The following is a 64910-nucleotide window of genomic DNA, read 5'->3' as shown; positions in this document are numbered from 1 at the left end:
GGTGCCAGAGGCACTGGGTGCCATCTCCAGATTCTGGGCAGTCTCTGGAGAACTCTACGTCTGTAGGTTTCTTGGCTCCAGTCTGCCACTCTTCACAGCTCCCACCTGATTCCTGATCTGGCCTTTAACTCTCCTGTGAGGACTGGGCCATAATTACTCTTGGGGGAGGAGTGGTGAGACAGAGCCTAGGAAGAGGGTAGGAGAGTCAACACTTAATGAATTGCCAGGCCCCGGTCCTAGCTGCTTGTGGACCTCAGCTCCTCAGACCAGCCTTTTTCACAAAAGTGATGAGTAATGCAAAGGGCAATGGCTTCATAGCCATTTTGATGTTGCTATAAACATTCCTGCTTGGTAGAGTTCTCTGTCTCTCTCAGAGGCATTGGAGGCTGTTTCCAGCTTATTTCTGACCTGAACTGCAACAGTAATATTAATACTGGTCATTTGGAAAGTCCAGATTAAGACATTGCCTGTTAAGTAACTCCACTAAACAGGATTTCTAATCATACAAGGACCCTAGAAATTTTCCTTTATCTCCATCCCCCACTGACAGTCACCAATGGTGACAAGCAGGAATAGCTTTTTTTCTTGAGTTTCTGCCTAGTGGAGTCTGCGAGGTCTCTTGGGAGTTTCCAATGACTCTGGTTGCCACTCTTAACCATCCATGGAATTCTCTTCTGTACCACCTGACCTGTTATACACCTGGGTCCCTCCCCCCTCATCCCCCAACTGTTTGGCCTGCAGTATTGGTGCCTATCTGTTACTAACACTATAACACCACTCCTTCCAAATGCCATCCGGTAGCCCCGCAGGCTTCTCCCATTCAGAACTGTGGATGTTTAAGGGTGGGAAGGAAGCTGACAAAGCTGGCACTCCATTCCCCACAGCTGGCTAGTGATAAATCTAAGGGCCCCTTTACATGCTCTTTCAGAGGCATCTCATCATACACTTGAAAAATCTCAAACCTGAGGCAAAGACAAAAGTGTGCTTTCTCAAAGTGGAAGGAGCAATGGAGTGAAGAACTAGAAATACCAGGTCTTTTGTGCTCTACTGACTACTTTCATGTTTCTTACGACTTTCCTAAAGATCAGGAACTTTTATGCAGTACACAGAGGTAACACCAAAATAAAGCGTCCCAATTGGCTTACTAATACTCAACACACTGCCATGAAACGAGTATTCAAAACTGAGTATCACACCTGATTTTTTCTTCCCTGCTACTATGGTGCAGGCGACAGGATGGGTTTCCCGAAGCAAATGAGTTTTAGGAAAACCCTCCTGGTGAGATGCAGCACAGTTTGGAAACAACAGTAGAAACAATATGACCTTGTCCAAAAATAAAGGGATGGGAAATGGATGGGTAATGCAAATTAAAAGTGAAGGGAAAATATTCAAATAGCTTGACGAACATACATAATATAACGAATTTGAAATGCTGCAAACAGACATTATCCTCACAAAACAGGATGAACTCAGCTACAAACACTAATTTGGGATTCCCACCCACCTAATTCGTCCTAGGCTCAAAGAACTAAGGCTGGTACTTTCCAGAGGATGATTGGTGGCTTTCACACTCAGGGCCCTGGGGGCCTCCCCCGCACGGAGGACAGAGGACAGGCAAGGTCCATCAGCTCTGACTGCAGGCTCAGTCAAGCAGCCCTAGTGGCCTGAGAAGGCAAGGCAGAGGTCGGCTGTCCCCTCTGACCCCATCTCAGCATCCCCCTGGAGCTTTGAGTTTCTGATTATCCAAAACATGGCTTCCATCTCACTTGTGATTGCCTTGGCTTTCTCTGACATGTCACCCTCATCCCTGATTACCCTCTGGCCCCTTTGTGGAGTCAACAGAGGTCTAAACATGCGGTGCTTCCTGGCAAGTCCACTAGGTGGCGCTAACACCCCAGGTGAGAACAACTTACAAACTGATCCCTGCACAGCCAGGTGCAGGAAGACTGCCCAGAACCAAGCCCTCTCTCTGGCCACGGGAGGGCCCAGCGGTTCCCTCACCTGCTTCTCTCTCAGTTACTACTACTACGACATTCTGACTCCATCTGGGAATGGTTGGTGGGATTCATGACTTCTCGTTCCTCTCTGTGATTGGCCACCTGGCAGCCTGCGGACATACTCAGCTGGGCGCCCACTGTGATATAAGTTGCCTTGGACTTACTTGCTAACGTAAGATGAGAGCTTTCACATACAAGTCAGGATTTTAACTACTCTTGGTAAATCCACGTCCTGGCAACGACCGGCCTGAGGGGCAGTCAGGGCTGCAGCCAAGGATGGTCTGACCCCTTCTCTGCTCCCCAACACCCACTGAACCTGGTTCACTCATTGACATCACTTGCGTGCCCCCTACCGTGCTTGCAGCTCTGCAGCCTCTGAAATGTTTCTGTCTTACCAGTCTGCTATGAAGTAGGACCCCCTGCACGCCTCAGGTGGAGCAGTACAGGTCTGGGACTCTCCCTCCACTTTTTTGTCCCAAATACAGACTACAGACCTCTACTCCTCATGAGGCTTCATAATATCCTTTCCCTCTTTATGGGTTTTTAGTTATCAGATACCTGGGTGCTGGGCCAGATTTTTGAAATTCCTTCCAGACCCTAGTACTCAGTCCACACTGAGGTCTGCAGGTAGGCCAGGTGGACAGGGTTCAAGATGAGCTTTTTTTCTGTTTCTGTAGCCACTTTTCCTTCTTGTGGTATCTCAGTGACCCCACAAGAAGATGCCCCTCTAAGATTTTTAGATCTGTTGATACAATACAAATCCCATGGCTATTTCAGTGATCTTGTCCATTAAAGTGACATGTAGGGCTCCCCGGCACTGCTCATTCTTCCAACAGACTGTATAGGGCTGGTCAGATGCCAGGCATTCTGCACCAAAAACCTCATTCAACAAATATTTCTTCAGCATCTACTTTTCCAGGAACAACGTCCCTGCACTGCTTGATCTCAATGGTCAATGGCAGAAACAGACAAGTCACAGGACGCCTGCTACTGAATGTAGTGGCAAACAACACAGCACTCTTGCAGGCTTCCTGCTCTGGAATCCCCATTGGTCCACTACACTAGCTTTGTAGTGAGCCGGGTCCTTCATCTTTGAAATGGGGCAAAATAATAATAGTACTTCCTGAGTTAATCCATTTGAGCGCTTCAGCATGCCTGGCATATAGCCAGAGCTTGATAAATAGTAACAGTCCTCAGGCTAAGGTGGTATGTGAGACAGGCACCTAATTCAGTCTTTAAAAATGAATGTCACCGGCAGGTACCAATTGTTTACCTACTCAGCCCAGCCAATAAGGCAGCATTTTGTGGTTTTAAAGGAGTCCTTCCCGAGCAACCTATGTAATCCACACAACTGACTATGCATCTGATACTTCATTTTGTGATGAAGTGTCTGGAGTGTCACGCAGCTCAGGGTAAGTTATCAGAGTTGGACCAGAACCCAGCTGTGGCTGACTTAAATGGTACGTATCCACCCCCCACCCCACCCCAGGATACCACTCGTTAAAATCACCCAATGGAATGTTCCCTTCAATGAAGACAAGGTCCAAAGAGAAAAAAAAGGGCTTTGAAGTCTAAGGAGAAGTGTTTGGTGGATTTAAACTCTGAAAGTGGCATTTTTGCCTTGCCTCTAAACCGAGAAGCAGTGATTCTGTTCAGGTAGGTTCCTCTCAGTACATGTCGTTTGTAAATGTGTAGCCACTATGATTGTCCGCCCAGAACTCAGATGTGTAGGGATATAATTATTTTCCCCTAACTAGTTTTTACTAGAAGAATCTGCCTTTCAGGCCATTCAGTGTGTCCTCTGTCTTCCCAGGTTTGCATTCCCCTTTAGGTTTGCCTAGCCCCAGCCCTCAGGGTGGGATGGAGGGGAGGGGTGGAGATGTGATCCTCAGGCCTCCAGTTCAAGCCTGCAGAGCCCTTTCAGGATCAATGACGTTGCATACTGACGTAAGTAAATTCTTAGTCTCCTGGTCGATATTTGTAGCCATTAGAAAATTTGAAGTGTGTGAGCATTGGCCACTCCGTTGCAATCTTGCTATCAACTTACAGTGAAAGCAAAGCTTGGACTAAATTTTGCAGCACCTCCATACAGACACTAGCTGACACAGCAGGCCCTAAATGCTTAATACCTTCTGTCCCCCAGTGCTGTAATGGCACAGGACTCTGTCTCTACTGACACCTTGCATGAAGGTTTCCTTCCTCCAGGTAAATATTCCAAAGCTAGGATTCTCTTTAGAATCAGAAACAAGTGATCAGAAGGCCTCCCGATCCTATGGCTGGACAGAAGACTGTTTAAGATACGAGGTGCTGGCTATTTATTCAGCGGTGGGGAGTACCTCTGAGATGGCTTCGGCTGGTCAATATACCCATCTTGATTTCAGGGAGGCCCAGAGCTAACTTGCATTGTTATCATTGACAGGTTGTTATTTTCACCAATACAGCCTCATTTCTTAAATTCAGGACGCTAATTAAAGTATCCATGATCCGTCAAGACACCGGTAACTGAAGTTCCTGTGGACTATGATTCTCCCTCTGGACCACCCTTAGACTGTACATTCTTGATTGAGACATATTATGGACTGGATATTTGTGTCCCTGTCCCCCCCCCCTCAGTTGTAATGGTATTTGGAGGTGGGGACATTGGGAGGTGATTGGGTTACAGATAGGATTAGGGCCCTTATAAGAAGCAGGCAGAGGGCTAGCTAGCTCTCTCTCCACCTCGTGAGGATACAAAGAGAAGCAGGTGGTCCACCACCCAGAAGAGGGCTCTCACCAGAACCTGACTATGCTGGCACCCAGTCCTGAACTTCCAGCCTCCAGAACTGTGAGAAACAAATGTCTGCTGTTCAAGCCATCCCACTGATGGTATTCCATTATAGCAGCTGGAGCCAACTAAGAACGCTTGTAGCATCTGGGTTATAGCTTACTTGAATCACACACGGAGTCCACATATTCTGAAATATTTCAAGAAAATTGCAAACACTGCTACTGGGCCTTTCTCGGTTATTTTTTTGCTATTCTGGAACGTAAAAGAAATATTCTGCTGTTCCCAAACTCGGCTGGGACTGTCCAGGGAACTGCACAGCTACTGCTTCTCTGGGGTCTCTCCACCTCCAGGGGAGCTCCTCCTGTGAAAGGAGCAGTGCCTCCTTTCCCCCAAACCACAAAGCTTATTTCATTTAGAAAAATCACATCACTAATTTGTCCCTACTTAGAGACCCACTGACACTCCTTCCCTTCCTCTCAGCCAGGAGAATTTTTCTTCTTTCTTTCTTTCTTTCTTTCTTTCTTTCTTTCTTTCTTTCTTTCTTTCTTTCTTTCTTTCTTTCTTTCTTTCTTTCTCTTTCTTTCTTTCTTTCTTTCTTTCTTTCTTTCTTTCTTTCTTTCTTTCTTTCTTTCTTTCTTTCTTTCTTTTTTTTTCAGGAGAATTTTTCTAGTCCAGGGCAGGAGCCTTCACGACACAGTCACTTAAGCCTTTATTTATGTCAAGATTACTTTCATTATCCTCTAGGGACAGAGATTCTTTTCCTAGCCTCTTTCTTGTCACTTTCCCGTCCCTAAAAAAGGGGACACAGGATAAAGGACCAAAAAATTCAGGGGAAAAATACTGTAGGAAAAACACTGACTACTATTCAAAAAATCCTATCCTACCAGGATTGTATTTGCCAAAGGCCCTGCAAGGGTTCATGCCAATCTTAGGTTAGGATTGCCCAGCACTGGAGGCACTGAAGTGGTCTGAGAACAAGGCTTCTGCAGCTTTCCATTTGTGGCTTAGTTTAGTGAGCTTCTGAGCATCTTGGTTAATACTTTCCTGGAAAGTCTTGATGCTTTAGATAGTCTAAAAACAATAATTCAGGGGTGCTTGGCTGGTTCAGTTGGAAGAGCATGTGACTCTTGACCTCAGGGGTCATGAGTTTGGGCCCCACATTGGGTATAGAGGTCACAAAAAAAAATTGAAAAAAAAAGCAAAAACAATTATTATATTTTCCATATATCTCTGTAAAGTCAAAATGAAGACACTATGGAAGATTTGCTTTGATATGTCATTTCCTACCACCTTATTTGCTTCATACTCTAAATCTTTACAGATACTAGGGTCAAGAGACCGGGATTTTAGGGTCGTAAAAGTCTTCTTTTTTCCTTAGCATTCTGACAGAGCTGTGGCAAAAGTAAGACCCTTGGCCTTCCCACTCACTACCCTCCACCCCCCACACTGGTCCTGGCTCTCTGCCTGCAGTATTATTGACTATATCATACATTTGTATGTTTCATATAAATTGTCACATGTATTGTGATGGGGAGTCAGGGTGTCGTAGTGGACAGAGTCTCACTTAAGCAAGAAGATCTAGGTTTGAATCCCTGGGTTTCCACTGAGTAGCAGGAAGATCTCTGACTTTCCTTGTTCTTTTATAAAACAGGAAACCTCACTGGATTAAGAAGATTAAGTTAGTTCACGTAAAGTGTACTACATAAGAAGAACAAGAATTGGCCAATCTGAATACATGCAAACATATCAATACTGTGTGAATTGTTTTTAAAGGTGTTATATATGCAATTGTTAATTTCCCAGGAGGCCAGGGTGGAGGGGGTGGTTGTTTGTCTGTGGATCCTGATGGAGGAGGCTACTCTTGATCTCATAGCAGTAACATCATGAGCATTTATAATTTTCATAGTATTCTCCTTGTGCTGCTGCCATTTTTCCAAACAGCAATGAACTCGGGCTTGGGGAAAGTTCTTTTGCGCAGTAGGTGACAAGCTCAAAGGCAAGGCATGAAAAGGGATTAGTGGATACATGTATTCAAATAAAGGGGAGTTCCCCAGAAGCACATCAGGCTGAGAAGGCATCCTTCCACTGTCCATCAGTAGAAAAGCTATTTGACTGACAGATATGATTTTTTTGGAACAAGCAATAATGGAGAACTATGGATGACAGATGTCAGATGTTGGCAGAGTGGCTGCCAAAACAAATCTCCCTCCACCTTCAGACATCAAGATGATGGAGGACTGGGCACAGTTGGACTGGCAGCTCCTTCTTGCTCGGATCATCGGTCACATTATTATTTCTCAGTCACTGGACAAAGCAGATGGTTTACCATGTATTTGTGATTTTCTATTGGCCTAGAAATTGTTTTTCCATCAGGGTACGGCATGTAATCAATTATGACAGTGGGTGGGGCAAGGAAATCCCTGCCAGTAAAAGTCCAAGGCTTTCTCTTTTATTAAATTTGCATAAACCACTCTAATTTCCAACTTAAAAGCAATAGAGGGAAAAAGCAGAGTAGTGTTGTTAGAAATAACTTGGGTAATTGCAAAACCACAATTCTTAGTTGGTCCTGGAGTCTCTCAGTTTATAATCGTATCTGGTGTCAGTTTTGTCTGTCCATTGTTAGTCTTAACATTTTCTTGTCTTTGTTCTGGTCTTATACAGCTTTATCTTATAATAATAAAATGAAGGGATGCCTGGGTGGCTCAGTGGTTGAGCATCTGCCTTCAGATCAGGTCGTGATCCTGGGGTCCTGGGATCAAGTCCTCCGTTGGGCTCCCTGCCGGGAGCCTGCTTCTCTCTCTGCCTATGTCTCTGCCTCTCTCTGTGTCTCTCATGGATAAATACATAAAACCTTAAAAAAAATCATAAAGTAACATAATCAGAGCCAAACTCTGTAAAAGTAAACAGAACAAATACCGAGAATACACATACCCATCAACTCAGATTTCTTTTTGAATATTCAGTTCTACTATATTAAATGCTAATAATCCTAAATTGGCTTGCCTTGGCATGGGCGAGTGGCTACCTACAGAGAACAATATACACATTCTCTCTCAGCCACCCTCTGAATGGGTTTTCCTTCTAAAAGGCATCTTGCATATATTTATGGAAAAAGTCCCTTAGTAATAAAAACAGCACAAGCATTTTTAACATTATAAATATCACCTAGGGAAATCTTTGACACAAATAACATGTTTCTTCTTGTCTTTTTTTCAAATGTATTTTTTCTTATAATATCAGGCTCACAGTGAATAGTTTTCTATCCTTTTTTTTTTTTTTCATTTAATCATGAATCAGAGGAATGTTACCATATCATAGATATTCCTTAGGAACATGATTTCCAATGGTGGTAAATACTGAGTTCCTATGATGTGTCTGGCACTACTCTAAGCACTGAAGACAGGAAAGAGAACAAGCTACACCCTAGCCTCGAGGAATTTACATGCCAGCAGAGACAAACAGGTGATCAACTTGTAAAAACAGTAAATGCATGAGATAGTTCCAGATAAAATGGGATGATAGTGACCAGGCAGGCTACTTTGCTTGAGTGAAGGCCTCTTGACAAGGGGACTTGAGTCAGGATCTGAAAGCTGGAAGGGAATAACCACTTAAACATCTTGGGAAAGAGCCTTGTAAGCAGAAAGAACAAAAACTGCAAAGACCCTGAGACAGGAATGAGCACGTCGTGGTCGAGGAACAGAAAGAAGCATGATAGCTAGGGCTTGGTGAAGAAGGGCAGTGGACAGAGAGATGGGAGTGGAGACCTAGAGGGAGCCCAAGTCACATAGGCCTTGTAGGAGTTCAGTAAATAGTTGGGACTTTGTTCTAGCAACAATGAGACTCCATTAGAGAATTTTCCAGCAAGGGGCTGGTACGACTTGATTATAAAGACATCCCTTTGGCACATGAGTAGGAGATGCTATGTAGTCTACAAGAGCACAGGCTCCCATGGTCATGCAGACAAGAGATGAGGGAGCTAGAATAGGATGTAGCAAGGTCACAAGGAAGAGTGATGGACTCAACACATAACTCGGCGATAAAGCACACAGAAATTTTTTTTTTCTTAGCTTTTAGATTTATTGATTGATTGATGAAGAATTGAGCAACATAATAAGTAAGCTTGATTCAGACATACATAGAGCTCTACACCCATAATGAATAAACCCACATTCTTCCTGAGCACATGAGACATTTATACAAAATGACCATGGATGAGTTGACAAAATGAGTATCCATAAATTTCAAAGATGTTTATCTTTAAAGATCTTTGAAGTCCTATAGATGTAAGTCTGTAACTATTTCAGTCTTAATCTAAGAATAAGAAAAAAAAAACCATTAGTTAAAAAAACTATAGATAAGAAGAATAGAAACTTCACTGACTCCTCTATTAACCAGCAGACCAACATTTGGCACCAATATAATTAATTTCACCCTTAATGCTATTGTTGAAAGTATTTAAATGCCTAGGAAACATGAAAACCCACGCTTTCCTCCCTAATCCCACATCACACTTGGCTCATTTTCAGTGAAGACTATAATTAAATCTTTATTTGAAAACATGACTAAAAGATTAGCACTCACTGCATTATTGAACCTACAGAAATTTGTGATGAATTTGATGGGAAGTGTTAGGTTAAGGTAAAGAATCTAGGATTACAAGGGAAACTGGGTAGGAGGTATTGCCATCAAATGAGAAAGACATGAGGAGGAGTGAGCAGTCTTAGGAGGTAAAATTCCAAGATTTGGTGTTGGACAAAGTTGGCCTGAGATGCCCACTGGAGATCCAAGCTGGGTAGGTAATGGAATGAAGGAGGATTGTGGACTGGAGATATAAATAATATATATACACTAATAGGATCACCTAGGAGACTACATGGGTAAGGAAAGAAGAGAGCTAAGGGCAGAATCCTGGGATACTCCACCATCCACAGTATTAATGGCATTGTCTACTTACTAAACATTTCTGTGTTCCCCATGTTTCTCATCAAATTTGCAGTTAAATAGGGCCATATCAATAGCTCTGGACAGTGCATAGTGGAAGCATCTAAGATTTGGTTCAAGGTTTTTTTTTCTTTGAGATTTTATTTTATTAAAATAAAAAAATAAAAAAAAAGATTTTATTTTATTTATTCATGAGAGACACAGAGAGAGAGAGGCAGAGACATAGGCAGAGGGAGAAGCAGGCTCCATAAAGGGAGCCTGATGTGGGACTTGATCCCAGGACTCCAGGATCACGACCTGAGCCAAAGCCGGATGCTTAACCACTGAGCCACCCAGGCATCCCGGTTCAAGACTTTCAATTGTTCTCCTTTCCTGGCCCAGGAATCATGAATCTATGTATTTAAGTTGATATGTCTGTCAACCCTAATCCCTTAGTGACTATGTGGAACAAAGCCCCTTTTGATCCATGTCAGACATGTTACACAAGAGAGAAACTTTTATGAGTTAAGCCATGGAAAACTTCAGGCTTAATTTGTTACCTCAGCACAACTTGGCCCATCCTAACTAATTCAGAATTCCATCATACGCTATACTACAACAAAGCACTATTTTTCCTTTTTTAAAAAACAGGCATATGTGATTTGATAGGTTGTCAATGGAAGTCTATCAGTGGTTATTTCTAGTTTCTATCTAAACAAAATTTAAACCAACTTTGTGTTCATTTTAGAAGCTGAGGAGCAGGGATGCCTGGGTGATTCAGGGGTTGAGCGTCTGCCTTTGGTTCAGGGCTTGGTCCCAGAGTCCTGGGATCAAGTCCCACATTGGGCTCCCCAAATGGAGCCGCTTCTCCCTCTGCCTCTGTTTGTCTCTAATGAATAAACAGAATTAAAAAAAAAAAAAAAAGCTTTAGAGCAATTCTGGAATTGTTGAGTGAATAATGCAAGATTATGTCCATTCTTTCAAAGACCCTCATTTCTCAACTTTTTTTTGTTCTTAAAGTTTATGAAAACTTTATACATATTTCTTGCATAATTCTTTAATACTGGTACTTTAAATTTTCCAAATTTCTCCTGAATTAATGCTCTCCCCTTGTATCAGGTATTTTTTTAGATGTATGATGCATTTGAGAAGTTGATTATAATAGTCCTCATTCATGCATCTAACAAATTTTAATTGAGTCCCTACTGTGTTTTAAACATTTTTTTTTGTTTGTTTTGTTTTGTTTTAAACATTTTGATAGGAGCCAGGGAAATAATGAAACAGAGCCAGTACTTAACTTCATAGTTATAGGTTTGATACCACCTGGAGCAAACTTTTCTGGGGTCAAACTCAGTTTTGAGATCTTCAGATAAGAAATCAGTTGGCTTCTCTGTGCCTTAATTTCTTCATCTATAAAGTAAAAACAATTCATACCTTGCAGTTATTTTGAGTGTTAAAAGAGACAAAGTGGATGTTTTTAATTAAGCTGTAGAAATGTACTCAGACTACCTCGAAGAGAAAAAGGTTTTTATTTATTTTTATTATTTATTTATTTTTTTAAAAAAAGGTTTTATTGTAAAAACAGAACCTGCAGAGTATCTAGTATCAGGGTAGCCTGAGAGTCTAAGAACCAGGTGGTCTCTGCATTACATGCTTAAGTCTGCTTCTGTTTGTGTGTTTACTGGTTTCTTCCATTACCTTTGCTTGTTCTTACTCCCTACTCTGTAAATCTGTTCTTGAGCATATATTATTTGTGGCTTCTGTTTCTTCATAGTTTCAGTCTGCATGCTCCTCATAGCTCAATCTTAAGTTTCTTTTGATGCTTTTTCTCTTTAGCCCTCACATATAACTACCTAATTAATTTCCTTTTTCTAGTTCAAAGTTCCAGGAGAATCTGTTGGACCGATTTATTCATTCAGGCATTCGGCACCTTTATATGAACTATCTACTATGCGTAGGCAGCATACTCCCATGGTAATTTTGGCCCCCTTTTAAGACCCTCTGAATTATCCCTTTGCCCTTATTCTGAAAATGCCTGTTTCCTTGGAAGCTTGTTAAAGATGCTCAGTTTGGCCCCCACTCCCGATCTATTAAATCAGAATCACTTTAACTAGATCCCCAGGTGATTCATAGGCCCATTCAAGTTTGAGAAGCACTGCCTTAAACTTCTAGTTCTTGAGGCTGGCTGTACATTGGAAACAGCTGGGGATTAAAGAAATTACTGATGTCTGGATCCCTCCTGCAGTCTTAGATTTAATTGTTCTGGGGTGCAGCCTGGCATTCAAAGGGTCTTAGATGATTCCAATGTGTGGGAAGGTTTGAGAATAACTAAACCAGTCCTGTGCCACCACGGACCAGCTGTGAACCTAGAATAATTGCTTAGTTTCTCTCCAGACCAGATCCCTAGCATCTTAAGTGAAGAGACCCTGTTGTGTACCTCGGACTTGTCCTGAGAGCCAAATGTGATCACACATGTGAAACTTTTGAAATGTGTGCTTATGATCCCATGCATCACTTGACTTCTCTAAACCCATCTTTGTATATATAATGGGGGAAAACGCATTATTAAATATGAGAATGTAAGTAAAAAACGGATGGAAAACAATATATAGGCCAACATTATTAAGTTCTGTCATTGTAAAGCTAGCACAGGTAAGCTTTACCTGTTATCTCATTTTACGTATCACGAAACTGAGAGAGAGAGAGGTTAAATAGCTCTTTCAAGGCCCTGAAAGCTGTTAAAGAAACATTATTCACCAGATGCTCTTTAAAAAATGGTGAGGAAAGGGCACTCGGGTGGCTCAGGTGCCTAAGCGTCTGCCTTCAATTCAGGTCATCCAGGATCCTGGGATCAAGCCCCACGTCGGGCTTTCTGCCCATCCAGGAGCCTGCTGCTCCCTCTCTCTCTGCCTGCCGCTCTGCCTACTTCTGTTCTTCTCCCCGCCCCCCACCCCATACATAAATTAAACCTTAAAAAAATGGTATGGAAGATTTTACTTAAGACTACTGCAACTGAGGTCAAGACTATTGCAACGTGGAGGAGAGACTCTGAATTCAAATACAGCAGAGTTTTACAGCCAGGGGGTGTGGGGGAGGGAGGGAATGGAAACTAAGAGGAAGTTGGTTAGCTATCAAGGGAGAGGGGGGAGAGGAACTTGAAATCAAGAGTGGAGGAAGAGGGATCCCTGGGTGGCGCAGCAGTTTGGCGCCTGCCTTTGGCCCAGGGCGCGATCCTGGAGACCCGGGATCGAATCCCACATCGGGCCCCCGGTGCATGGAGCCTGCTTCTCCCTCTGCCTGTGTCTCTGCCTCTCTCTCTCTCTGTGTGTGACTATCATAAATAAATAAAAATTAAAAAAAAAAAAAAAAAAAGAGTGGAGGAAGAGCGGCACCTGCTTGGCTCAGTGGTTGAGCACCTGCCTGGCCCAGGGTGTGATCCTGGACTCCCGGGATTGAGTCCTGCATCGGGCTCCCCGCAGGGAGCCTGCTTCTCCCTCTGCCTGTGTCTCTGCCTCTCTCTGTGTGTCTCATGGATAAATAAAATCTTAAAAAAAAAAAAAAAAAATGGAGGAAGGGGAGCTGGACAAAATTCAGAGGGTGGAGGAAGAGGAGCTTGATTAGATACTAAGGGTGAGGGGATTCTCGATAAATTGGCTTCGCAGGCCAAGCACGAGGCCTAGGCTGGAAGAGCGCTCACAACACACTGGAGGAAAAGTCTGCAGCGGGAGCGCATCTGTCCAGGCGCCCGCGAGGCCGAACCTGGGTGGGTCAAGCCCGCAGACTTTGCCGACCTTACATCCCCAGTGTCAGGGGTGCACGGTAAGACCTCACAGGACCCCATGTGTCTAACACGTACACCCTGGAGGTAAGATTACCAGCTGCGTTACAGCTTCACCTGCAATCGACCCCAAACCCACGCGCCGCTCACCCGCTCCGCCCCGAATCTCCCAAATCCAAACTTGCCCGGGCAGGAATCACCTCCCGGGAGGCCTCCGGGGCGGGCCCCGCACGCACCTGCCGCGCGCCAATCACGGGCCTGCGCTCAGGGGCGCAAGCGCCGCGGCTGGGCGGAGCCTCATCGCCCGCCAGTCTCCGCCGAGCTGCCGGCCCCCGCCGCTCTGATTGGCCTCCCGGCGATGACGTAGGCGGCCGCCTCGGCCTATGGCAATGGAGCCGGCCGGCCGGCGGGGCTTGGCGGAAGTGGTGTGGGCGAGGTGCCCCGCAGTGCGGCGGAGCGGCCAGCGGGCGAGTGCGGAGCACGCGAGCGGGTCTGGGGCCTCGCTTCCCGCGTCTGGGCGCCAGGAGGATGACGCGCTTCGCGCTGACCGTCGTCCGGCAGTGAGTATTGCCGCAGAGTGGGGGAAGAGGCCGTTGACCCCGCTCCCCTGCACCCCCCCCGCGCGTGCTGTTCCCGGGAGAGCCGGCTAGGACCCGCCCCCCCGCATGCTGTTCCCGGGAGGGCCGGCTAGGACCCCCCCTTCAGGCTGTTCCCGGGAGAGCCGGCTAGGACCCCCCCCCGCATGCTGTTCCCGGGAGAGCCGGCTAGGACCCCCCCCCGCATGCTGTTCCCGGGAGAGCCGGCTAGGACCCCCCCCCGCATGTTGTTCCCGGGAGAGCCGGCTAGGACCCCCCCCCCCCCGCATGCTGTTCCCGGGAGAGCCGGCTAGGACCCCCCCCCCGCGCGTGCTGTTCCCGGGAGAGCCGGCTAGGACCCCCCCCGCGCGTGCTGTTCCCGGGAGGGCCGGCTAGGACCCCCCCTTCAGGCTGTTCACGGGAGAGCCGGCTAGGACCCCCCCCCCCGCATGCTGTTCACGGGAGAGCCGGCTAGGACGCCCCCCCCCGCATGCTGTTCCCGGGAGGGCCGGCTAGGACCCCCCCCCCCGCGCGTGCTGTTCCCGGGAGAGCCGGCTAGGACCCCCCCCCCGCGCGTGCTGTTCCCGGGAGGGCCGGCTAGGACCCCCCCTTCAGGCTGTTACCGGGAGGGCCGGCTAGGACCCCCCCCCCGCATGCTGTTCCCGGGAGGGCCGGCTAGGACCCCCCCCCCCGCATGCTGTTCACGGGAGAGCCGGCTAGGACCCCCCCTTCAGGCTGTTCCCGGGAGAGCCGGCTAGGACCCCCCCCCGCATGTTCCCGGGAGGGCCGGCTAGGACCCCCCCTCCCCCCGCATGCTGTTCCCGGGAGGGCCGGCTAGGACCCCCCCGCGTGCTGTCCCCCCCGGGAAGACCAGGTTGGACCCCTCTTGCCCCCACGCCCCGCACCGCTGAGCGAGGCTGGCCGGTCCTAAGTACAGATGGGCACACTGAGGTCTGCAGGACTAGATGGCCAAGGTGCGCAGCCGCTGGGCGGGCGACTTAAAGCTGAAGACCACAGGCGGCCTCTTTGGACTAATCTGGGCGCCGCCCTGTGCTCCCCCGTGGATCCTAAACAACTTGCTGGGTAGCTGGTCCCAGGCCGATATTTGCGTGCGGAGCCGAGCCGAGCCGAGCCGGCCGCCTTCCGCTGTCCGCTGCTGCTGTCTTCCCCGGTTTACCAGGCAGCCAGCCGCAGGCACAGGTCTGAGATTTATTTCTTCCCTCCGGAGATTACATTGCTGGCGGAGGAAGAGGGCCTCCGCCCTGGTGACTGTATCACCCCCAACACATTTTTATCATGACTTTACACGGTGGAACTAAAGGCTGATATGTCTGCATGTCTCTTATCGTTTTCCTTCTTTACGCTTATTGGCCGAGTGTTAATGGAAAGTGCAGTTGAGGGTGGTTAAGAGCACAGATTTTTCAAGCAAGATAGACCTGGGTTAGAATCCGGGCTCCGGCTCCCGCTCCGGGTTCGGCTCTGGCTGGGAGGAGCCTCGAAACCGGGGCTTCCCATAACCGACGCAAGCTTTACGACCTCAGTTACCCCATCTATAAAATGGGGTGGCGGTAGTGCCTACCTCACTGGACTGCTGTGAGAATTAAAGGCGGCAAAGGCAGAGTGTATAGCGCAGTGGAGGCGGAGAAACAGATCCCAAGAGTTGGATAACTTCTAATTCTCTAAGGACATCTCTAATAAAAATGTAGCTGGTCCGCAATTTGTGTGTATAGTGTTATCAGGCCAGCACTTTTTAAAAAGATTTATTTATTTATTCATGATAGACATAGAAAGGGGAGGGGGGCAGAGACACAGGCAGAGGGAGAAGCAGGCTCCATGCAGAGAGCTGACGTGGGACTTGATCCAGGGTCTCCAGGATCGCGCCCTGTGCCGAAGGCAGGCGCCAAACCGCTGAGCCACCCAGGGATCCCCTCAGGCCAGCATTTTGAATGGGTACTGCCTGCCAGTGCACTGGGTTAAACAGATAAATAAGATACCATTTTTGACTTCTGCAGCTCGCAGGGAATACTAATAGGACTTAACCTGGTCAAGCTGGCTTTAACTATCTTTCTTTGTCCAGTTCTTACTTTATAGGAGGATAATCTTGGGAAGCATCAGAATTAACCGTTTAGGACCCACAGGATTTTGAGGACTAAAGCAGAAATCGGGTTTCTCTCTCTCTTCTCTCCTCACCCCTCCATTTTATAGGATACTTTAATGACCATTTTGTGATGTATTTAATTTAAGGTCATGTAGCTCACTGGTAGAGCAAGAACAAGAGCTCTCATTTTTCCAGTGTTAGAACACTTTCTGGATGCCGTGATTCAGGCAGCTCGGTATTTGGCATGTAATTGAAGCTGAGAAATTGTAGGAAATCTGGTAAACCATCCTTTGAAACTTAAGGTGATGTCTATTTAGATTCTTTTTTTTTTTTTTAGGATTTTATTTATTTATTCAAGGGGGGGGGGGGGGCGGTGCGCAGAGACACAGGCAGAGGGAGAAGCAGGCCCCATGCAGGAAGGTAGTCTTGGGACTCTATCCCGGGTCTCCAGGATCACGCCCTGGGCTGAAGGTGGTGCTAAACTCCTGAACCATCCGGGCTGCCCCTATTTAGATTCTTAATGGACAGTATTTAATATGAATTTGGATTTTATCCCCTCCTTCTTAAAAAGGGCTCAATTTAAAAAATTGATTCCTTACAGAAATCCTATGGGGAATCAATTTAGAAATCAGTCACTGTAAATTATCGTGTACCAGGCACTATTGTTATTGAGTTCTGACAACAATCCAGTGAGGTGAGGACTGCTCCTCAATTAGCAGGTGAGGAAACAGATGCAGAGGGCATATAACTTGCTTGAAGTCACATGGCTAGGTGGGGGTACTGGGATTTCAACCAAAGAAGCATGACTCTGTAGCCCATCCTCTCAACCACTGTACTCTTATGCCTCCTATTTATTGAGTTAAAACCTAGTGTTTGTAGATTGCTTGAATATCACTAGCCATTTTAGTGGCTATTTTTTATTTCTAATATAATTATTGGAAGAGTGATAAGAATAGTTTGCTTTGTTCTGTTTTATTTGTGGGAAAGTGGAGTTTAAGTGTTGAAATAATTGGTTGGGTTATGGTTAGCTTTGTCTGGGTCCTCCCTCTTTCCCCTTCCGAGTTCTCTAAGCTAAGAATATTCTTTCAGGAAAAGAAATGATTGCAAACTTGATTAATAATAATCACTATAGGGGGATCCCTGGGTGGCTCAGGGGTTTAGCCCCTGCCTTTGGCCCAGGGCGCGATCCTGGAGTCCCGGGATCAAGTCCCACGTCAGGCTCCTGGCATGGAGCCTGCTTCTCCTTCCTCCTGTGTCTCTGCCTCTCTCTCTCTCTCTATGTCTATCATAAATAAATAAATATTAAAAAAAAAATAAAAATAATAATCACTATAGTTAAATGTACTTCAATGAAATCCACAAGATTCAGTCATTTAGCATAATATTGGGAATAGCACTGGCCTTTTCTGTTACTTGATTCTGTATAGCTAAGATAGTCAAATGCTTTGAAACTGATGGCATGATCAGTATTTTTAAAGAGATGCATAGTTTTATCGAAAAGTGTCTCTTCAGACAATGCAAGAAAGCTTGTAAAATGCAATTTAGGTTTGACCAAATCCTTTATGAATCTTGTGCTGTTACTACATGTGTTTGCCTTCATCATGCTTGTGGGTATGTATCATTTTTGAAATAGAATATGAAGATTTCAAACTTCAAGTCTTTTAATATTGTTAAACTGTAACTGCTTATGAACTTCTAGCACGGCATTGTTGAAAACCCCAATATAGATTAGCATTTCCATCACCTACACAACCCATCGAAAGGCCGCAGTTCCCTTGAAATATTATTTGTGTGTGTTGCAATTCGTTGCCTGCAAAACCATCTCATTTCACTTCCATTTTTAGCTAGCTTTTAAAACTTAGAAAGAAATTTACTAACTAAATTAAATTTACTTTTAATGACTTAGATGATGAATTAGTAAAGTTATTGATAGCAAAACTGATTTGTTTTTCTTACGCTACCTCTGTTGGCAGTTACTTTTTGTTGAATGCCAGTAATTGTTCTGATCATTTAGCAAGCACAATAAATAATAGGGCACCTGTAAACTTTCATAAAAATATAGGGGATTGGTATGCTGCTGTGGTATTTGTTTTCTGAGACTACCGTTGATGAATTGGAAGAACGAACGTTTACACCTAGGACAGACGTCCTATGTAAATGAAAACATATCATGAGTTGGGTGTGTTACATTTCCCCCCCTCAATATCTAGTTAAAGTCTCTGTGTTACAAGCCCTTAAAATCTTCCATATTTTTGAATGAATTAATTGGTAGAGAGGAATTAGGATAAAGCTGTATCCATGATTAAATATCAGGTGGGGCTTTGCATTTCCATGTATACTAAAGCATACTTATTTTGAAAACATGCCCCAAACTGTACTAATTTCCTATGATTTGTCTCTGTCTTGTGGCAAATAGTACTCTTCAATTATATTTGAATTCTTTAAAAGGATATGATTGGGAAATTAAGCTTTATAAGTGACTTCTAAAGACAAGAATATAAATTAGAGCTAACAAGATAAAATCTCTTTAGAAGTGAGAAATAGTGTAATAACCTGCAGAATGAAAGATGGATATTTGTAGGGTCTATAAATGGCTGGTCATAAGACTTCACTTCTTGGCATAAGCATTTGGATTCTTGCAGAGTCGGGCGTTCTGTTTTGGAAGTGGATCACACCACAGATTTTGAAAATGAGTAGTGTTATTCCTGACTCCTTCAAAATATATTCCTCTGACCTTTCAGTTCTCTCCACCTTCTCTGCCGCTATCACAAGTCAAACTTTGGTTAGGGGAAGTAGATTAATAGTAAAACTATTTGAGCCACCTACTTTCCTTTCCCACTCCCAAAACAAACTATAAACAGTTGCCTGAAGGATTTATACAAACCTCTGGATAAAGCTGATAAAAGCTGTAAAACTAAATATTTATGAAAATTTTGGCGAAAAAATTCTATTTTGAGGTTTCCTGCTCTGTATTATTTATAAAGGGATTTAAAGGCAAAAAAAAAATGTAGAATGCCAGTGATTTTTAATAATACAATAATTAATGTCCAACAGCAGTCCCTCTTGACTTATAGCTGATAAAATCCTTCATTATATCATAGCTATTTTTTTTTCTCCCTTTGCCAAAAATAGTTGGATAGTGTGGCAGTGCCGCTATAAAACCATCCCACTACTGGGATTCCATTTTTTTACAGTATGACATTTTGATGATAAAATCTTTTATTCTGTATCTTATCACATCAGCTATTGAGATTGAATTAAAATCGTAAGCTATCTTTTTAGCAAGCATACCAAAAGTTATCTTTGCTGAATTTATCTGATTTGTAAAAACCTGGACTGGCAAAATTATTAAATTTCTCCTCATCCGTGATTTTAAATTTATAAAATGAGCAAGAGAGCTGTGATTGTCATAAAATAGGCAAAACGCTTTTGAGGTTCCTGTATAAAAGTAAACTTGGCATAGGGAGGGTTCTTTGAATTTTGCTGGAAATTGAATTGGCTACAAAGCTGCTATCTAAAGAGGACGTTACTTATGTTTAACAGCAGTCCTTTTATTCTTGATCTCAGCAAGAATATGAGGCTGAGGCAGGAAATGAATCCAATGTTTGGGAACCATTTCCTGTATTAGAAATGAACAATTTCTTCATCGTCGCCCTGGATGCTTTATCGGTCTGACTGGTAGAGATTAACATCCTCTTTCACATCTGTTTTCTATGCTTCTGAATAAATCTTGGAGTATAAGACATTTTTAAAAATATTAACCACATCAGTGATAATACTGGCAAATCAGTGGTAAATAGGTCTGAGAAATTTCATTTGTCATGTATGTATCCTATGTTTTTTTGTTTTGTTTTGTTTTTGTTTTTTTCTGTTTTGTGCAAGTCCAAATGTTTATTCTTATTTCCCACCTTTCTTTTTTTTTTAATTTTTATTTTTTATTTTATTTTTTTTATTTCCCACCTTTCTAAAAAGGTGGTGTTTTAAATTATTATCCGGCACCTTGCTTTTTCTCCTTAATTTATTTTGGAGATTTTTCTGTATCTTTACACAAATCACTCTCTTTTGGGGGGACACAGTTACATAATATTCCATTATGTAGATACACCACCATTTATTTGTTAGTGTAACTAGTTCCCTATTAATGGACACAGGTTATTTACCATCTTTTGCTATTAGAAATGATACTGTAGCAGATATTGTTTTAAATATGGCTGAATGCAAGTATTTCCAGTGATAGGATTGCTGGGTCAAAGGGCAAATAGATTTGTTATTTTGATAGGTATTTCCCCATGGCCTTCCATCGGCAGAGTATGTACACTGATGTTCTCTTATTTCCTGGGATTTTCTCCAGGTAACAAGCATGTTAGGGCGAGGCAACCTCTGGCTGTGCCTTTAAGGAGCTGTAGCCAGGGTAGACACACAACTAAAAAAAAGTTACTTAGCATAGAGGTGGTAACTTATAATAGTGGTGCTGGGTAAAATGGGAGTATAGCATTAGGATGTGTAAATAGGATAGTTAGGTGGGGAATGGTGCTGGGGAGGGAAAGCTCCCACCGGAGGTGGTTCTCTGTGTTAGGTCTTGAAGAATGAGAACATATTGGTCAAGTCCAGCAGTCTATGTTTTAATAAGCCCTCCAGGGGATTCTGACACAAATTCAAGTGTGAGAACCACTGCTCCAGGCAGAGGTTGGCAAACAACTATTTTTGTAAACAAGGGACAAGGTCCCAGGCAGAGGCCTGGGTTTGTGATTTCCTCTAAGGTCTGATGGAGTTCTTTCTGTATCTATGTAAATCAACTCCATGTGAGGACTTTTGTGTTGTTTTTTAACTAGTTCTTTATTTAAAACAAACAGAGTATGGGTGATGAGCCTTCACAGTAATCAAAGAAATACAAATTTGGATCAAATTGAGACAAACTGTTCTAGTGCCAAATTGGCACAGATGGGAAGCTCTGACGTTACTAAATGTTGGGAGAGAATGTGGGGTGCTGCTGGGGAATGTAAATTGCTATGACCACTTTGGTAATATCTAATAAAGCTGGATGTTTGTATACTCTGTGGCTCAGTAAAGAAAGCAGTTTAGGGTTTACAAGCCATGTACTCTGTCTGAACCACTCAATTCCACTATTATAGTGTGAAAGTAGCCATAAACAACATATGAACTATGAAGGTGTGACTATTTACAAAAAGAGTCATTTGCCAGCCCTCGAGGGGTTCTCACACATGAATGTGCATCAGAATCACCTGGTAGGTTTATTAAGACACAGATTAACTGAGCCCCAACCTCTGAATTTCTGATTCAGGGATCTCAGGTGAGGCCTGAGAATTTGCATTTCCAAAAGTCCTCAGGCAAAATCAATCAGTGATGCTGATTCAAAGGCCACTTTGAGAACCACTGCCCTAGAGAACCTGATGCACTCTGTACAAACATCTTCACAGCAGCTTAGCTCTAAATTTGAAACAATGTAAATATCGACAATAGAACATATAAATACATTGTAGTAAACTGTTAAGCATATTACACAATAATGAGAATGTAAGTAGTATGCCACCCTCAACAACACTGATGTATCTCGCAAAGACCAGAAGGAACACAGATGACTACATACGGTAAGAAGCAATTCGTAAGAAGCAATTCATTATAAAGTTCAACAGAGGAACTAATCTATGCTATACATGGGTGGGAAAGCTATGAAAAAAGGCAAAGCAAATGGGCATCTAAACACCCAAGTAGAGCAGCCTGGGTGGCTCAGCAGTGTAGCGCCGCCTTCAGCCCAGGGTGTGATCCTGGGAAAGGGGATCGAGTCCCACATCGGGCTCCCTGCATGGAGTCTGCTTCTCCCTCTGCCTGTGTGTGTGTGTGTGTGTGTGTGTGTGTGTGTCTCATGAATAAATAAATAAAATCTTTTAAAAAATAAACACCCAAGTAGTGGATCCATTAGGAGTGGGAGGACATTGTGTTCAGAAAGAGACCAGGTCTAGGAGGCTGGAGGTGGTCCGTTAACTTGGATGTGGCTACCTGAATATTGGTTTTATGGTATATTATTTGTTTATGTTGTTTATTTCACAATGTTTACAAGATTTAAAATGCATTAAGTTGAATCTGATTGTGTAGCTCTGTCCAAAAATGACCTATAAACAGAACTATTGAGTGCTTACTAAAAGCTGAGCAGTGTTTGAACACTTTACCTGTGATGAACACTTTACTTACCTGTATTTATTCAGTTACCCCAAAAGTCCTGTTTGAAGATTTATTTATTTTTAGAGAGAGATCTAGAGTGCAGGCTCAGGTGGGGAGGGACTGAAGGAGAGAGAATCTCAGACTACCCCCTGAGTGAGCCCCTGAGATCATGACCTGAGCTGAAATCGAGTCAGATGGTTACCTGATAGAGCCACCCAGGTACCCCAAGAGTCATGTTTTTTTTTTTTTTTTTAATTTTTTTTTTAATTTTTATTTATTTATGATAGAGAGAGAGAGAGAGAGGCAGAGACACAGGCAGAGGGAGAAGCAGGCTCTATGCACTGGGAGCCCGATGTGGGATTCGATCCCGGGTCTCCAGGATCGCGCCCTGGGCCAAAGGCAGGCGCCAAACAGCTGTGCCACCCAGGGATCCCAAGAGTCATGTTTAAATAGGGCTATCATTGTTTCCATTTTACCGACAAAGAACAGAGGCACCCAAGCTTAACCGAGCTCCTAAGTATACAGCCAGAGCAGTTTTGTTCTCAGCCCTCTGTATGGCAATGAAGTTTACTTGAAAGGATTTTCACCTCTCATTGACATAGAACTACATCAGTGCGGACATTTGATACCAAATGAGGAAACAACCTGATCTGAAGAAACCCATTTACTATTTTTACCTACCATTTCCAATTCTGTATCTAGTGTCCACACAGAACAGGCCAACCTCCTTTCTCCTGGGCTGCCACCAGTCCTTTGTGTCTCTGTTTCCAGTAACTAGCACTGTACTTAGTGCATAAAAGGCCTCAAAGAATTTTCAACTCAGTTCTTGATAGCTTTTCATATATTCAGTTGTTTTTGTTGCAGGTAAACCCTGTTGTCTGCTCTTGTCTGGGTAGCAATCCCCCCTCCACGTTTTTCCCCTCCAGCCTCAATTGATGGTTATTTTGTGATAAAATGTCCAGTCCGTTCCCTCTTGTGGTTGCTTCAAAATTGGTTTGGTTTGGTTTGGTTTTTTAATTCATAAAAACCCAGTACTCAAATCTCAGTTTTTCAGCGTGGTCTGCAAGATAGTTGTCAGCATTACGAAGAGGAACAGCTTGAGATCTAGGAACTAAGAGAAGCCAGGGCATCTGAAGGTTCCTGTACTTCTTTCCCACTGTGTTCAAGTTCCCTTGGGCTTGCTTGTTCCAATCCAGCAACAGACAGACTCATGGTTTGCTCCTGCTGCTTGTAAAGAGTTTTAGTCAACACACTTAAACAAGATTACTTAATAAAAATTGTCTTTCTATATTTTTAATAGAATTTTTTACTTACAATTTATTTATGATTGATCCATGATTTGTACATTTTAATTTGGGGCAGTATGGAATTCTTAGCGTAGATGATTGCAAATATCACTTCAGAACAAGTTTTATGTTTGCGGGTTAGATTATAAAGTACACTACAAGATTATATGCTATTTTTGTGAGTATCATTGCCTTTCATTGATTTTTTTTTTCTCATTTCAAAAATGACGTAATTTGGTAATAAAGGTTTTTCTCCCCCCCCCCCCCCACTTTTTTAGTGGAGAAACAAGATTCAACAAGGAGAAAATAATTCAAGGTTAGTATATTTTATTTTAGCTGTCTCTTTCAGTGTTAATGTGATATGTGAGTTAATCAGATTTGGTGGGGTAGAGGAGTGGACTGGGGGCAGCTCTGTATTGTGAATAGCGTTAGAGAATTAAAGTGTCATAGCCCCTAGAAATATGATCAGAACAGATGGTAACCAAGAGGGAATAAGTTTCTTAGTGAACTGAATGTAAAGAATAGGATTCCAAGATGTTTATAGGTAGCTTCAAAGTGGCCCAGTCAGCTGATTCAGCAGTTATATTGGGTCTAGTGGTCTTAAAATATAACTGCTGTGATTTAAAATGATTTCATATTTGGAAACATGGAGTTTGCTGGCTGGTGTTAATGGAATTTTTCTGCTAAGATAGTTATTTTTAGTAGTAACAAAGAAGAGGTTTAAAAAGAATCCCTCTTCTCACACAGAATTGTTATTTTATTCTGGACAGATTCTTCCTCTCTTGTTCTGCTAATTTGGATTCAGATCTTTTAATCTCCCTCTGATCCAGTAAGTCTAGCTTTTAAAGACTATCTTGGGTAAACTCTCAGCCAGACACACTATTTCTGCACTGTGATTATAAAAACGTAGTTTTATTTCTTTTGGTTAGGGACATCTGGAGTTCGCAGCAAGTGATTTTCAAACCCAGCGTGACCCATTCCCTCCTCTGAAAACTAGTCTGATGAGTAAATGAACCTTTGTGTTCCAGTGACATGCGCCCCACCCAAATTAGCCTATGGACTTCTGTCCCTTACCGCCCTGTCCTTGAGTACTGCTCACCTGTCTCCTTTTCTTTTTTCTTTTTTTTTTTTTTTTACCTGTCTCCTTTTCATTTTTGTTTTTTTTTTTTTTTTCCTGATTTTGTCAGTTAGATGCTTAGTTCTTTAAGTTACAGCATTCAAGGCTTATATATTTCCAAGGACCATTTTTGTTGCGCACCTACAGTTTTGATAGGCAGTAATTTTGTTAAGTATTCAGCACCAGGTGTCTTATTACATTTCCCTTAATGATTTCTTCAGTGATCCATGAAATACTGAGAACTGTTTTTTACATTTCCAAATGACTGAGCTTTTCATTTTTGTTCTTCATCATTTATGATTGACTGCCACTTATATTTTATATTCCAACAAGCTGATTTATTTGATGATGCATTTTTGAAATCTGTAAATATGGTCAGTGTTTATAAATCTATTGTATGCTCAAGAAAAATCTGTTTTATGATTGTTGGGTTTGGAGTTATATGTCAAATAATCGACCTCTGTTTTGCTGTTCAAATCTGTTTTGTTAATTTTATAAATTTACTAATTTGTGTGCATGACTGAAATATCAGTTAATGGGTGAGAGTGGAATTGCCCACTGTGATGGGCAATTTATCGTTTAGTGCCTGACATCCTATCAATTTGTACTTTATGTCTGCTCTTATTATAGTTAGAGACTGTTTTATTAGGCATATATACAAATTTAAAAATTGTTCTGTCTTCCTAGTGAATTGGATCATTGATTATAGTAATCCTCACAATCCTAAGACTTTTGTCATAAAGTCTTGCATTTTTGAGTGTAATATAGCTTCTCCAGCTGTTTTGCGTTTGGAATTTGCCTGGTGTATGTTTTTCTCTTGCATTCCTTTCAGCCTTTTTGTGTGCTGATGTCTTAAGAGTTACCTTGTTAATGCTTGAGGCTGATTTTGGTTCTTCTCCGTCCTCCCCCCACCTTCCTTTCCCTCCTCTTCCTTCTCCTTTTTCCTCCTCCTCCTCCTTTCTTCCCTTCCCCTCCCTACTGGCTTTGGAATGATAAACTCTTTCTGTTCTTTCAATGGTTACTTTTATATTTTTACCATTCATGTCTAATGAAGTGTAATACCAATATATATCTCTGTTCCCCCCAAAATACAAAGAACTTACATGACTATTGCTTAGTAGCTTAGCCCTATCCTTTTTTAACCACATGACATAGGCATTATTATTTGATTTATTATTTAGATTATTAGATTGTTTGGATTGTTTAGGTATACATGTATATATATTTATATTTATATTTACCAGTTTCTTTCCTCATTTCTTTTGCATCTCAGAACTTCATTCCTGAAATATTTTCTTTGAAAGGGCCCCTAGGGCAGATTGGTTGGTGGTAAAGATAGTTTTAATTGTTTCTATTCCAGACAATTCTATTTTTATTCTATTCAACCATTTTTAGCCTAGACAATTTAGACTGACAGTTCTCTTAGCACTTGGAAGATATTATTGTGCTGTTTTTTTGGCTGCCATTGCTCCTGTTAAGAAGTCTTCTGTCAGCCAAATCATGTTCCATGCTTAGCAATCTCTCTCTCTCTGCAACTGCTTTTAAAAATCTTTTGTTTGATTTTGGTATTCTGTAGTTTCCCTTAATAGATCTAGGAGGGATTTTTTTTCTTTTAATTTATTCTGCTTTGTGTTTTATCTGTAGATTTATGTCTTCTGTCATTTCTGGAAAATTCTCAGCCATTTTCTCTTCATATTTTCTCTCTTCCATTTTCTTTTTTCTGGAGTTCCAGTCAGATGTATGTTAGGAATACCAATCTCTCCTTCATGTCTCTAAGAGATGTGAGATGTGTTTCATCTCCTTTGTGCTGCATGTGGGATGATACCTCAGCCCTGTCTTTGAGTTCATTAAGCCTTTCTGTTACTAGATCTCCCTTTATCCACTGAAGGATTGTTTCCCTCTTCAGCAAATCTATTTTTCAATATTAAAAGATCTGTCTGGTTCTTTTAGAAAGCTCTTTGGTTGTTCTTGATAGCTTCTTGTTACTTACGTTTGTGATTCTGTTTTTATGTTTTATTCAGTTTATAGTCTATCTGCTGATTTCAGTGTCTGAAGTATAAATAAATAAATGATTCTGAGTCTGTTATTTGTTGTTTCTCCTTTCATTCACAGTGGATTATTTTCTTGTATGTCAAGTTTTTGACTGAACTCTTATTTGTGCTTGTTAATGGAGTGTAAATGGAGTGAAGTTAACCAAGCTGTCCTAGATTATGAAAATTGTGAGTCAACACCCAAGCTGGCAAAATTACTAAAACTACTCCTTTGGGCTCAGAATGAGCTGGACCAGAAAAAAGTAAAATATCCCAAAATGACAGACCTCAGCAAAGGTGTGATCTAGGAGCCCAAGTAGAGTCTGCTGGGGGGCCGGCACTTCCCCGGCACAGACTCCTCGGAGCAGCTGTCTGTGACTCAGATTTTTACTGCAGTAGAGAACTCTTTTTTCCCCCTTTTCTTTCTTCCTTTCCTTTCCTTTCTTCTTTCTTTCTTCTTTCTTTTCCTTCCTTCCTTCCTTCCTTCCTTCCTTCCTTCCTTCCTTCCTTCCTTCCTTCCTTCCTTCCTTCCTTCCTTCCTCCTCTTCTCTTCTCCTCTCCTCTCCTCTCCTCTCCTCTCCTCTCCTCTCCTCTCCTCTCCTCTCCTCTCCTCTCCTCTCCTCTCCTCTCCTCTCCTCTCCTCTCCTCTTCTCTTCTCTCTCTTCTCTCTTTTCTTTTCATTTCTTTTCCTTTCTTCTCTTTTCTTTTCTTCTTTTCTCTTTTCTTTCTGACTCGGCATCTTTTTTAAAGGGAAACATGGCCCTTTTAAGTGCTGGAAACCGAGCACTGAATGGCACTGTCTCTTTGGCAGTGCGGGGGAGCACGCTCTGAAGGCAAGGTCGGCCCGAGGCGCTCCTGCTGTTTGGCTCCTGAAGGATCGCACCCCCGTGGAGTGCTCGGTTAGGAGGGGATATTGTTGAACTGAGGCCTCCCACTCAAACCTACGAAAAGCGCTGATCATTATTTTGCTTTGTTAGCTTATAGGCAGAACATATGTTTTCTCAGATCTCCCAAGACTCGTCAGGCCTTTGTGGAGAAGTTTTCTCTTACCCCTTGGTTTTTTGTTTTTGTTCTTTCATAGGAAAGACTATATAAATTTGTAAATCCTAAAAAAAAATAAAAAATAAAAATAAAAATTCCCGTTGGAATGGAAACTTGTTAGCATGTATTTAGTCAGATTTGCTCTGAAGTGAATTTGCATTTGATTTTACTACTGACCTTAGACTACGCTAGCTTTCTTAGAGGATCTTTTGCTTCTGGGAGTGGTGAGTTCAGTCCACCTACCTTGCTGTGCCATGCAGCTAGACTCCCCCACCCCCCCCCACCCCCCCAACCCCGCGTTTGTGCTGATACCCTGGCAATTCCATTTTTTTAGTGTTAATATTCAGGTTTCAGCTCCGGGTATTTTGGTGGCTTTGCTTTTCCTCTTAGAGATTTTCCTTAGACCTTGTGAGCAACACACACACACACACACATGCATTTAGTTCTTTTGCAATAAGAGGACCCTTTGGAATGTTTAATCAGACATTAAATGTTTATTTAATGTTTATTTAACATTAAGAAATGTTAACCTTGAAATGAAGGTTCCAAAGTTTGTTTGTTTGTTTTTTAAAGAGAAGGAAGGAAGGATGAAAGGAACCAAGGATGAGGGGAAATAATACAATATTGCACATTTGGGCAGTGGAGATAAAGAAGGGAAACTTTTTAGGTGAGGATCCTACCTTTGAAATGCAGCACCTGGTTTGAGAACTTAAGAGCAGAGCCAGCATTAATAAAATACAGCTAATGAAATGGTGAGCAGACATGAGAGAGGGGAGAGCTGGAGACAACTGAATTCTCATCATCAAATTCCCATTAGACATTCTTTTGGGAAACATTTGAATACCTGAGCCTTTATGGGATTATAGCTTAATCTTACTTGCTTGAAAAGTTATATAGAAAAGTACCCAAGGAAATCTTTTAATAAAATGTAGATAAATTCTGTTTATATTTTTTACATGTGATTTATTTGCATGTGTTGTATTTATATTTGAATGTTACTGTTCCTTCTCTTACTACCATAGGACAAGGAGTAGATGAGCCCCTTTCAGAAACTGGATTTAAACAAGCTGCTGCTGCTGGCATATTTCTTAATAATGTGAAGTTTACTCATGTTTTCTCCAGTGACCTCATGAGGACAAAGCAGGTATGTTTGAAGTTAAGGTTTCCTTTAGAGTTAAAGTCTCCATGGCTATTACCTTGAAAACTGCTTCCAGAGTCTGTAGGAAATTCAGTCACATGCAGGTACCATCCCCAATCCTCTTCTTCCTCCACCAACAGAACTTTCTTTTCATCTTACTTTGTACTTTTATTTTGGTAATTTTTAAATTAAAGTAGATTGGGGAAAATGTCTAACAAAATATCTTTAAAAAGATAAGGTTAATGAGGAAGAGTCAGCAGAAACACCAGATGGGGGAATTTAACCCATTACAAAAAAACATCAAGGGATCCTTGGGTGGCGCAGCGGTTTGGTGCCTGCCTTTGGCCCAGGGCGCAATCCTGGAGACCCGGGATTGAATCCCACATCGGGCTTCCGGTGCATGGAGCCTGCTTCTCCCTCTGCCTATGTCTCTGCCTCTCTCTCTCTGTGACTATCATAAATAAATAAAAATAAACAAATTAAAAAAAAAATCAAATGTTGGCATCCAGACACCGTTAAAAAAGCAAACAACTATGTAACTGTAAAGAAATAAAAGACATGTTTAGAATATCTTTAAGGAACAGATTACTATAAAAGTGACCTCAGTGAATTAAAAAGGAACCAAATAAATGTCTAAAGACTCAGTGGAGGGAATAATTCCCCATGAGGGAATAACAGGGTTGGAATATAGTCACCCTGCATAAGCAACTAGAGAAACAGGGCAAAATTTGTGAAACAGCTGTTTGCAAACATTGGACTTTAGACAGTGTGGGCCTGTGATCCCCAAATGAGGTGAACCCTTGGATTGCCCTGGTGTTCCACCTGAAGCAATTTCCCAGTGCTGCTTGGAGAAGGCAAATAGAGCCAGTCATCTCAGTGAGTTGAAGAGATATGCTTGGAATTTGGGGGAGATTAAGTTAGGATTGTGGGACAGAGTGCTGGAAGAGGGAGCTGCACAGGGAAAGAACTCTAGAAATACCTATAGGGATCCCCTGAAATCTTTGGTGGACTAGAGTGTAGGTGAAAATTCATGAAGCCAGATATAAAACGTAACTGCTAGGGAAAGAACAATTGCTCTCCCTAGAGGAGCCAGAAGCCAGTCAGTTTCAAGAGCTCACACAGGTTGGGACTGATTTGAGTTCCTACCATGCAAGTTGGAGAGATTTTGTTAGATCACACCTGAATAGTGAGGCTGGTCTGTGCTCAAAGGAACAAAATGAGGAAAGAAATAGAAGATATAAAAAGAACCAAATTCATCTTCTTGAGATCAAAAATATATATAGTATTCTGAAGTGAAAATTTCACAGGAGGGGATTACCAGCAGATTAGACACTGATAAAGAAGAGTTCAATGAACATGAAGTCATAGAAACAAATTACAAAATTAAGGAAGAAAGAAGACTAACAGTGGAAAAATGGGGGCACCTGAGTGGTACAATTGGTTAAGTATCTGATTCATGATTTTGGCTCAGGTCATAATCTTATGGGTCATGGGATTGAGCCCCTTGTCAGGCTCTACACTGAGGGAAATCTGTTTGAGATTCTCTCCCTCTGTCACTTCTCCCACTCATGTATACGTGCATGTGTTCTCTCTTTCTCACTCTCCCTCAAATAAATAAAATGATCTTTAAAGGAAAATGAAGAGTTTCAATTGAGGGACCTGAAATAGACCCATACTAATACGGTCAGGTTGTTGTTGTTGTTGTAGATTATTTTTTCCATTGGTTTGTTGTTTTTGTCATTGGTCTTTTTGAGTCCTCTTTTTATTTATTATTTTTAAAGGAGTCTGACTAAAGGTTTTATTGATCTTTTCAAAGAATCAGCTCTTGGTTTCATTGATCTGTTCTATTCTTTTTTAGTTTCTACTTCATTTATTTCTGCTCTTTATTATAATTTTCTTCCTTCTGCTGGTTTTAGGTTTTGTTCAAGTTCCTTTAGGTGTAAGTTAGAGTGTTTATCTGAGATTTTTTTGCTTCTTGAGGTAGGCCTGTATTGCTATAAACTTCCCTCTTAGAATAGCTTTTGCTGTGTCCCAAAGAAAAATCTTGGACCCTTGTGTTTTCATTTTAATTTATTTCCATGTGGTTTTGATTTGTAGTTCCCTGATGATGAGTGATGTTGAGTATCTTTTCATGTGTCTGCCATCTGGATGTCTTTTTTGGAAAAGTGTTCATGTCTTCTGCCCATGTCTTAACTGGGTGGTGTTTTGGGTGTTGAGTTTGATGAAAGTTCTTTTGTAGATTTTGGACATTAATCCTTTATCAGATATGCCGCTTGCAAGTATCTACTCTCATTCCATAAGCTCCCTTTTAGTTTTGTTGATTGTTTCCTTTGCTGTGCAGAAGCTTTTTATCTTGATGAGTCCCAGTAGTTCATTTTGTGGGTTCTTCATTTCTGATTGATTCTTTTTTTATCTTGGTGTTTAAGGGTCTCACTGATGTCCTCCACTCTTTTCTCAACTCCAGGGAGTATCTATTTGAGCATTACTCTAAATTCTCTATCAGACATATTACTTCTCTCCATTTCACTTAGGTTTCTTGCTGTGATTTTGGGGCATATTCCTGTCTCCTCATTTTTGTAACTCGCTGTGTCTGTTTCTGTGTGTTAGGAAAGTCAGTGATGTCTCCTACGCTTGAAAGTAGTGGCCTTATGAAGAAGTCCTATAGTGCCCTGCGGTGCAGTGTGCCCTGTTCATTGGAACCTGGCGCTTCAGGGGTGTCTCCTGTGTGCTGTTGTGGCTGAGCCACTTTGCTTTCGGTCTAATTGTGTACAGAGGTTCTCTTTGTCGTGGGCGGGGTTTGGTCCCTGTGATGTTAGGGGGCCCTTCTGGGGCTACCATGGGCTAGAGGTGAGTCTGAACTGGCATTTGCTGAGACAGCACTAAACTGCAGGGCAGTTGCCCTGTGTTGTCCTCCAAGAAGTTTTCACTGATGGGCAGGGCCTGCAGTCAGACCAGTTGTCTCTCTTCAGCCCACTGCTGGGACCGCAATCTGACTCCTGTGTGGGGTTATTTTTTCCTCTCCTAGGGCAAGAGTCACTTTGGAGTGGTACCGGCCACTGTAGGGGCTACTTGCACATGGCCAGGCCTGTGACACCACCGTGTATGGGCTAAGGCTAGTGTAGTGGAGGGGATGGTCCACGAGGTGCTGGAGGGCAGGGTGGCATTATTAACAAGTTAGGTAGTGAATGTCTGCCTCACTGGTTCCTATAGGCAGCCATGTGTTTATGCTGTGGGGCAGGGGAGGGAAATGATACGTGTCAGCTCCCTTGTTCCTAGAGGAGTCTCCTGTGACTGCTGCCCCTCTGGACTTGCTCTGAGATGAGTGAATAACTCTCCCTCCTGTATGCCCCAGGAATTTTTAAAAAAAGGTTTTATTAATTTATTCATGAGAAACACAGAGGCAGAGGGAGAAGCAGGCTTCCCGTGGGGAACCGGACGCAGGACTAGATCCTGGATCCGGGATCCCCAGACAAAGGCAGACGCTCAACCACTGAGCCACGCAAGAGTCCCCCCAGGCATTTTTCAAACTGCTGCTTCTGTGCCGTATCTTGTTGAGCAGTTGTTGTGCTGTTTCTTAGAGGACTTGGACTCAGCTTTCTCTTGCCCTCCAGGCTCTCCCAGAGCCAAGCCTATTGTTTTTTTAAATTCCAGGTTTTAAGTCCCGCTGATAGTAAGAACTCAAAAAATTTGGACTCTCTGGTTTTCAAAGCCAAATGTTATGGGGGGATTTGTCTTCCCCACGCAGGCTTCCCTATGTGAGGGTCTGTTTCTCTTCCTTCTCCAGGCCTTTGGTTCCTTCCCTTCTGCACATAGCCTGTAGGTCTATTTAGGTCCCCATCACGTCTCTGCCTCTCCTACTGTCTTCAGTGTGGCCACTTCCTCTACCTTTAGTTGTGGAATTTGTTCTGTCAGTCTTTGGGTCATTTTCAGGGTTACTTACACTGATGTGAATGTTGCCTAATATATCCCTGGGAGGGGGTAAACTTAGGTTCCTCCTACTTTGCCATCTTCCCTAAGAATCCAAATCTTTTTTTATCGATTGGGTTTTGACAAAGGTATGAAGTAATCCAGTACTTGAAAGGTACTCTTTTCAATGAAAGGTGCTGAAATAATGGACTACCCATATGGAAAAATATGGAATTTTGGCCTTTACCTCATATAGCACAATGTAATAAACAGATTAAAAATATGAGAGTTTAAAAGAAATGAAGAACATGATAAGGTCTATTGTCCTCAGAATGAGAAAGGGATCAAAGAAGTCATAGTTGATTTTACAGAACTGTTGGAAGATCATATTATCAGATCTGGAATGGGTGATAAATCCCAGTCAGAATAAATAAAAAGAAACCCATATCTACACTTAAAATAACAAAATTGCAAAACTCCAAAGAATAAGGACAAACATCATCCACTAATGGACTATCAACAAACTTTTCAGTATCAGTAATATATATAGATTTTTAATGTACCGAGCGATAATAGAGACTAACCTAGAATTTTATACCCAGCAAAACATTTTCTAGAGTGTAGATGAAGACCTATTTCGGATGAACAGGTTATAAAGAAACTTTGAAAGGGTAATTGAAGAGGGAGAATAATAACTAGAAGGGAGCTCTGGTTTCAGAAAAGATTGGTGAGCACACACAGTGGTGAAAGTAAAGATCAATGTGAACAAACATTGACAGCAGACAGCCATAATGATGATGATAATTAATTTGTTTGGAAGGGATTAAAAAACAAGGCAAATTGTGGACTTAAATTATCTCTATGTTTTTGCAAATACAGTGTCTGTTGTCAGTCACACCAGGAGAGAAGGGAACATGAACAAAAATGAGCCTAAATAAAAGACAACAGAACAGCTGTAGGAGTTCTTTGATAACTGGTCACCAGACATGGACTTTAAAATAACCATTGAAGGGCACCTGGGTGGTTCAATGATTGAGCATCTGCCTTCAGTTCAGGTCGTGATCCCGGGGTCCTAGGAATCAGTCCTGCATTCGGCTCCACAGGGAGCCTGCTTCTCTCTCTGCCTGTGTCTCTCATGAGTAAATTAATGAAATCTTTAAAAAATAAAATAAAATAACTATTGAGTGCATAGATTAAAAAATGACATTGAAAATTTCAGTAGAGAACTGGAAGTGACGTACAAGAACCAAACTCGGATTCTAGAACTGATGAAAACATAACTGAAATTAAGACTCAGTAGATGGGTTTAACAGCAATTTAAATTGCTGCACCTGAATGGAGAATTAATGAATTGGAACCTTTTCTGTAAAGGACCAGATAGTACATATTTTAAGTTTTATGGGTTACATGGTCTCCATCACAATTGTTCAACTCTGCTGTTGTACCATGAAAGCAGCCACAAACAATACATAAGTGGCTGTGTTCTAATAGATCTTCATTTACAACAAGCCATGGTCTGAATATGGGCTGCAGTTTGCTGACATCTGAACTAGAAGACAGTATTTCCTTAGAAGGAAATACTCAAATCCGTGTGAAGAGACAAAGGGTGAAAAGCACAGAAGAGAGGCAACTTTCACAAAGGAAAATTATTCCTAGTTCTTTTAAATTTTACTATGATGTATTTTGACATTTTGGCCAGAATGACTATTGTTTTGTGAAAAGAAACTTGTCTTTCCATTTTTCAGACTGTGCGTGGGATTTTGGAGAAAAGCAAAGTTTGCAAAGATTTGACAGTAAGGTATGATCCAAGACTTCGAGAAAGAGTAAGTAATAACTTACACATATTCTTCACCAAAAATTATGAGTAAACCACCTCAGTTTATCTGATGCATTCTTGATAGGGATGTGGAATCAGCTAACATGTTAAGAACCTGCTATGTGAGATTGGCTGTTACATATGCTCATAGATAGTATCTTATTTAATTATTAAATGTGTGTGAGGTAGGCATCCTAAATTATAAAAGCAAGATCTGTTCATTAAGAACTAGTAGAGAAGAGTTTGAGGTAAAAGTACAAAGTTCTCTTCTCAGCCTCCATTTCCTACTTCCTGATTTCAAGCTTTAGTAGACTCTCTTATGTACCAGAAATGAATCTTGCTGAAATAGTGATTTAGCTAAAGCCATACCTCAATTTCAGATCTGAGATTTGATCCCAGACCTCCTCCTAGAGCAGTAGTTTTGCTCTGCAATGCAGGCCTGTAAGCGGGCTAATGTCCCTGGCAGCCCTATGATTTCTTCTGTACCTGAATGGAAGTATCGAATGGCTAGGGCATCTTTAAAGAATTGCTTTTCAGGATTTGCATGTGTTCTCTATTCTTGTCCAAAATATATGCTAGAGTTCCTCAGAGATCCTGCTTGGAAAGACTCACTCTGTGCCTCTGAACCAAACAAGCATTGTGAGTTCAGTGGTGGGGCGCTGAATGAGGCCTGTCCTCACAAAGTAGGGAGAGAGCATTGTCATTGGATGGGCTGGCTGTTCTCACTCTGCTCTCTCTCCCTCAGTAGCATCCTCTCCTGTGATTTCAATTGATTTCCATATATTTATATATATTTTAGCTTGGATCTCTTGCTCAGATATCAAACTACCTACTTTTTATTTCTGCATGTGTGCCCCACAGCTACTTCCAGCTCAGTGGAACACCCCCCTTTCCTGGAACTGGCTCCTGCTTTACCCAATTCCTCAAACCACACATTCTTGACTTCCTTGCCTCCTACCATCTTGTCACTTTTGCTGTTGTGTAGTAGTTCCTGAACCCTTGTCCCTCTGCCAACCCACTGCTGCCATCCTAAACTGCATCTGGTGTTCTCTGTCACCTAGATCACCGGGAACAGTGATTCTCCTGTCTTTGGACTGGTACTTGCTTTTCTAATCTCATCTTCATGCTGCTGCCAGAGTACTCTTTGGAAAACGTGGTTGCTACGTACCTATGTAAAACAGTTCACTGTTTCTGTTCTACCTTCAGGAGCCCGTCCAAGCTCCAGCTTGGCTTATCAGCTGTAGGATATGATCTGTTGCCTCCATCTGCCTTCTGCCTCCTTCCTCTCTCCTGTGCTTGATGCCCAGCCTTAATAATATTAGCCAGCATTTGCACAAGTGCTCCCCACCCTCTGGCCCTGCTCCAAACCCTGCGGGTTTGTTAATCTTCACAGCATGCTGATGTTGTGAAGATTTAGAAACCTCTGTTTTTACAGTTGTAGAAAGCAAGGCACACCGAGGTCAAGTCCATGCCCAGAGTCCTAAGGCCAGTACATGGCACAGCTCAGATTGGACCACTGGTGATAGGCCTCTCATGGATCTTCTCAGTGTTGCCCAAACACCTTGTGCTCTTGCCTCACTGAACTTCCGAATCCATGCTCCACTCTACCTGGAATACATACTCTCCAAACCTGGCTGGCTTCCATTCCAACCCCAGGGCTTTGGCTTCTGCAGCCCCGCAAATACAGATTAGCCATCTCTGCTGTGTGTGTCTGTGTCCAGTAGTTCTTTCCATTACGACATTCTTCCCCTACTGTTCTAGGGTAGTACCCCACCACACTGCAGTCTCAGTAAGGATGGAGAGCTGCAGACTCCTGGTCTCTTCTCTGCACTGGCCTCATTGCCGGATGTGTTTCAGCATAGCATTTGGAATATTTAATGAATGGATGTCTCCATTCCTGAGAAAACAAACCAAGTTATTTTTAACATTCTCCTTTATGATAGAGGTTGTTTCAGTTATGAGGATGAAAGACTTTGAACTTGAGAATTGGAAGAGCATCTGACAAATGTGCATATGGTCTTAGAAAAAAATAACATTTAGTTGTTGGACTTCTGTCTGGTGGTGGTAGAATTTTGGGGCATCATCAGTGTAAGCCATAAGCAATGATACATCTCTAAATATTTTATTATGCAAGTAATCTGTTATCATTGTAAGGAATTAAAAGTAAGAACAGTTTGGGGAAAAATACAGTTAAAATGTCTACCATGCACAAATACTGTGAACATTTTGGTATGTGTTCTCTTGACTTCTTTTCATGTTCATCTGTTAGTCTATCAGTCTATCTGATTGTGTTCACATTTTTCTAAATGTACCTCTATGTGTTTTTTTTTTTTTTTTTTTTAAGATTTACTTATGTGTTTTAGAAAGAGTGAGAGGGAGCAAGCACAAGTGGGGGGAGTGGCAGAGGGAAAAAGAATCTCAAATAGACCCCCTCCCTCCCACTGAGTGTGGAGCCCAACACAGAGCTTAATCTCATGACCCCAAGATCATGATTTGAGTGAAACCAAGAGTCAGACACTCAACTGACTAAGCCACCCAGGCACCTCTATATGTGTTGTTTTTTAACTAGCTTTTTCCTCTGTTTTTCAGTGCTAATAAATGTACATGGATATGATCACTTAGTGACTGTATTATTCCAATACATGGATATTACATAGCTACTACTGGTGGATACCTAGGTTGTGACTAGATTTTCTACTAATGTAAATAATGTTAAAATAAACCTCTTTGTAATCAATTCTTTATACACACACCTAATACGTTTCCTAGAAGTGGAATTGGTGAATATATACTTTTTTTAAAGCCTTGTATATTGCTAAATTTCCTTTCAGAAAAGTTGTGCCAGTTTATACTTCCACGAATAAGATAGGAGAAAGTTTTTCTCATGTAAACTCTAGCTGTTGGTAGTCTTCTTGGTCCTCTAGTTTAATAGCACCTGCAAGGTGCCATCTTAATTTTCACTTTTATGGATCCTTGGTGAGGTAGATATCTTGTGGTTTTTTTGGTCATTTGTATTTCTTTTGTGACTTCTGTGTCCTTTGCTATGGCTCAGTCTTTATGAATCTAAAGAGCTAATGAGCTTTGAAAACACACATATATGGGTTTGAATTTCAACTTTGCTGATTTTGGGAATACAGGCTAGTTGCTTAACCTCTCTGAAACTCTGCTTTCCCATTTATAGATATAGAGATGAAAATACCCATCTCACAGTGCTGTTATTAGGATCAATGAGACAGTATGTATGAATGTGAGGTGGCTGACTTGGTGTGCTTCACGTATTAGTCTGTGGCCCTGCAGTCTGTGCAAATCTCTGTATTTGTCCAGTAAAGCTCTACCCACCATCTACTTGAGTATGTTCCATAGAACCTGTCTGGACACAGTGTACAATGTAAGATGTTAACTGAATTTTCTAGGGTTTGCAGCCTCTACGGAGTATGTTCTCATTATCAGTTTAAAAATAAAGTGAGTGGAAGGAAACCAAGCGTCTTGCCAGAGTGCTCCAGTTTTGCCACAAGCATGTACTCAGTTGTCTTATTACAAATTCATTTGAGGCACTTTTGTCTATTTGACCCTTCCAGAAATATGGGGTTGCGGAAGGCAAGGCCCTAAGTGAGCTAAGGGCAATGGCCAAAGCAGCTGGGGAAGAATGCCCTGTATTCACACCACCTGGAGGAGAGACCTTAGACCAGGTGCGTAGCCCGGGGTGAGTTGCTCCGTGGATGAACTTGCCAACATCAGAGTAGGTAAAATTGGGTTTCTTTTGTAAATGGGATGTCTCTAAATCTTAGCTAAGCAGTTTGAAAGTTGTCTGGTTCATAAAACAACTCTGCACAGTGTGTTCATTTTTCCTTTTTAAGCTGTCTTTCTTATTTACTCTTAAGTTGGCAGTCATTGCCAATACTGGATTTAAAGTACGTGTGTTATTAGGTGATTCTTGAAGAAAAGCCTTTGAATCTGAAGCAGTAACTTTAGCAGTGGTAGTGGTAGGCAGGAGAGCGAGTGCGGTGCTGCTCAAGGAGAGTGGGAGGCAAAACGGTTCAAAACTCGAAATCTTCAGGCCTCTCCTCTCTCATCTTTCACTCTGTAAGTGACCTCATCACCACACTTGCATTTCGTTGGAGTGTTCTGCTTTTGGATTGCATTATTGGAGATTTTCCCCCCTATTTTTTATTTTCATAATTTTCTTGTAGAGGCTATTAGCTCAGTAAAGGCAAGATTTTTTATCCTTGTTGGTGGTTGCTCTAACCAAACTGATTGCTCTAGATGTAGTTTCATAGTTAACGCTCTTATGGGCTTCTTTTTTACTTGTAAATTGCCCTAACTAGATTGTAAGTGCTTTGAAGGAAAGAATTAGAAATTGTGTCTTACTCTTCTTTGTTCCCCAATGTGCTTCCATCACTCCAGAAATACGGTAGAGGCTTTTACTGCTGATCAATTAACAGAAACAGAATTCTATCTGCTTATGTCATCCCTACATTGACATATTCGAAAAATCCAATCACTTGTGTTTTATGTTTATGTTTTAAGGCAATCGTTAATGTCACTTTATTTTAATTTCTTCTCTTGTAGGTGAAAATGCGTGGAAAAGACTTTTTCGATATTCTCTGTCAACTGATCCTGCGAGAAGCGGGTCAAAATGAACAGTGTTCCCAAGGAGCTCCAAGCAACTCTCTAGAAACTTCTCTAGCAGAGATATTTCCTTTAGGAAAAACGTGTGCCCCTGAATCTAATTCAGACAGTGCTGCACCAGGATTAGTCGCCAGTGTCTTAGTTGTTAGTCACGGCGCTTACATGAAAAGCCTGTTTAATTATTTTCTAACTGAACTTAAGTGTTCCTTACCCACAACTCTGAACAAATCCGAATTTATGTTGGTTAGTCCCAATACAGGGATTAGTCTCTTTATCATAAACTTTGAGGAAGGAAGAGAAGTGAAGCCAACAGTTCAGTGTGTTTGTATGTACCTACAGGATCATCTGAACGGAGTGACCGACACTCACTAAAATGTAAATTGACATCCAAATCTAGCAATTTTGAACTTTTGAGGGAGTGCCTTTGGCTTTATTTCCATCCTCTGCTAGTGCTGACTTGGAAACAGTTAAAAAGCAATTACAGCAGTTATAAAGGTTGAATGGAATCATGGCCACAGAGAACACTAATGGGAAACCACTTAGGATTGACTTATTTTGTCTTGAGTACAGTTGGCATTTTCCAAAGTAATTTTACTGCCCTGTTCAGTTATGTCTCTGGATTGTAAATGAATTGAGGAATTCAGTATTGCAAATTGAGGGATTCACGACCTCATAACTATGTTTTTTCGTTTTCTTTATGTTGATACTTTAATATCTGAAAAATCTATTCTATTGGCTCTTGGTAAGATGCTGTATGTTTTTTACTATATCACCCAGTGCTTTAAAAGAAGGAAAAGAAGGTACTATTTATAATTCTCATTGAATATTTATAGTGAGAACATATTGTATTTTAGAAGTCCTTTAAATTAAAAATTCTTAACCATCCTCAGTTTTATATAAAGCAAAATGACACTAAAAATTTTAATATAGAAATCAACTGTTGAAATTTTTTACTGTAGAGGGTTTGAAATGTGGATGAATGGATATTATGGTTGCAGGTTGGTCTGGTGAGGAAGAATGGAAAGCATAACTAAGAAACATTAAAGAAGGAATCTCTGATCAAAAGAAGATAAAAGAGCAGGTCTTTCTCATCTGATTTATAGGCTGAAGAGTTTAGTTTGGGGAAGGTTCTAAAGTCAGTAGGTGGTTACTGATGTACTACATGGTAACCTCAGAAGGAAGGGGGGGATGCTTCCTTGGAAAGAACCTTGTTCTGATAACCTCACTCCTCAACTGTGGGTTTGTGTGGTAGGTACAGTTGCCTCTTTTTTCCACCAGGTGGCACTGGAGAAAAGGGATTTTGGTTAACTGAATTTCGTACACAAGGTTGGCCCCTCAAAAATCCTCATCTAAAGGAGTGTTTTCCATGTAGTTGGCTTTTAAGTTATCATGCTGATGAATGCTGTGAGTCTCACCTTACAAGAGTATTAATACTAAAGCATGTCAGTTAAGGCCAAAATCACATATAGTCAAAATTATTTTGGACAGCTTGTCAGTCATGTGTAAAGTTAACCTGTGTGTCCATCCCTGCTCTTTGCCTGCCAGTGCTGGAAGAGAGCACGTGGTTGAGCACTAGAGCGAGGACTCCACAAGTGAGAACTTGAAGAATTCTCACCATCCAGAAATAATTACTTCCCCTTCTTCCTTTTAAAAAAATTTTTTTACTTAAAAGAAGTAACATGTTGAGATGTAAGTGAAGTTCCTTTAACTAGTTCCCACAGTGCTATGCCCCTCTTGTACTCTGCAGAGGCCACTACCATGGTGCGTCTATATGTATTTTCATCCGTTCTTGATGATTTACCTAGGATCATAAGACCATGGTATTGCTTCAGTGTTTTTTAAAATGTACCTAAATATCATCAATCTGTACTCTTTATTTTCACTTATTATATCATGCAGTTCTATCTATGTTGGTATGTATGGATGTACTTATTATCACTGTGTTCTGTTAAATAAACGTGGCACGTTTTGTTCATTTGGTCTCCTGTAGAGGACATTTGAGTACACTTAGTATTTTCTTTCAGGCAACGGCCTTTTGCTTCTTTCTTGGTACTGTGGTGTAAAAAATGTGCATCCTGTTTGACAAGAGTCAAATAGATTTTCAAAATGCCTGGCCTGGTTCTTCATCTCTCTGGCAATATTCAAAAGTTCCTGTTTTCCACATTTCTGTTAGCACTTGATACTATCTGATGAAAATCTGTGAATCTGATGAGTGAAAAACATGATGTCATTGTTTTAATGAGCTTGTATGTGACTGCTAACGTGTCTGGGCATTTTTCTCATATGTATTGACAGGATCCCCTCACTGGTGAATCACTGGTATATGCTCTTTGGTTTTCTGTTGGGCTCTGGATTTTTCTTAGTGAGCTGCAGAGGTAACTGCAAATATCTTCCAGTTTACTTGCCTTTTATATAATGTTTGTTAAGCATTTTTTTTTTCATAGAAGTCTTTTTTGTTATTAAGTCAGATCATTTTATCATGGCTATTATGGTTTGTGGGGTTTGTTTTGGTGTCTTTCAGAAGCTTTTCCTAGGAGGTCATGTAGTGGCTTCCTACTTATATCTTTAAAGGTTTTTTTTTTTTTTTTTTTTTTTTTTGAATGCTGTATTGTAGATTATTTGGAGTTAACTTTTGTACATTATATGGTAAGAATTCAATTTTGTATTTTTTTCCCATATGGTAAAAAAGTTACCCTAATGTCATTTTTAGGAGTCTTCTTTCTAAATGACTTGTGGTTCTACTGTACTAAAACCTCCATGGCCCATATTTGCTGGAATATGTCTGTGGGCTTGGTTCTGTTTTAGTGAGCTATGTATTCCCATAACAGTATCATACTTAGTTACTATAGCTTTGCAACTGGATATCTTGTAGGGTATATAACTTCTCTTGTTTCATTTTCTTTTTTCTTTCTTTTTTTTTTTTATTGGAGTATAATACAGTGTTCTATTAGTTCCAGGTGTACAATATAATGATTCAATAATTCTGTACATTACTCCGTGCTTATCATGATAAATGTACTCTTAACCCCCTTCACCTATTTCACCCATCCTCCCACCCACCTCTCCTCTGGCAACCATCTGTTTGTTTTCTATACTTAAGAGTCTGTTTTTGTGTTTGTCTTGTTTTTTTTCTTTATTCATTTGTTTCTTAAGTTTCACATATGAGTAAAATCACATGGTATTTGTCTTTCTCTTAGTTCACTTAGCATTATACCCATGTTGTCGCCAATGGCAAGGTCTCTCTCTTTTTTTTTTTTTCCCATTCATCTGTCAATGGACACTTAGGCTGCTTACCATGTCTTGGCTATTGTAAAAAAAATGCAGTAAACATAGGAGTGCATCTATCTTTTTGAAGTAGTGTTCTCATATTCTTTGAGTAAATACCCAGTACTGGAATTACTGAATCAGATGGTAATTCTATTTTTCATTTTTTAAGGAACCTCCATACTGTTTTCCACAGACTGCATCAGTTTGCATTCCCACCAGCAGTGCAGAAAGTTTCCTTTTTCTCTATATATTCTTGCCAACGTTTGTCATTTTCTTTTTGATTTTAGCCATTCTGACAAGTGTTCAGTGACATCTCATTGTGATTTTTGAATTGAATTTTCCTGATCATTAGTGATGCTGAGCATCTTTTTGTGTGTCTGTTGACTATTTGTAAGTCGTCTTTGGAAAAAAGTCCATTCAGGATTTCTGCCCAATTTTTTTTTTTTTAAAGATTTTATTTATTTATTTATTTTTAAATCTTTTTTTTTTTTTTTTTTTTTTAATTATCTTAGTCACACAGAGAGAGAGAGAGAGAGAGAGAGGCAGAGACATAGGCAGAGGGAGAAGCAGGCTTCATGCAGGGAGCCCGATGTGGGACTCGATCCCGGGTCCCCAGGATCATACCCTGGGCTGAAGGCAGCACTAAACCGCTAAGCCACTGGGGCTGCCCTTCTGCCCAATTTTTAATTGGATTTTTTTTTGGTGGGGGTGCTGGGTTGTATAAATAAAGAATTTATTTCTTTATGTATCTTGGATATTAACCTCTCTCAGATAATATCATCTGCAGATATCTTCTCCCACTCAGTAGGTTGCCTTGTTGTTCATTCAGTTGATGGTTTCTTTGCTGTCCAGTAGTTTAATTTGCTTTTGTTTCTCTTGCCTGAGAAGATATATCTAGAAAGATGTTTCTATGGCTGATGTCAAAGAAATTACTGCCTGTATTTTCTTCTAGGAGTTTTATGGTTTCAGGTCTCACTTTGAGGACTTCAATCCATTTTGAGTTTATTTTGTGTGTGGTGGGAGTCCAGTTTCATTCCTTTGCATGTAGCTATGCAGTTTTCTCAGCACCATTTATTGAAGAGATTTTTTTCCTGTGGCTTGTTCTTGCCTCCTTTGTCCTAGATTACTTAATCATATATGGTGCATTCATTTCTGGATTCTATTCTGTTGTATTGACCCATGTGGCTACTTTTGTGTATTTTTCTCATTTCATTTTTATAGTTGTCCTGGCTATTTTTGTGTACTTTATTCTTCCATATACAGTTTAGAATCCATTTCCAGAAAAATTCAGTTGCAAATTGATTTGGAATCCCATGTGCATTTGTTAATTTATCTGGTCACTCAATACATACTTTTCAAGCATGGCACATACATAGCAGGCTATTATAAGAACTATTAGAACTATTATAAAAGCTGCAAATATAATAGCAGTGGATTAAAAAATAGACCAGGTCTCCATCCTTGTGAAACCTGTAGTCTGTCAAGGAAGACAGATAAATATGTAATATGTCAGAGTGTGGTCAGTGGGAGAGAGAAATGGAGCAAGGTAAGGGGAATTGAGAAGGGAGAGAGGATGCCGCTTATCTAGGTTAAGTACAAGAGGGCTTTCTAAGGTGTTCCTAGAGTTCTGAAGAATGTGAGTGAGTTCTGCTGATCTCTGGGAGAAGAGCAGCTCGAGTAGGGAGTAGAGAGAATGCAGAGACCCTAGGGAGGGATCTTGCTTTGCATATTTGACCTGCAACAGGAGTTGGAAGAGTGGTAGCAGAGGAGGACTAAGGGGAGAGGAGGTGGTGTGGCCCTGTGGCTTGTGCTAAGGATTATGGGGAACATTTGTTGATTGACTCTTGTGTGATTGGAACAGTCAGCGATGATCCAAAAAAGGTTTGTGGTCAGAAGACCTGTGTGCCAAGTTCTAGGCCTGGCTCGTGGTGCTTTTGTGGCTGAGCGGGTCTTTAATACCCCTGAGCTGCTCTTCCCTCACACTAAATGGAGAATGACTATAGTAATGTATTTGTGTGTTTTGCTAACCTTTTGGTTTCGGTATGGCAAACCTACAAAAAGTGGCCAGAATAATACAAAGAATTCCTGTGTACCCTTCATCAAGATTCCTCACTTGCTTACCTTTTGCTTCATTGGCTTTGTCATTCACTCTGTGTATCTCTGTGTGTGTGTGTGTGTGTGTGTGTGTGTTTTCCCCCTGAAATCTGAGAGAAAGGTAGAGACATCATGCTTTTTGTGTGTTTCCTAAGATCAAGGATATTCTCCTATAAAGCCACAAAACAAATACTCAGCGCCCCTCAAGTCTTTAATTTTGACCATGATGGTGGATATGTAGTAGTATCTTGCAGAGGTCGTAATTTTTTGCATTCTTGTTCACTAATGATATGGAGCACTTTATCACATATATATTGCCTATTTGTGTAGCTTCCTTTGCAAAATGTCTTTTTAAAAATTGTGTTTGGGACACCTGGATGGCTCCGTAGTTGAGCGTCTGCCTTTGGCTCAGGTCATGATCCCAGGTTCTGGGATCGAGTCCCACATCAGGCTCCCTGCAAGGAGTCTGCTTCTCCCTCTGTCTGTGTCTCTCATGAATAAATAAGTAAAATCTTAAAGAATTGTTTGTCTTATTTTTGAATTTGAACTCTTCATATATTAGGGAGATAGAAGTTCTTTGTCAGCTACATGTGTGCATGTCTAAGCACATATACACTCTTATGTATTCATAATATTCCAGTTTTCATATTTGTCAGATATATAACTTTTCTAAATGGTGTTTTTAAGGAGTAGTTGATTTTCCTAAGACTGATTTACCATTGTGTTTGTTTTATGGTTATTGCTTCCTGTATTCTGAGAAATGTCTGCATAACCCTGGGTTATGGAGATCTTTTGTTTTAGAAGCTTTATAATTTTACCTTTGACACTTAAGTCTTTGATCTATCTTGATTCATGGTTTTTCACATGAATATCCAGTTATTCCACGAGCAATGGAGACGACTTTCTTTTCTCCCTGAATCGCTTTGGTTCCTTTGTCAAAAATCAATTGACCGTGTAAATGTGGGTCTGTTTTTGGATTCCTTATTTTCATTTTCTTTTTTTTTTCTTATTTTCTTTTTTTTTTTTTTTTTTTTTTTTTGGCTATTGCAGGTTCTTTGCATTTCCATATACATTTTTGATAGACTTTTTAGAATAGCTTTTAGATTTACAGAAAAGTTGAGAACGCAGTACTAAGAGTTTCCAGATACCCTGTGCTGTTTCTTCTGTTATTAATATCATTCATTATTTTAGTGCATTTGTTACAATTAATGAATCACCATCCATTCATCATCATCCTCGTCATTATTTAAAAATTTTACTTATTTATTCATGAGAGATAGAGGCAGAGACCTAGGCAGAGGGAAAAGCAGGCTCCCTATGGGGAGCCTGAAGCAGGACTTGATCTTGGAACCCTGGGATCATGCCCTGAGCCGAAGGCACACACTCACCACTGAGCCACCTAGGCATCCTGGTGCATCATTATTCAATAAAGCACATCATTTATTCAGATTTCTTAGTTCTTCTCTAATATCGTTTTATGTTCCAAAATTTCCCATCCCATTTTTACCACATTACATTTAGTTGTCTGTCTCCTCAGGCCCCTCTTCACTGTGACAGTTAATCAGACTGGTTTTTGATCACCTTGGTAGTTTTGAGGAGCACTGGTTGGATGTTTTGTTGGATCCCTCTCGGTGGGAATTTGATGTTTTTCTCCTGATTAAGAGTTGGGTCATAATTTTTTGAGAGAAGAACACAGAGGCAAGGTAATTTTTTTTTTAAATCACATATCAAGAGTCCATACCATGAACATGACTTATTTCATTTGATTATTGATGTTGGTTTTGAGGTTGACCTTGATCACCTGGCTGAGATAGTGTTTGTGAGGTTTCTCCATGGTCAATTACTGATTTTTTCCCTTTGCTGTACTGTACCCTTCCAGAGAAAGTCAGTATGCCCAGTGGAGATTTGTGTTCCCCTCCTTGAGGACAGTATCCATATACATTTTTTGGAATTCTGCTTGAGAGCTTGGGCTCTTCTCCCTCATTTATTTATTCAATCATTGATTTTTTTTTTTTTCTGTAAGGTTTTGAATTTTTGAGTTGAGACTGTTTATTGGCTCAGTATGTGATCTGTCTTGATGGACATTTCATATGTGCCTGGAAAGGGTTTTAGAGACCTAACCATTTGATTTTTATATCTTCCTTAAGAACTGGCCCTTTCGTCATTGTAAAATGGTCCTCTTTTACCTATGGCAATATTCCTTAACTTGAAGTCTATTTTATATGTTATTAATGTAGTGAGCACGTATTTCTTATGCTTGGTGCTTTTTACCAGACCTATCTGTTATGCCATGAATTGTGCTCTCTTTCCTCCTCCCCAAATTCATGCATTGAAGCCCTAGTCCCAAGTAACTCCAAATGTGAGTGTACTTGGAGATGGGGCCTTTAAATGAGGCAGTCAAGTAAAATGAGGCCAGTAATATGGGCCCTAATTCAGTCAGACTGGAGTCCTTAAATGAAGAGGACATGTGAACACACTGAAACACCTAGAGATGCCCGTGCATAGAGATAAGAGCATGTGCAGGCAAGAAGTCAGCCATCTGTAAGCCAAAGTGAGAGGCTCTCTGCTGGCATCTGGGTTTTGGACTTCTGGTCTCCAGAACTCTGAGAAAATAAATTTCTTTTGTTTAAACCACCCTAATCTGTGGTATTTTGTTATGTCAGCCCTAGCAAACTCATACAGTACCTTTCCATCCATTTCTTACAAGTGCATCTTTTATAGACAACATATGGTTGGATATTTTTGTTTAATCCTGTCTAACCACACCTGCCTTTGGTTGTAGTGTTTCATTTATATATGATATAATTATTAATATGATTGGATTTAGTCTGTCATTTTTCTATTGGTCCCATCTGATTTTTTTCTGTTTTTCCTTTTCTGTCTTGAGTATTCTTTTTAAGTAATCACTTTTAATATTTCTGTTGGCTTTTTGCCAGTATTTGCATTATTATTGCTGCTGCTGCTGTTGTTATTATTGTGGTTACTCTAGGAATTACGATGTGCATTTTTTTTAAGACTATTTATTCATAGAGACACACAAAGAGAGAGGGAGGCAGAGACACAGGCAGAGGGAGAAACAGGCACCATGCAGAGAGCCTGACGTGGGACTTGATCCAGGGTCTCCAGGATCACTCCCTGGGCTGCAGGCGGCGCTAAACCGCTGTGCCACCAGGGCTGCCCAGTGTGCAATATTCTCAATTTACCACTCAGAGGTCATATTGTATGATTTTTACATATAGTGTTATCGTCTTGCAACCATTTTATTTACCCTTCCCATTCAGTGTGATAATTTTGCCTATATATTTCACCTTACTATATTATAAACCCCACAGTACATTGTAATTTTTGCTTTAAGTCATAAACTAAGGAAAAGAAGTATACCATATATACGTGTATATATTCCTGTACATAAATACTTCTAGCTGTCTACCTATATATAAGGTCATATTTCTACCCCAGCTTTCAAGATTTTCGTTTTGTTTTTCAGCAGTTTGGCTGTGATATACCTAAGTGTGATTTTCTTTGTGTTTATCTTGCTTGAGTTTTGCTAAGCTTCTTGTATCAGTACATTAGTTTTTCATGAGTCTGGAGAAAATCTCAACCATTGCATCTTCAAATATTTCTTATTCTTCAGCTTTTTCTGCTACTATTCTAGGATTCCATTTATACATATCTGGGGCAGTTTGATACTATCCCATAGATCACAGACTCTGGTCATTTTAAATTTTTAATTTTTTTCTCCCTCCCCTATTTTTAAAAATTAAGTTCAATTAATTAACATATAGTGTATTATTAGTTTCAGAGGTAGAGGTCTGTGATTCATCAGTCTTACATAACACCCAGTGCTCATCACACCAATGCCCTCCTTAATGCCCATCACCCAGTTACCCCTTCCGCCACCCACCTCCCCTCCAGCAACCCTGTAAGGAAACATAGGACCCTTGTTTCCTATGATTAAGAGAGACTGGTCATTTTTTAAAACATGTTTTTCCCTGTTGTTCAGATTAGATCATTTATATTAATTTTTTATGTTAAATGGGTATTTATTCTTTCACCTCCAATCTACTATTAAGCCCATTTAATAAATTTTTCTTTTCAGTTATTCTTTTTCAAGTCTAGATTTTAAAAAAAATCTCCTGAGATTTCTGATTTATTCTTTGTTGTCGTACTTTCCTTTAAAACCTTTACACATATTTATAATAGCTGCTGTAAAGTTCCTCCCTGCTAATTCCAACATCTGGAGTGATTTCTAGGGATTGCATTTTCTCTCGACTCTGGTCTGTTTTCCCTCATTTCTCACAGAGTATGGATGATACCATGTATGGAATCTGGTTTAAGTCCTCTTCCTTTAAATGGAATCTAGTTTGTTCTGAAAGCCAGTTAAGTTAGTGGCAGAGCATTGTCGCCTTGTCAGGCATGGTGTGTGATTCTCTGTTACAGCAGGTCTAATTCAGTCTTAAATTTAGTTTTGGGGTATATCTTTTTCTCTGGGGCCCACTCCTAAGATGGGGCCTCTGTATGTCTCAGAACTGATGTGTTCAGTGAGCCCCTTTATGCTTGCCCCGTTGGACCTCTGATATTTCTCAGCATTTTATGGCTTCTGGTATTGCTGGCTGCTTGTCTTCCACTTCCGTAGCAGATGGTCTTTGTAGGGTCTTGCTGAAGTTTTCCCTGTGCGTGTGCAGCCCAGCCCTTGGCCAAAGACCTGTAGTGAATGTTCATGCGGACTTGGCATACCTCCCCTTTGCCTAGCTCTCCTTTCAGCTACACTCCCCCCCCCCCAAGAGTCCAGCTGCTTTCCCAGATCAGTGCAGGTGCCATACCTACCTGAGTTCCATCTCCCTGTCACGTGTTCTGAGGATAGAAAGGAGAGATGATCATGGGGACTTGTTTCCTTTCTCCCAAAGATCGTGGTCTTGGACTACTCCATGTCTGAAAATAATTGCCTCCTATTTTATTTTATCTAGTTGTTTGGGCAGGACAGCCCACCTGGTACCAGTTCCTCTGTCACGGCTAGAAGTAGAAGCTATGTTAGGCATTAAGTTAGTTAAGATGTATACATGTTCTATATAAACAGCAAGTATCTATACAAATATGTGCAAGGGGTGTGATGCTATTTCCATCCTGCAAGGATTTATAATTCTACGGACAAGATAAAGATTGGGCTTTAAATACCAGGCATCCTGCCTATGATTAGATCTCTGAAGCCTCTAGCAGCCAGATTACATAATTTGTCATAAAAGTGGTATGTACATACTTTTCTTCACTTACCTTCTCCCATCCCCACCCCACTAACTGTGTTGTGTTAAAGGCTTTAACTTTTCCTTGCCTTAGGGAGAACTTTCACAGAGAACTCTTCCAAGCCTGTGGAGGGGCAATGTCTATAGGACATCTTTTCTCTGCAGTGTTTAATTTTCCTTCTATAATGGAATGAAGGCCTATTTATTCCAAGATGGTTATTTTGGTACTGTTCCATTCCTGTGGATTATCAGATTTTAAAGTCCTTTGGGCCAGAAATAAAACAGAATCACTTACCCTTGTTTTTTATTTCAGAAATACTGTGGAAGAATGAACTTTATAAGCAGAGGCAATGTTATAAAACAAAAAGAGAACTTTTAAAACAGTAATCTGCCTTTGATAAGTCTGTTTTATGTGATTAAGAAAAAAAAAATTGACCTCTAGTCCTGTATCTATCCAGATTCCTGTCCTTCACTCTTCTCTGTCCTACAGGAAACTTTGGTACTCAGACTCTTGGACGTAATCAAGACAGTCTGGCTTGTCAGGAGGTCATTGGAACACCAGTCAAAATAGTGCACTGAACACCAGTTCACTTAGTGCAGTGAACGCTGCACTAAGTTCTTTAACATTTGTTACATAAAGAGGCTAAAGTCAGGCTGTGGAAAACTAACTGTAGTCTTGAGCTGATGTAAATTTGAATATTTGTGTATTTGGGTGTAATGGTGATGTAAATGTGTCATGGACATCTTTGCTTCTTGTGTTTTGGTAGTTGGTCAGGTAGAGATTAAAGGAGGAATTCTGGGGGCATCAGCCTCAAAGAGAAGACAGAGGTCCATTATATTGGTGTCCTGCTTTTATAAAGGCTCACAGGGCAGTAACACTGTGTTTGGGGCAAGTACATAGTATCTGGTTCACTGGGATACCAATGTGGTTACATCTGTGGATATTTTCTAAATATGAAATTCTCTCCTTAAAACACTTTTGAGCTGGAATGATCAGAAATTCAACATTGATTTAAAAAAAAATTCTCCTTGTTTTCAGTAATTTTGTCTGAATTAACCAAAATTGCTGAGTCCATGGGCAGCCCTGGTGGCGCAGTGATTTAGTGGTTTAGTGCCGCCTGCAGGGCATGATCCTGGAGACCCTGGATCGAGTCCCACGTCAGGCTCTCTGTATGATGCCTGCTTATCGTGTCTCTCTCTCTCTCTCTCTGTCTCTATGAAAAAATAAAATCTTTAAAAAAAAATTGCTGAGTCCATTTATGAATGGCAAAGAAAGAATAATTTAAAATTCTGATACTCTTTTTCAGAGCAATATTGCTGTCTGGATTTTCACAATGCTGCCCTCCCATAACCCCTTTCATGATCACATTCTGACATGTTTTCATGTAGTAATACAGAAAGGAACAGCTAAGAGAAGCTGAGATAACTTTATTTTTCTTTTAAACAGAAGAAAGAAAACACATGGGGTTACACTTTTATAAATATCTATAAATATTGAGCGATAGGCAGATTTTCCAAATAAATAAATAAATATTGCCACATGCTAAGGACCGTAGGAAATTGTGGGAACTACCTTGGCTCTGCCAAAGGAAGAACCCCTAACAAATGGCATTGGGTTTGTAAGATTACAACCAGTTTTCTACCAAAGTCCTTTTGGGATGTTACATCTAGTTATCAGTATGGGGGAGCTTCCAGTAGCTTTTAAACAGTATAATATCTTCAACGGGAAGTGAAAACTACCGAGAAAATACTTGCCATGCACTGCTATATAGTAGTATACATAGTTTTAGTGTTCCCAAATAGGAACCAGTCCTGCAAGTTCAGCTTAAAACCATCAGGTGAAGACAGCTGTCCAATGTTCCGTAAGTAAACATGGACCCGTTTCTAAGGCTGGGTGCCTGACAGCAGTGGGAAAAAAACAAGTGGACTTTGAAGAAGCTGTTATTTAAATCTACTTTGCTCATTAGCATTTTGCTCTGTAGGTGGCCATCTCAATAGAGGTAGGAACCGGGGACTCCCTTATAGAAAGACTCCAAGTCAGGTGGGAAGGCTAGGGAGGGGGAGGCTGAGCATCAGGCCCACCTGTCATGTTGGTAAGTGAGGTTTGGTTTTCCTGGGACTGAAAGCTGTCTTCGTGTAAGGCCCCCAGAATTTGCAAGTGGACAGAGACCCAAACATGTCAGCCCAGGCGTGTTTAGCCACCTCTGTAGCCAGTGCTGCAGAGCAGGGAGGAGAACATGGTGAACAGCTGGCAGTGCTGTCTTCGTGTAACTCTTACACTTTGGCCCCCTGGGGATTGGGCTGCTTTCCCCCTGAGTCCGTGATGCCACCTCACTTAGATTGAAGGACACAATCTGCCAGTCCACGGAAAACGGAACCCAGAGCAGCCCGGTTGGTTCAAGACTCCCTTCCTGTAACAATTTTGGAATTCATCCCAAATACAGTACTACTTAGGCTGGAAGTAGGCTTCATCAAATGCCTCCAAGGGGAGTTTGAATTTATTTCCATTTCAAATATTTATTTCCATTTCCTGGTGGGGGGGGGTGTTTCATGAGCCTCTGCCAAAGCTCTTCCTCAGGCCAAATTCACTAAAGCCAAAGTCGGGGGCCCATAGACAGGGTTATATCCTGGACTGCTTGGAAACAGGCAGGGTCATTCTCAGCCCTCCTGCTGCTCTGGCTGCATAGAAGAGGAGAGAGCATGGCAAGCAGTGCCCACCCTGTCCGGAGGTTGAATTTTCTAGCTTGACTTCTTGCCTCCCTTGTCGTAGCATTCTAGTTCATTTTGACCAGCTTACTACCAATCTTTTGGACAGCTCTGCTCCAGATGCTCAGGGAAGAGCAAAGCCTTGAGATTGGGGTTTTTATCAGTTTGCCCAATTCAGCTATTAATGCCCTAAGTCGAGGTTTGCAAACTCGAATGCCAACAGGGTCCAGGCAGGTAACACAGATGTGAGGGGCAGTGGAGAGGCTACTGGTGTTTGCTCTTCCTTTCACCTTGGAAATGGTGGACTCGCTAAGCCGTTGCTTGGTTTTTAATACTAGGCTGATGAGGAGAGGCCTAGGGAAGGAAGAGGCACTTCCCCGGGGTTAGGGGGAAGGTGGCGGTGGCAGTGGGAGTCCCCGTCTCCAACGAGGGCGAAACTGCTAGTGTGTCGTTCTGGGCCTCGCGATTCGGAAGAGTGGCACAGGTGGGGTGGGGAAAGCTCCGAAATGGCCACTGCTGGAGCCTCGAAGGTACATTCTCAGGGGACCTCCTGGCGGGCGATGGGGAGGGAAGCCGCCCCTTGCCCAAGCGCCCGCCTTCCCTTCCCGGGACTGCAGAGGGCGCAGGGCCCGGGAAGGCAGGCCCTTTTCCGAGAGGTGCTCAGACAGGATCCCCTTGGGCTTTCCCTAGATGGGCGTGGGGAAGGCGCGGCACCTGTCCACGCCCACCCCGCCGGCGCGCGCGTTGGCCCTGTGGCCCCTGAGCACCCCGAGCGGGTCGCTGGCCGGCGCGCCGGGGTCCTCGGCGCTCGGGAGCTCCTGCGAGCAGGAGGCCGGGGCGGGGGCCAAGCGCGGCCTGGGCTTCAGCACGTTCAGCGGGTCGCGCTCCGGGGCCTCGGCGCTGCGCGTGTGCCGCCGCGGCCTGGGCGTGTGGAAGTGCACGAGGGGGATCTCGTTCCTCCGGGACAGGAACTGCGAGTAGGGCGGCGGGTTGGTGCCGGGCAGGAAGGCCCTCTTGGCCTGGCCCAGGCTGACGAGGAAGCGGTGCTGCGGGGAGTGGTACACGTCGTAGCCGTTCTCCAGCGTCCGCTGTCGGAACCGGCAGCTCTCCGGGCTGAAGAGGTGCTGAAAGGGGGAGCGCAGCGTGGGCCGGCGGCCCCGGGCCCCGAACCCCGGGCGGGGCGGGGGGGGGGGCTGGCCCGGCTGCGCCCCCGGACTCCACGGGAGGCCGCCTCTGCCCCTCGCGCCCTCCTGGGGGCAGTGACCTGACCCGCGCCCTCGCCCTCCTGCCCCCATCGCACCCGACCCCGGCCCGGCCCGGCCCGAGACCCCGCCGCCCTGCCCTTGGGCGGCCCCGCCAGGCTGCCTCTGGGTCCAGCTTCTGGAGGGGGGGCTCATGACTTCATTCACTGCCTTTGCCCCCTCCCTTGGCTGAAGGTTGGCTTGGGTGGACCTTACCTGGAGAAAGGAGGAGGGATGGGGCTTGAGGGTACTCAGATCAGAGACCATATCCTTTGGGATTTAGGGCGGGGAACTCGGTGTGAGCCCTCACCCTGCCACTAACTAGTACTGGGTTTTATTGAACACCTGCTAGGACCTTCACGTGTTGTTTCCTTCAAAACCTCAAACTTCCCGGAGTGCTTTACAGATGAGGACTATCTATCTGCCTAAATGTGGTCCACAGATACTTTAGTGTAATGCCTATATTTGTTCCACAGAGGGTTGTCTACTCGAGGCCAGATACTGTCCTAGGTGCTGGGACACAACAGCAAGCCAAAAAGGAAGTCATTGCTGTCATGGTATTCTTGGTCTGTCTGGTGGTGAGAGGCTCCTGAGATGAGCAGTCCCACTACTGCATGATCTCAAAATTCTTTAGAATATGCCTGCAACCTGTCGTTTGGGAAATCCTTTGCTCACCAGCCTGAATGACCAGCGACCACAGTTGGGGACAGAGATCATTCAGGAGAGATCTTTAACTGGAGGGAGATCCCACGTTACTTTTTCCAGGTGGGGAGACCAAAGTGGAGAGAAGTGAGGGGACCAGCACAAGGTCAAGAAGGTCTAGTAAAAGAATCAGGAAGACACCGACCGATGGCTTCTCCCTAGGGGACCTACATACAAGGTGCTGTGTAGATACACAAATGGGTTCCCATAGGCAGTCAGACTAGAGGTGAAGAGCCCAGGCTCCAGAACCAGACTACTTGGGTTCAGACCCCAGCTGTATAAACCTGAGCATCTATTACTTAGATTAACTAAATCACTCAGTGAAAACATCACCAAGCACTGCCAATGGAACCTTTGTATAATTTCATGTTCTGGCAAAGAAATGAATTATCTTTAAATGGTGACCAGCACAAAAAAGAAACTCACTGATCCAAAGATGTTGCCTCTGAAGTCCATACAGAGGTACCTCCTACTCATCACACCTGTTATCACCACAAAGCCGGCATCCTCTGACCGGATCATCAAGGCACCTATGGAGAAAATCTTCCAGGTCAAAAACTGGTTGCACATCCAAGTCCTATCTTTGAGCACTTCCTGAAAATTCACCTCCCCTGATTGATTTTAAAGGCAGTGATGATTTGGCTTCACCCTCCCTTGTACTTACTTGTTCAGCTTCCTTTCTTCTGATTGTGCCCTCTAAACTCCCACTCCCACTCTCCTCCATCCTCCATTTGCCTCCTACTTCCTCCTCTTGTTTGTATGAAGCACTCTGAACTCCCAGCATTCTTTCTCCTGTGCTGGACACATGTTCCTCTCTCAGCCTGCACTGTCTTTACTTCCACCGTTGCCTAGCTAATACCTCCTAATGTTTGCGGTTGATCATCACGTTCTCCCAAGCCCCCTCGGCTTTTGTAGTTTTCAAATCTACACCAAGAGATGTCTTTCGAGGGTCCGGCTTGCATATATAGAACCTAATGCTCCACTCGGATATCTGTATAATAGTCAGTTATCCATCACCCAACACCCATTTTGTATCAAGAACCATGTTACAATTGATCTTCCCCTCCCTTCTCTGTTTATTGAAGTCTCTCATCCTTCAAGGCTACGCTCACTTTCTTTGAAGACTTTCCTAATCTCCATAATCAGAACTAATGCTCTCACCTTTATTACAGCATGCATTTCATTCACCTTGCCTTAACTAAGTTTACATTATCTAGCGCCTCTTCTAGAGTGAGCTGCTTAGGAGCAGAGGGTTTATTTTTCTGTGTAGAATAGATACCATGGATGCACAGAATTTCTTCTTGGATCTTCCATTGCTGCTCTTTGTCCTTTCCTTGTTCGATGGTGTCCCCTCCAGTGTGGTCCCTCATGGTCTTTCAGTGTCCCCATTCAACAACCAGTCTCCAACAAGGGCCTAAAATCCACACATACTACCTACACTTGAAATAATTAATAACTGCCTGCCTTCATGGGGACCTAGCACTTTTAACAATTGCAATGCATTGTACCAAGGACTAGAGTCTAAAGCTTTCTGTTTTGTGGCAAGAGTATCATTCAGCAAGAGTTCCACCCCAAATGTTGTTTAATCACCTGACATTTTCTGCTAAAAATAATTTCATATTTATTTATTTATTTAAATACACAGAGAGGAGAGAGAGAGAGAGGCAGAGACACAGGCAGAGGGAGAAGCAGACTCCATGCAGGGAGCCTGATGTGGGACTCGATCCCAGGTCTCCAGGATCATGCCCCGGGCTGTAGGGCCACTGAGCCACCGGGGCTGCCCTAAAACTCATTTCTTTAAGTCTTTGGAATCACTTGCATTCACTTACCCCAGAATTTCCATGTGTATCTCCTTTGGCCTCACAGCCCCGGCAGGTGTTCAAATTTCTATTCTAGCAATGTAGTGTGGAGAGGTTGTAAATGCCCAGCACTGTGTCCAGGAAGTGGGGGAGCCTCATGGGATGACTTATACCTGTCTCCCCCTTTTACCCTGTGTAGGCTCTGAGGAGAGTACCAGACAATACTTAGACACTAGCTTCATAGGGACTGAAATTGGAATGATGTGAGACAGAGGGAATGAGGGTGGGAGCAAGCCAGAAAGAAGAGAAAGCAAGAAGGCCAAGGAGAAACATTCATTTGTTCCAAGTTTGACTAAGAGCTAGCCTTAAGGAAAGCTTCTGGAAGTGGGGTGGGGTATAGGAGGCACAGGGGATATTTAAATTACCCTGTAATGAGGTCTACCTATGGGTCTCACATATATGGCTAATTCTATCACAAGCCCTTAGACAAACAAAGGAATGTGTACAAAAAAAAAAGTTTTGTCCTGATGAATTTTCAGTCTAACTGTGGATAAAATTACACTTAGTCATTGTTTTTGAGTGGTTGTGCTTTAGGTATTTTACATTATCTTAAATTTTCAAAACAACTGTGATCTTGTTAATATTATTAGCATCCCAATTTATGTGCAAAGGGAACTAAGGCAGGATTCAAACTCGGGGCAGTGACTCTAACATCCTCTTCCTATGATCCAGCAGTTCGCCTCCAAAAAAAATCATCACCAGCCTGAGGAGACAAATTCAAATGCCAAGATACGCGTTGCAACCCATGAGAACTCCAAATCACTCTGCCCCTGAGCAGGTCAGAGAAGGGACCCTGACCCAGGAACCAGGGGACCTGCTTTCTGATTACTAATGCAATTACTAACTCTGTAGCCTTGGGCAAGTCATTGCTCTCGCCTCGGGTTGCTCAGATGTGTAAAGAGAATGATAGAAGCTGGGCTGCCAACTTTACAGGGTTCCAGTCAGACTCAAATGCAACCTTGGTTGGAAAAGTGACTTTCTTCAAATGTTTTGAGCAAATGGAAGGCATTATGTAGCGCGTGCTGGCCTGCCATTTATGACAGGCCCAGACTTTGTGAGCCATGCGGGCCTCATGCTTGGGGTCATATGGGCAGAGTGCATGCTACATGTGCTCCTGGGCTCCTGGGCTGGGCCCAGTAGAAAACAGCCTGGAGGGGAACAGTGAACAGCTGCTACAAAGGACAAAGACTGGAATCCAACCAACAGGAGCCAAGAGTAAGTGCAGGAAATGTCAGAGACAGATCGCCTTCCCTTGGCTTGTTCAGAAGGCATGTTTTCACAGGTAGCATAGGTTCTAGGGCGGAATCTGGCAGAAGGAAGGCACACACTGGCTGCTGGGCTACAATCTGTTGCAGCAGGTGGCTTCAATGGACTGGCATGTGATCCTGGAGGGAGCATGGGGTTGGGGTCAAGGTGTCCTCTCAGTGACCTTGAGCCAGTGTAGTTCTTTAACCTTTGTTTTTCATATGTAATGGAATCATTTATCACATTTGGTCATCTTAAGGGTGCAATGAGTTAATATTTTTATCCACAATAAAAACACTAAATGCTAGCAATTTGACTATTGCCACCTGCCTCCACTCTGCTATAAAACTTATTTTATAAGCAATTAAAATTATCAGGGCATCTGGGTGACTCAGTTCATTGAACATCCAACTCTTGATTTTGGCTCAGGTCATGATCTCAGGGTCCTGGGATTCCTCCTCAGTGGGAAGGCTGCTTGAGGATTCTCTCCCTTTCCTTCTTCCTCTACCCCTCCCCCCGCCATGCTCGCGCGCTCTCTCTCAAATAAATAAATCTTTTTAAAAAGTAGAAAATTATTGCCTCCATTCTGTTCTCATGACAGTAAATGATAAATGAGGTGATACATGTAAAGTGCTTTGAGCTCCCCAAAAGAAAGAGAATATTTTGCCAGATTAAAGAGCCTGAGAATAATTCCGCTTCAAGTAAAGAAAGCACCAGTGGGGAAAATGGAAGAAGGAAAAATATCAGGATCTTGGAAGTGGTATTAACCACAGGTAATAAGCATCTCTCCTGCTGTTTCTATGAAGCAGGGATGGTGAGAGGGTGGCCTTCTTCGTAGTAGGACAGGAGACACAGATGTCGGAGAGACTCCCTGACATCGGTGCTGTGAGTCCCAAGGGAGGTCATAGGATCTTATAACCAAGTAATTTCACAACAACTGACAACCCATAGATGGTTTGGGCATTCAATTATTAATCAAGAATTTACTAAAGCGCAGTGATCAGATGAACCAGATTGTATCGGAAATGTCTAATTAATTAGGAGGGGGAAAAGCACACACCTTCCATTAGTGTAAAAGCAAATCTTTCACCAGTCTGTGAATTCCTTGTGCTGCTTATCTGTATGCCTCAGTGTTTCCTCTTTCCTTTTTTAGTGACTTTTGACCTTCGTGTATACTTTTATATTAGCAATACACAAAATGACTGATTGAATAAAGGGTTATATAAAATAGGTCAAATAAGAGGCAGCTGGGTGGCGAAGTCAGTTAAGCATCTGCCTTTAGCTCAGGTCATGATCTCAGGGTCTTGAGATTGAGCCCCACAAGGGGCTCCCTGCTCAGCGGGGAGTCTGCTTCTTCCTCTCCCTCTGTTCCTCTGCTGCTCCCCTCCCCTGCTTGTGTTCTCTTTCTCTGTCTCTCTCAAATAAATAAAATCTAAAAAAAAAAAAAAAAAAAAAATAGGACAGGTAAGTCTCCCTCTCCCCACTGTGACCAACTCCCCTCCGCAGGTTTGTGTTAATTTCTAAAGACACAATACTTAGCTACTGTCTACATCTAACAAAACAAAATCATTTCTACCAAAAAACATCTGAAATCAGTTCAACTCATTTTTCATCTTCTCAGTCATTTTAATCACTCCCAACTAGTATCAGTGTATTCTCTGAGCCTTATGCCAGTAGATATTTGAGGGAAAAGTTTTACAAGTCAGGCTGCCTGCTTCATAGGCAGAGCACCACACGCTGTACCACCCACAACTCACCACAGCTGGCTCACACTGTTTATGTCATGCTCCAGAGGACATGTCTTTGAGGGTTCCTTTTGGTGGAAGGTACTGTTAAATATCCATTGAATAAAATGAGCAACACTTTGGATGCATCAAACGTATCCATATTTAGTTCAGATTTGTGTCATTGTCATTGGACTGCAATTTGGTTTCCAAAATCTTGACTCCTGAATCCTACTCTGTCTATCCCCTTGAGTTCTGGAACCTGAATGGTATTTGCAGAGAACTTTGGTCCCTCCTCTCATCTCCTCTCACCATCCACTGAGCACTGGAAGAGATATGCATAGCTGGCTCTGCATGTGCATGTGTATCTTGCAACAGCTTTAAGGACCTTTGATACCCACACAGCAAAGCCACCAAAAATTATCAATTAAGTCTGTACAACAATAAGGGCAAAGCATTATTCCCATAAGGAGTTTCCTTTAATTAAACAGAGACTGTGGTTACTCTTTCATTCCTTTCGTTTGATTGAGATTGAATCAGCTGGCATTCTTCTGTATCCTCAGTGTAATTTTGACACATTCTTCTAAAATAGGAGGCCTTGTCTCTTTCACTACTCATCCCCGTCTCTCCCCAGAACTCCCTATGCATGTGCAAGTGAAGAGGCCCTCATTTGAATCATAGCTAATTGATCAACTGTGGATTGTGGTCTAGCTTGTCACAAACCTAATCTTTAAAATCACTCCAGTAGCTTCATGTTGCCAAGGAGTTCCCAACTAGCTCAATCTGCTACTGAGCAGAACTTTAAGCTCCACAGAAAATAATCAAATAAAATAAAATAAAATAAAATAAAATAAAATAAAATAAAAAGCTCCACAGAGAGGAATCACCAACTGATACCAAGCTGGGTACCTCTTAAAGTCCCCAGCAAACATGTTGGGTGGATAGATGCATGGGTGCATGGATGCATGGATGTCCATGCACTTGGTCAGACCCATCAAGACAGTATAGCTGGACAGCCTGTCTTTCATACATTTTTCCTGAGAAGTTTTAAAAGACCAGAATACTAGAATTTGGAAAGAGCCCCTGAGTTCATCTATTCCAATCCTTGGTCTGATACGGGAATCATTTTTATAACCTCCTCTGTTAGCCGTCTCCAAAGTTTATGAGCCAAACTCAGTGTCAATGACCTATCTAGCTTTTCCCCCTCTCAACTTTTTTGCCTTTGTTTCTGCATATTATTGGACTCTGGATAGGACAAGTCAGAGGGGCTGCTATTGTAGGAAGAGGGATTATAGTTAAGACAAATTATTTTTGTTGGGAGAAACAGGTAAATGCTAATTAGGGAAGTAGCAGAATCTTCTCCCTGGGTTAAACACACATGCACACACGCACACACACACACACACACACACACAAATAATGGCTTCTGGACAAGAAGCTAGGAGGCTAGATTAGTCCTCTGGTCTCGCCCAAAGCCTCCCCAGGTCCCTTGGAGGTGGGTAGACAGAGGAGGTCTCCATCCTTCCCAGCCTGAATGAAGCCCCTACTCACTGTAGATGGTCTGATGAGGTGTGCCATCCACATGGCCGTCCTTGTGGATCTGCAGGTGGTAGCTGTTTCTGGCTGTGGCTGTATACAGGTGGGTTAGGCTACCCCAGCTGGAGCCGAGCAGCGGGGAGGTGTTGGAATAGGCTCTGACTACCCAGCACAGGACAGAGACCAGGAATCCAAGGCGGGTGCCAGACATCACAGCTCTCTGAATGGCTGGCTGGAGTTTGAAACCTGACACTGCCTCCTTGATTCCCCGGCTGTGCCTCACAGGCCTTTTTCTCCTCTTCTTTGTGGGTATCTTGCATGAAAGTCCCAGGCTAGATTCCCTCCTTTTTTCCCTCAGACTTTTAAAGGGTGGCCCTGTGACATCAAACAGGAAAAACTCCACTGTCCACATCCTCTGTGTTGTAACCAGCCCATTGGAAGAGAATGCAGAGCCCTCTTAGGCTCACGGAAGGCACGTCGTTCCAGACACACACACACACACCCCTCAATTTCAGGCCAGCACTCCAAAAAGTGAATAATGTGTGGGCAAAAGTTATCTACAACTCTGGGTTGTCTGTTGACCTGTCCCACTTCCACCAGGAAATGTGAAGGCAGCCAGCAGTTTTGAAAAAAAAAAAAAAAATCCAGCTTCAGTCATGCAGTCAACAGACTCCTGTGCAATTAATCTCCCTTTGAGTCTACTCATTTTGGTTTTCTCCGTCCTTTTAATTCCAATCAGCAACTGTGTATCCAGTTCTTTCTCTGTGCACAGTACCAGGTGGGTGTTTTGAAGGTACAGAAAAAGTACAGGACACCATCAGGCAGAGGGCACCCTCGGAAATCCCTCCTCATGAAGATATGGGAGCTGGAAACAGAGGTACAGAAGCCAGAGTTGCTACCCTGGGAAGATTTCAAAATAGGAAGAAAGAAAACCAGGCCTTGAAGTCCCTGCTGCTTTATGAAATTCTGAGGTTTGATTTCTCATTTTTCCTAGTTTGGACTACCTAAGGGCAAAATAACTGGTATTATGGTCTCTCCAACAGTATGGAGACTAATTCAGAGACCTCATGAAGATGGGAAAGCTGGTGGCTGAGCACAGGGGAGCAGATCCTGGGAAGGTCCCAGGGGCAGAGTGGTAGGCCAAGGTGTCCCCACAGCTCATGTCTCCTGGGTGTCTGGCTCCTGGGACTAGACACTTCCTTGTAGACCCTGCTCACAGGTATGCCTTCTGGGAAAGTACATTTGATGTGGGGTGATAGTGCCAGCACCTGCAGTCTAATGGGGAAGCAAACAACTGGAATGCATACCAGAAAAATACACAGAAAGAGACTGCTCCTCCTCCAATCTTCCATTTACTGAGTGCATGCAGGCATCAGGCTAGACGTCATGGTTGATAGAAGAGAGAGTGAGGTGTGACCTCTGCTTCAAGGACGTCACAAGCTAATGGAGAAAGGAGAAACAAGAAGTAACCATTGCAAAAAACGTAATGGAATGTACAATCATACAGATGCAGACAAAAGATGCCGTTAGTGATTCTATATTTGTGCAAGTTTTTATAATTTATAAAGCATTTCATAATGCTAATTTTTACATATATTAGCTCCTTTGAATCTCACTGCAACCCTGTGAGATTGCATTATCAATATTTTTATTTTATATATGAAGAAATGGCAATCATGGGTTCATATGTCCAAAGTCACAAAGCAGTTAAATGAGAGAGCTAGGACAAGGTCTTCTGGTTCCCTAGGATATTTCTCCTAATCACATAATCACAGTGACAACTGACACTTACTGAGAGCTTCCTAAGTGCTTTACTTGTAGTAACTCACTTCATCGTTATAATAACCCTTTGAAGAGATGCTGCAACCTCCTTTACACAGATGAGGAAACTGATGTGCACAGTGTCCCAAGATGTACAGCCAATATGTGGATTGATGTTGGATTTAAATCTGGGCAATCTGACCCCCAGACCTCCTAAGAACTCACACCACATGTTAGGGCAAAAGAGATGGGCGCCGGGAAGTTGGTAAGAGAGTGCAAGTAGCAATGAGGCATAGTAGTCTCCGGTGTTTCTCTAGCAAACACAGTCCTATACCCAGGATGTGTCTCTAAAATATGAGGTGCTGTCTCCCCAGTTTAGGTAGTAGATGATCAAGGACATACAAGACAGTCTTCTTTAATAATGATCACAGAATGATTCATAAACACATTACCATATCTGAGCATTCAGAGTTGAAATACATATCATTCAGGAAGATTTGCCAGTTGTTAACCACGTTTCCTTTTCTGGTTGCAAAAGGTACAAGTGGAAAAAAAAAAAAAAAAAAAAGGTACAAGTGGGAAGTACCTGTGAAACAACCAGCAGGTATCAAGAAACTTCTCTGCGCAAGAGAGAAGGGAGGGGGAGTTCCAGGAATAAAAAGCAAAACAAACATCCTTGAAGGGCTTATACTATAATTGAGCAGAGGAAAACCTTGTTAAATACAAAGCATTGTGTGAGAAGAGCTAAATTCCTAGAATATGCAAGTAATGCTAACAGCAGGGGGCCTGAGTGGCTCAGTTGGCTAAGCTTCTGCCTTTGACTCAGGTCATGATCTCTGGGTTCTGAGATTGAGCCCCACATCAGGCTCCCTGCTCAGTGGGGAATCTGTTTCTCTCTCTCTCCCTCTGCTCATCCCTCTGCTCATGCCCTCTCTCAAATATATAAATAAAATATTTTAAAATAAGAAATGCTAATGGAATTCAGAAGAGGATGAGAGCACAGTGGGGCAGATGCTGTGGTCAAAGAGGGCTTTGAGGGAAGCGAGATTTGAAGGGGCCTTATAAGAGGGACAGGGAAAGGCATTTCCTAGCACCTGCCAGAGCATGGTGGGAAGGCAGTGCAGGTGTCTCAGGAAGAGTACATGGTTATTCATTTGTCCCTGTGGTGATTACAAAGGGGCTTCCCTAGCTGCTTCAGCTTATTAGTTATGAGACTTGATGGGCCAACTTAATCCATTTCCAGACTTCCCTCCAAGAAGAAGCCCTGAACACCTAGCAACTGTATCTGAAGGCAGAGGACAGCCTGGGACAGTAGGCTTACTTCTGAGGGGAATGGAGGCAGTGCAGGGAGGAGAAGCATTCTCCACTTGGTGAAAGCAAAGGAGAGTACAAGAATCTCAGAATAATTCTTTCTACTGAGATATTGAAAAATTTGAGTAGAGGAGGGGATTTTCTCATTAGTATGCACAGATGGCAGAACTTCCGGCTCCCGGCTGATGACCCTACCACTGGATTCCAAACCTGGCTGCCCATTAGAATCACCATAACCACCCTAGCACTAACCTTAGACTTACTGAATGTGCAGCCCAACTATTTGTACTGTGCCCCAAAGCTACCCGGGAGATCCTAACACCCATGATGATGTTAATGACCCTCAAGAACTTTTCAAGAAATAAGAGGTTGAAAAGAAGATTCCTGTATCAGACCAAGGATTGGAATAGATGAACTCAGGGGCTCTTTCCAAATTCTAGTATTCTGATCTTTTAAAACTTCTCAGGAAAAATGTATGAAAGACAGGCTGTCCAGCTATACTGTCTTGATGGGTCTGACCAAGTGCATGGACATCCATGCATCCATGCACCCAACATGTTTGCTGGGGACTTTAAGAGGTACCCAGCTTGGTATCAGTTGGTGATTCCTCTCTGTGGAGCATTTTATTTTATTTATTTTATTTTATTTTATTTTATTTATTTTATTTTAATTTTCTGTGGAGCTTAAAGGTCTGCTCAGTAGCAGATTGAGCTAGTTGGGAACTCCTTGGCAACATGAAGCTACTGGAGTGATTTTAAAGATTAGGTTTGTGACAAGCTAGACCACAATCCACAGTTGATCAATTAGCTATGATTCAAATGAGGACCCCTTCACTTGCACGTGCATAGGGGGTTCTGGAGAGAGACGGGGATGAGTAGTGAAAGAGACAAGGCCTCCTATTTTAGAAGAATGTGTCAAAATTACACTGAGGATACAGAAGAATGCC

General features: G+C 42.3%; 2 protein-coding genes and 1 long non-coding RNA gene across 4 annotated transcripts; 1 reads left to right on the top strand and 2 right to left on the bottom strand.

Annotated features, from left to right (window-relative positions):
- Window positions 1-6514: 6514 nt before the first annotated feature.
- Window positions 6515-11270, bottom strand: LOC144297393 (uncharacterized). The gene is made up of 2 exons (XR_013364421.1): window positions 11008-11270; window positions 6515-7615 (listed from the first exon to the last, which is right to left on the bottom strand). It is a non-coding gene; the product is annotated as an uncharacterized LOC144297393 (long non-coding RNA).
- A 2267-nt stretch (window positions 11271-13537) lies between these two features.
- On the top strand, window positions 13538-41253 carry TIGAR (TP53 induced glycolysis regulatory phosphatase). 2 transcript variants are annotated; one of them, XM_077871403.1, is made up of 6 exons: window positions 13538-14022; window positions 23880-23917; window positions 28812-28933; window positions 34579-34656; window positions 38228-38338; window positions 39219-41253. In XM_077871403.1, the coding sequence occupies exons 1-6, from the start codon at window positions 13991-13993 to the stop codon at window positions 39648-39650; spliced, it is 813 nt and encodes a 270-aa protein (XP_077727529.1). In that variant the 5' UTR covers window positions 13538-13990; the 3' UTR covers window positions 39651-41253. The 2 variants fall into 2 exon arrangements, with proteins under 2 accessions (XP_077727529.1, XP_077727530.1); XM_077871404.1 differs by lacking the exons at window positions 13538-14022; window positions 23880-23917 and adding an exon at window positions 28378-28456.
- A 10034-nt stretch (window positions 41254-51287) lies between these two features.
- Window positions 51288-61384, bottom strand: FGF23 (fibroblast growth factor 23). The gene is made up of 3 exons (XM_077871402.1): window positions 60908-61384; window positions 54955-55058; window positions 51288-53709 (listed from the first exon to the last, which is right to left on the bottom strand). Exons 1-3 carry the CDS (start codon window positions 61302-61304, stop codon window positions 53272-53274), a joined length of 939 nt encoding a protein of 312 aa, XP_077727528.1. The 5' UTR covers window positions 61305-61384; the 3' UTR covers window positions 51288-53271.
- Between the last annotated feature and the right edge of the window lie 3526 nt (window positions 61385-64910).

The sequence above is a fragment of the Canis aureus genome, chromosome 25 (genome assembly GCF_053574225.1).
Source record: "Canis aureus isolate CA01 chromosome 25, VMU_Caureus_v.1.0, whole genome shotgun sequence".
Taxonomy (NCBI): Eukaryota; Metazoa; Chordata; class Mammalia; order Carnivora; family Canidae; genus Canis; species Canis aureus.
The sequence above is the reverse complement of the archived record's forward strand: the minus strand, read 5'-3'. Positions and strand labels throughout refer to the sequence as shown.

Excerpts from the sequence above, each read along its gene's own strand:
- FGF23 (XM_077871402.1), bottom strand. The coding sequence starts at position 61,304 with ATGTGGACAGTGGAGTTTTTCCTGTTTGATGTCACAGGGCCACCCTTT. Across the intron at positions 55,059-60,907 it reads ACCTCATCAGACCATCTACA|GTGCCTTGATGATCCGGTCA; the intron begins GTGAGTAGGGGC and ends TTTTCTCCATAG. Across the intron at positions 53,710-54,954 it reads GAGGCAACATCTTTGGATCA|CACCTCTTCAGCCCGGAGAG; the intron begins GTGAGTTTCTTT and ends TCCCCCTTTCAG.
- TIGAR (XM_077871403.1), top strand. The coding sequence starts at position 13,991 with ATGACGCGCTTCGCGCTGACCGTCGTCCGGCA. Across the intron at positions 14,023-23,879 it reads GCGCTGACCGTCGTCCGGCA|TGGAGAAACAAGATTCAACA; the intron begins GTGAGTATTGCC and ends CCACTTTTTTAG. Across the intron at positions 23,918-28,811 it reads CAAGGAGAAAATAATTCAAG|GACAAGGAGTAGATGAGCCC; the intron begins GTTAGTATATTT and ends TTACTACCATAG.